Raw genomic sequence first — 72,089 nt, forward strand, 5'->3', positions numbered from 1 at the left:
TGCTGCTGTTCTCGCCTACTTGTACATGCATCTGTGCCGGGCGAGCATGGGCACCCAACATGACGTATGTGGATTTTTGTCGCTTCTACAAGTGACAACATATTCGAATACTCTGTTCATTCCTTCCAATTATATCTAGTCAAAATTTATCTTAAACTTTACGTCAACTTTGTATGTTAGGTTTGGGCCTGGGAGCGATTCCTGCAGTTGCAGCCACCTCTACCACCATTACCTCCGGATGTACCACCTCCATTTCTCCATCTAGCTAGGAGGTGGGTTCTTCGGCGTGGATATGTACGAGATTACGAGGCTCGGCATAATCTCCCCCTTTGCAGGGATGTGTTGGATATGCTGGAGGGCGCATAGGTAAATATGTACCTAAACTTACTTGGTATAGGTTCACATGTGTTGCGCATACTCACGTTTTCTGTTGTTATTTGATAGTTCATCTGGATGCCATACAATGACGACTTGATAGGTGGCATGCCCGATTATTGCTCGGCCGACCGACTGATTTGGAGCACTTCCGTCCTGCTGATGTGCCTCGATATTGTGGAGCATCATGCCACGGAGCGGGTACTTCGCCAGTTTGGTCGTCCTCAGTATATACCGAGGGGGCCTACATGGGAGGCCACACATTATCAGCGGGATGATCGTTCCAGGGCGGACGACGCATATGTAGCATGGCTAGAGGCGCATGTCCATACTTGGGACCGGCGAGCTGACCTGATTCCCCCCTCCCCTTCACATATCCAGACGGAGACTATTCAGCTCTATATGCCCTGGTACTGTCGCGTTACCCGACTTTTTGTCGGGAATCCCATTCATCAAGCTGGCGGTCGGTACGTTCCATACGCCGGGCGGCACGAGGCCCTGGTATGTTTTCTGTTATTATTAATTATATAACTGTAACTTAGTGTTCTGTAGTTTATATTTTATCCGTTGTGCAGGCTATTGGCCTACATATAGTCTACCAGATGGGACTACATATGCAGCAGTATACCAGCGAGGGAGCGGCCGTTTTGCACGATTACGGCCGGTAGGTTGCAGAGGTGGCTGCCCGGACACTGCAGCGAGCTTGAGAGGATCAGCGCTTGGGACACGACCCTGCTTATGTGGCGCCAGAACAGTACCAGCGAGGTAGGGGTGTCACACGAGGTAGGGTTGTCCCTTGAGGTGGGGGTGCCCTACGAGGCAGGGCTGCCCCTCGAGGTAGGGGTGCCCCACGAGGCAGGGTTGCCGCACAGGGTCGTGGTGAGCGGAGAGGAGGTGGTCCCCGGCAAGGGGGCGTTGTGGCCCCTGTTGATGATGTTGATGCTGATCTGCTGGGTGACCTACATGAGCCGGACGAGCATCCCACCAGCATGTCGTCATACAACCTTGGGATGCAGCTCACTCCAGGGACTTCGCAGGTGACCCCGTCAGGTCCATTATTGATCACGGGCACGGACCTTACCGGAGAGGATGGGGAAGCATACTTCCCAGGCTCATCGACCGCTGCTGAGGATCAACCGACCCGAGATTTGGATAGTGGGCGTCGGCTGAGTTATAGCTCATCATCACAAGCGCATGTATGTTTTTATTCGTATTAAATTTAAATTTGTTTTTTCTTTTCTCATTTATTTTCCATAACTTTATTAATTTTCTTATTAAGGCTTCATCCCCGCCCGTCACGGAGGCCCATTTGTGCGATGCTGACATGGCTACGACGGATGATTATATTCAGGAGCCCGACGAGACCATGGTAAGACAATTTAAATTGTTGTGACTTAATATATACTTTCCTATACTGAGCTGACTTATTCTTCGGTAGGTTTCTACTAGACCGAGGGCCCCTTCTACCGATCCTACCAGCACCACTGATGATCATGCTGCAACACATCCTGCTATAAAGAGGCATCGTGATGAGGATGATCCTGATAGCATAGCTGGGCGGGATGGGATGCGCCTCAGGCCAGCGACTGCATTGAAGCACACAGGTTGTGGGACACATTGATTTTTTTTTCGGAGTATTTTATGTAAGTATTATTTTATGTAAATAATAACAACAATTTTTTATGTTTACATAATATGCGCAATATGTTTTTATTTTCCCGTTCCTTCTTTATTTTAATACTACAACACAAACACAAAACATAACAACTTAACATAATTTAAATTCAGTACAACTAATGAAAATATATAAAACGGGAAACATAAAGATAAAGTAGTACACTCAATACATACATGTCATTATTTAGTCACTGCCGCCCATTATTCTCTGCTCTAACCACTTAAATTTCTCTTCCATCTTATTTTTTTCTAATTCTGCCTCTTTCAATTTCTCCTTCAACTACGCATTTTCTCGTTTATATTCTTTTTCATATTCACACTGTTTTAAGGTCAAATCATAAAGATACTGCAAAGATTTTTTGTAGCATTCGTGCTTACAGGGTTCATCAATCCATACCTCAATATTACAAAAAAGTTCGTCGGGAACCCTATAAAACTTGTTCACACACATCCAGTATCGGCGACCAACTTCACCATCATCCCAACAGTCATTCATCATATATTTTTTGCCGCACTGTCACCTTGGTACATAAAGGCATTCAGACATTTGTAAAAACGTAAAAAACCTTGCTTTTATGGAAAGTTCTGCTATTGGTTATTGTTAAGCGCAGAAAATAACTAGAATGCACCCGTTATTTATTGACAAGGCAACACACATAACGTAGTCTTTTCCGCTATATATATATATATATATTCACATAACATAGTATTTAACCGCGCTATATATATTCACATAACGTAGTATTTAACCGCGCTATGCTTTGCGTGTTAAAGATTCTTTCGGATACAAAATAACTTTTTCTCAGACGCGCAGCTTTTCAGTTCGACAAGACAATACACATAACGTAGTATTTAACCGCGCTATATATATTCACATAATGTAGTATTTAACCGCTCTATATATATTCACATAACGTAGTATTTAACCGCGCTATATATATTCATATAACGTAGTATTTAACCGCGCTATATGTATTCACATATTTATCAAAAATCTACCTTTAACTTAACTATTTTTGAACTATATTTATCAACAATACTATTTTGATTATATGAACGGGAGGGAGAAATACATTAATTCACTTAATTGGAAAATGTTAATTATCAATAAGATTTAACAACAATGGAACATAATTTTATTTGATACATCTTGCAACATAAACAAAACAACTACTTATTAAAACATAAACTCATTGATAGTTGGGCACATTAGAAGAACACCCACCACGAGCTTGATTACCACCGCCAACCAAACCAGTCGAAGGACATTTTTGACGGTCGTATCCTGTTTGCGAGCATATACTACATTTGCGTGCATAAACGGTATAGCTAACATCCATTTGGTTCCGTATACGCGTTCTCTTATGTACCTGTATTCGACGCAAATAGTCCTTGTTACATACCATTTTAAATGGTTCCGGCGGCCAATAATGCTCAGCACCCACTGGCTGCAACTGCCCACTATAGGTGTTTAAGTAAGCAACAACACTATATTGTTTATCAACTTAGTTGGTTGGCCCTAAACCTGTATGTTGAAAGCACCTGATGGCATGTGAGCACGGCATGTGGTAGATGGACCATTTCCCACAAGAGCATAACCTTCTAGATTTATTTATGGTATGTACATTATTCCCCCGGTTTTGATGGATAGTGGTGCAAACTTCAAAAATATTTCTGTCGTGATCATACTACAAAAATGAATTCCAATGTGCTCGCCACATGCATTTCTCAAATCTCTTCATCGGCAGTGGCATAAATTTAACACCCATTTCCATCAATGACGTTGCAGCTGCAGCCCTTTCAACAAACCTCTCCGCCATGTGCTTGAACGACATCTGCACCATGGCAGTGACATGCAATCCTCTTGCCGACTTCAACAACCCGTTGAAAGACTCTGACACATTTGTAGTCAGAATTCCCCATCTTCTTCCACCATCTGCATGCAAAGTCCATTTGTGAAGCTCATGTCGCATCAACCAATGATAGGCTCTCTCGTCTTCCTGCCTGATAGATTCCATGTGCCTTCGGAATTTATGCTCTTGGTGGTCTGTTGCTGCCATCCACATCAAATCATGCAGATCCTTGTTAGGATGTGCCTTTTGGAAATTGGTCTTAAAGTGCCTCACACAGTAACGGTGGTAGGCATAAGGTTCTTGCCATGCAGGCAAGTTCTCTACAAAATTTAAGATACCACCATACCGATTAGATATTAGACAAATGTCGGAATGCTGTTTGACAACGTGCTCTTTCAAATAGTTCAAAAACAGTATCTACGTCTTTTGGCTTTCATTGGCACAAATAGCAAAAGCTAGAGGGAATATTTGTCTATTAGCATCTACTACAACGGCTATCAACAGCTTGATATCATACTTTCCATAGACATGAGTGACGTCTATGGATATTACCGTCCGGCAATGCGGAAAATCATCAATTACTGGTTTAAATGCCCAGAACACATAATTGAATATATATTCTGGTTTTCCCAGACTCCGCTCAAGCTTTCATTCAACAACCGTCCTGGGGTTAAAGTGTTGCAGTGCGGCCATGTACTTGGGTAGAGCTGCAAACGACTTATCCCATTTACCATAAACAATTTCAAACGTACGTTTGTGCCCGAGAAATGCCTTTCTTTTGGTAATGGTATGGCCATATTCCTGGTGGACTAATGTAATGTACTCTTTGATTTTATACCTTATGGATACTTCAAGGTGTGGAATAAGAACAAGAGAAATCAAGTCAATATCCAAGTTGTAGTGATTCCCATTGAATGTGTCCATTTCACATATGTGGGTGGGAATGTATTTACCCACTTGCCACAAACCTATTTTCTTCTTGCTCGCACGCAGCATCCAATGACAACCCGTAAACCATCTGCGGCAAACAACCTTGTATACCTCCGTAGTTGACTCCCATACCCTCATCTCACAACACTCTTTTACGTTGTGCATTTTTGCCGCCCTGCTTAGGCACACTTTATCAGGAAAAAGCATGCCCTTTGCCAGCACCATTGGTCTAGAATCATCCTACATTGCTGTCCGAATTTCATCAAAATCCCTTATGAGAGCATCCACATCCGGCATACTTGGCAAGTTATCAAGGTAGGGAATCTTCCTTGAATGAAACGGCACTTGGGACTCGTACACTCTTGGTCTAACGGGGGGGTGGAGCATACTCCTTCATCAAATCAGGTCCTTCATTCTCTTCCTCCTCATCACCATCCTCACGAGGGAAGGTTGTGTCGTCTCCGGAATCATCGACATTGTTGTCATAATCACTGTTCTCTTCCTCACTTTGTGCATCTGCCAGATACCGATTTAATATGTCGTCTTCGGGCAATTGAGTGAGGACAGGTGGTTCAACTTGCTCGTTTTTACTGCACAAACAACAAAATAATAAGCTACTGAAATTAATAAATACTTTCCATATAGCTGTATCACTTCACTTACAAGTCTAACGTGTTGACATTCCTTGATGGACATTATCCTGTTGGTGATGACTCCCGGATGGACCACCATGATCCAACACACCAGAACTACGCATATTCCAACTGGGCGTGGGTTCATAACTTGTAAAAGTCATATCTGGCCGGTACCCCATGTAAAATATATGAGTGTTAATACAAATTCAATACAACAAAAATATACATCGTAACACTAAGGAAAGTTGAAGTTTACCACTCGTCTTGTAGATTATGTAAAGCAGGAGAGAAATTATTTTCTCGCTCCTCATTCGCCCGTGGTGATAAGTTTAAATCACGGCAAACTCTTTCATTCGGAACCTGTCCGGCAAAAACTGTTCCAGAATAACCACTCGATGACTGAGGATTATCCCTACTATGCGCAACCTCATTATTGCGAACGTCTTCGACCTTGGCGTACATTTCCAACATTTTTATCACAAGAAATTCCAGGTATTCATCCGGAGTCCTCAAAAAATCCCTCAAAGTTTCATCATCGTCGATGTTAAACTCAGCATAACAAGCAACCCCTTGCGGAGTGACGGAATACGGATATCTTCCGGTTACTTTAAGGTTCACCGAACATTTTCTCACACTCATTTTATTACATAACAACGATACCAATCTACCGTACTCCATTGTAAGTGGCAACTTAACATGACACTGTGGAGATAAACTATAGCTCACAGAGTTATTCGCCACCACAACCTCACCTCCCCCTCCCCCAATATAATGAAACCCTTACTTTTCGCTCTCCAGACATTATGAAAAAATGCTTGAGAATTTAACAAGAAGAAAAATTTGAACAAGAGTTAGGAATATTTTTGAATGGATTTTTGTAAAATCCTAACGCCTTTAAATAAGGCAATGCCTCGGGGGGCTGATTTTTTTTAGGTATAGCGCTCTTTTAAAGAGCGCTATACCATTTGAATTATTGTTATGTCAGTTAAACGTATGTGACTTATTTGTGGGCTCACAAAACGGGTATAGCGCGGTTATATACCGCGCTATGCATAGCTGTCTTATCAGTCTTGTATAGCGCGGTTTACAGTGGCGTTATATATATATATAGCGCTCTTTTAAAGAGCGCTACACTTTAACGGCCAAAACTCCGTTAAAATATTGCGCTCTTTAAAAGAACACTATATATAGAAATGTTACTCTTTTTTTTAAACACACATTTCCGTCACACTTGTCCAAAAAAACCACAAATGGGTTATGGAATCTAGATTTGTGTCATATCAAAGAGGAATCTTGACAGACTTACCTTGATCAGTCTGAGTTTTGATTGGTTAAGTTCAACATTAACCATGAAATGAATGAACTTCACGTGTTCAGATTTTTTAAGAACAAAATATCTCTTTTATTATTAAAAATAATATTAATAATATAATTTTTCCTAAAGGCGACTTCTACTATGTCATGTCAAATCTGCGTGAAATAAAGAAATTTATCCTCTCTTATAAGGAAATTTAAAAAATAATCGTGAAATCTCATCTAATACTAATATTTAATCACTAACTAATCTAAAATCTAAAAATAAGTTATAAATTATGGTTCTATCTCAATGCAGAACAAAGGGAACATTTAAAAGATTAGTAGAACTATAAAGTACCAGATAAGAATATACAAGTCCCAAGGATTAATAGGATTAAATCACTTCTCAAATTATCTATAGTTTAAATACTCTAAGGTTGGAGCTTTATAATATTATCTAAAAGATTAATAAATCATAGTATTCAATTTCAAACGGAGTAATTTAGAATGTCGAGGCACAAAATCTATTTAATGAATAGAGTTTTTGGCCTTACCCTCATTACTTCCACTAAAAATCCACTCAAAACCCTCGGCCCCAACGCTTCCCTGGCTCTCAGCCTTTTCCGCCGAGCTTCTGCCTTCCATTCTAGGCTATTTTAGGCTATTCTAGAATTCGTCGTCGGACGGAGGATGATTAGCGCTTCTCTTAGAGGACGTTATGACAGTGACGTCAGCGGCGCCATTGGCACTGTCACCGTTGACGGCGGCGCTGTCAAGCTTAAAGCTAACATGACCGATGCCACCTTCGTCAATGGTCCTTCCTTAGAAGGTCTTTCTCTCTCCCTTGAAAAACCTGGCTCTTTCCTTATCGACTATGACGTCCCCAAAAAGGTATAGCATTTCTCACCTACTTTCTCAGTTTCAATTTGTTTGCCAATTTTAGTGTATCCAAAGTCAATCAAACTAATTTTCTCCAAGTTTGCAGATTTGAAGTTTAGATAATTGGAAACTAAATATTAAATGATTAGAAACTATATGAAAAGTAGGGTAAGATGCAATTCTCCTCGTGTCAAAATAGTAAAAAGATACATATTAAGATGTTAATCGAATTTCACTTATTAGTCTGAAATCTCGAGAAATGAAAAGTACTACAGTCAAAGTTTTGGGCTTTTAACACATCTGCCTAGCCAAAAATATTTAAAGTCGCTAGCCAATATACATATATTATATACTAATTATATATAATATATACATTCTGTCGGCAATCTTTTTGAGCGCGCAGCTATGTAAGTTAATTTCTCAACAAAAAAAAGTAGGACAGAGAGTGTGCATAGCAAAATTAGTATCCAAATTTCCTACTAGAAAGTGATGAGATTTATTTTCTTTTTGTATAGGATGTGCATTTTCAATTTATGAATACTGTGAGGGTTTTAGAAAAACCATTGAACTTTACGTATAAACATTGGAGGGGAGATAACAGAACTGCATTGGATGGGACGCTGATGATTGACTCAGCTAACAAGTTATCGGCTAATTATGTATTTGATTCTGGTAACTGCAAGTTAAAGTATAGTTACGTGCATAGGGGATTGACTACTTTCGAGCCAAGCTATGATTTTGCCAAAAATTCGTGGGACGTCTCTGTGTCACAGCGGGTTTATGAGGACGATGTGGTCAAGGCTTCGTATCAAAGTTCAAGCAAGATTTTGGGGCTGGAATGGTCTAGGAATTCCAGTTTAAGTAGAGGGTTTAAGGTACTGTACTATTCCAGTTTTGACTTGCGCATTGTAGTGGTAATGAATGCGGTTCTGTCCTCTCATCGAACTAATGGAATTTTTTCTATTAAGATCCCTTTCGAGTTTAATTCTTAAGGCATGAGAATTGCTAACACCAAATGAAGATGAATAGTTTCTTGAAGTGGATTATTTCCCAGTATATCTTTTGGTTATGTTTTCGACTTGTTATGTGAATTCACATTTCTAGCTAACATCTTCTGTTTCTGAAATTGAAAGTCATTCAAGCTTAGCAGCTCAATTTTCATGTTGTGACTTGATCCTTTAATTAGTTTTGAAAATCTAATTGAATGTGGAACTAGATTTAAACTTAATAACTACCCTACAATTGGACTAGAATAAAAGCATCCTTTAGCTCAATTCATTCCATCCTTCTCTATTGTTAAGTAGACTGATACACAATATTTCAACATTCCGTTAATGTTTTTTGTTTCCTGATTTATTGTGGCTAAATTCAAAGACCTAACTGACCATCACCTCCATAACGACCTGGCAGTTCAATGCAATTGGCTCCATGTGTTGTGTTTAACAATTTAGTATTATCTTATAATTGTAATTATTATGATAGAATTGTTGTGGGAGTTATAAATGAAAAATATGGTTGTTACAAAATTAATTTTGTGGTTACCACACCACACTTGAATAATTCCTACTGTATAACTAGGCTTCAGTGGTAGCGATTCTACAATAAGTCATATTGTTAGTTTCTTTTCTGTTTATTATTATTAAAATTTAATACTAGTTCCATACACAACACCATGCATGTACTTGAAACACGAGACATTTAGTTCTTTGTGTGATTTGGTCCATGATATTGTGCGCCTTCCCCCTCTCTTGTCAAACATGTAGCGTCTTTTGGTTTGGCTTATTTATCAAGTAGGGAAAGCAAAAGGCAAACAGGCCTCATGTTTTGCATGATACTACTTTTTTGCACCTTCTGGTTTTGACACTAAAAGTGATCTCCGAAATTATACCACCATTTGGTCTTGACAAGTCAACTTTTTATAGTATTGATATTGCCTTATATCTTTCTCTTAGCTATATAATAATGTGGTTAACCTGCCTTATTATGTTGTGATATGCTGATGTTCTATTCACTATCTAATTGTGTGTGTGTGTATATGAAGTAGAATTTGCATACACTAGGACTCTTCTGCTTTAAAATATAGCTCTGTTCATTGCATGTTAAATTTCATTTTGGAAATCCGTTACTAATGTGTGGTTTCTCTTTTTGTTTACTAGATCTCTGCGTCTGTGAATCTGGCAGAAAACTCAAAGTTTCCAACATTAAGTGCTGAGAGTAGGTTGAATTTTGATATGCAGCTTGTAAACCTCTGAGAGATTATACTTCAGGTGCCACATTTGGGCCAGCTTGGTCACGCATACTGTTTTTGAAATGAATCGAAAAAGAAAGTAGTTGTCCTCTCATTTGAATATTTCTCCATTAACGAATAACAACCCTAATTTTTGCGTCTACATAGCTGAAATTACATGACTTAGCAGCATTCAAATTCCGCATATTGATACATTTCAATGAACTGGCGGGAGAGGGATATACTTTTATTAGTGCAACTAGATCACCTCCTTTCTTATTTGTTGGTACGACATCTTACTTGCCAGAGATATAGTTTCTTTAGAGCAGACAATCAATCTGAAGCATTGGTAACGCACCATACTTTTGCTTAACGCTGGACGCGATCCTTTCACCGGCAGAATATCTGTGACTAGTTTATGAGGTCGAATGGCATGAGTATGAGCTTTTACCGGATCGTGTATCTGTTATATATATAGCTACCCCTTCTTGCTTTGATTGCCCTGTATCTGTTTAAAATGAGCGGGTACTCTTAGCAAGGCAGGAGGTTAAGCCATTAAGGTTATGCCAACTTGTGAGTATATCATTAGAATTCTTTGGACGGCTGATCTATAAACTCAAGTTGACTTGGAAGGTCTTTGGAATCAGCTTATAATTAGAACTCGCGAGCATCAGCTCATGCTCATCCGTACTGTTAGGACCCGATTCTTTGTCAATCGGACGTGGCGCGGCTATGACAAGGATTGGGGCGTGATGGCCTTGCTGTTGGCCTATGCGGGGAGCAAAACGATCATGCGGGACAATGGACGAGAAACATTGTCATGTGAACAAGTATTGGCCAAGGTCTTGAGACAGGCAAGATGGGCTTGGCAAAGGCTTGATGAGGCAGTGCGGGCAAGTTTGGGCGGCATGAAGCGGCATGCGCGCCAAAGGCAAAGGTACGGGCAGTTCAAGTTGTGGGAGCGCCAAGTACAAGCTAAGCTAAATCGCGGAGGCACGGAATGATGGCAAAGGGTTTCAATAGCTAAGGCAAAGATATGTGAGACAAAAGACGAGCAATGGCACGGATGAAACAAGTGTTGACAAAGACAAGGCAGAAATGCGGCTAAGGCAATGTGCGGCCGACAGGCGTCGGGCGTGTGCGATAAAATCATGGACAACAGATTGCGGACGAGACATTGGCGCGGAGCAATGTCAGAATCAGCCAAGGCTGGGCGCAATGCCAGACTTGGGGCGTGCAATAGCTGACCAAGAAAAAGGGCACATGTAGTGCACATGCCAAAGCAGTGGGCCGTTGTATTTTTGTAATGACTTGTATCCATGTCTGTTTAGTGCTTGTAGCTAATGTCATTTCGTGTAAGATAATGGCATATGTAGTTGGGGGATGTGAACTACAAGATAGGATCAGATTTAGTAATGCCGTGTGTAAAGGCTTGGTTCAGTGGGAAGTGGGACCAGTGCTCCACCAGTGGGCTAAGTACTCCACCAGAAGAGCTGAGTGTTCCACCATAAAGGCTGAGTGCTCCACAAACAGAAATAAGTGCTGGGGAGGGCCATTTCGTGGGTAAGTGCCCCATTAAATGGTTAAGTGCTTCAAAGCACAATGACGGAATTGCCCCTTTGTATTCTGTCCCTTAATATCTGCCAGTGGAAGCCCCTATATCTATATATATGGGGGCATTTCGTTGAAGAAAAGGCATCAAGACCATGAGGGTCTTGCATCATAGATCAAGACCATGAGGGTCTTGCATCAGAGATGAAGACCATGAGGGTCTTGCATCAGAGATCGAGACCATGAGGGTCTTAGATCAAAGACGAAAATCAAGACTGTAAGAGTCTTGTGCAGAAGGAGAGGGTCTTCAACTGAAGAAGAGGGTCTCCAAGACGAAAATCAAGACTGTAAGAGTCTTGTGCAGAAGGAGAGGGTCTCCAAGACGAAAATCAAGACTGTAAGAGTCTTGTGCAGAAGGAGAGGGTCTTCAAATGAAGAAGAGGGTCTCCGAGACGAAGACGAAGTGGTGCTAAGGCTGGGCACGGGCAGGTCTTAGTGTGTCATGATCGGCTTGTGATCTTGACTAAGTGGGCTATGAACGACTTGTATTCATAGCAAAGAAACAGAAACATATTAGGAAGGTGATTCTTTCTAAGTGTTTCAAAATGGGGGCTAAGGCTAGGCTTTGGGCAGGTCTTAGTGTACAAAGATCGGGTTGTGATCTTTGCAAAGTGGGAAAATCAGAGAGAAACGTGAGGGTTTCTAAGTGTTTTCAAAAGTGGGCTAGGGCTTGGCATGGGCAGGTCTTAGTAGCTATGAACGACTTGTGTTCATAGCAAAATGGGAACCAAGAGGGAAACGTGAGGGTTTCTAAGTGTTTCCGAAAGTGGGCTAAGGCTGGAGCGTTGGCAGGTCTTAGTGACAAGATCTACTTGTGATCTTGGCCGGACGAAGTGGGCTGTGAAGGGTTTATGTTCATGGCAAAGAGAGGTCCTTTGTATGTTTTGTTATTAATACAAAGGTTGGGTTTTTTCCGTAAGTGTTGGTGTTCTCTTTATGTTGCTGCCGAAGTTTGTGGGAAGCCAAACTTGATGAAAAGTTGGCTAAGTGTTGGAAAAGGCTGAGTAACTTGAGTGTCAGGTTGCTGCCGCGCGGTGTCAAGTTGGGCGCGAAAAATTGGCCCAAAATGGCCCCGTGACAATTGGTATCAGAGCAGAAACGGAATTATTCTGATACAACTGGTATCAGAGCTGAGACGGAATTACTTTGATACAACTAGTATTAAAGTGAAGCAGCGTGCTTAGCGGAACTGCTTTGATAGACGAGTATCGGAGCAGGGCAAGATTCATGGCAGTGGTAAGACGATCAGTAGCAGACGGAATGTTGCTGTTTTGAGAACATGGCTTGTGGCAAAAATGCTGAACTGCGCCAAGGGTGGAACAGTTCGTGAGGGCAAGAAGTGTCAAAGCGCGGGAAACTCTCTTGTGAAATGGAGCAACAAGGGCGTTATCTGTCAACAACTCCTTGGGGCAGATCCATTAAGTCGGCTCGACGAGGACGTCGATTTCAAAGGGTGCAGGTGATTTGTTAGGACCCGATTCTTTGTCAATCGGACGTGGCGCGGCTAAGGCAAGGATTGGGGCGTGATGGCCTTGCTGTTGGCCTATGCGGGGAGCAAAACGATCATGCGGGACAATGGACGAGAAACATTGTCATGTGAACAAGTATTGGCCAAGGTCTTGAGACAGGCAAGATGGGCTTGGCAAAGGCTTGATGAGGCAGTGCGGGCAAGTTTGGGCGACATGAAGCGGCATGCGCGCCAAAGGCAAAGGTACGGGCAGTTCAAGTTGTGGGAGCGCCAAGTACAAGCTAAGCTAAATCGCGGAGGCACGGAATGATGGCAAAGGGTTTCAATAGCTAAGGCAAAGTTATGTGAGACAAAAGACAAGCAATGGCACGGATGAAACAAGTGTTGACAAAGACAAGGCAGAAATGCGGCTAAGGCAATGTGCGGCCGACAGGCGTCGGGCGTGTGCGATAAAATCATGGACAACAGATTGTGGACGAGACAATGGCGCGGAGCAATGTCAGAATCAGCCAAGGCTGGGCGCAATGCCAGACTTGGGGCGTGCAATAGCTGACCAAGAAAAAGGGCACATGTAGTGCACATGCCAAAGCAGTGGGCCGTTGTATTTTTGTAATGACTTGTATCCATGTCTGTTTAGTGCTTGTAGCTAATGTCATTTCGTGTAAGATAATGGCCTATGTAGTTGGGGGATGTCAACTACAAGATAGGATCATATTTAGTAATGCCGTGTGTAAAGGCTTGGTTCAGTGGAAAGTGGGACTAGTGCTCCACCAGTGGGCTAAGTGCTTCACCAGAAGAGCTGAGTGTTCCACCATGAAGGCTGAGTGCTCCACAAACAGAAATAAGTGCTGGGGAGGGCCATTTCGTGGGTAAGTGCCCCTTTAAATGGTTAAGTGCTTATCAGTGCTTTGACTTGGCAAAGCACAATGACGGAATTGCCCCTTTGTATGCTGTCCCTTAATATCTGCCAGTGGAAGCCCCTATATCTATATATATGGGGGCATTTCGTTGAAGAAAAGGCATCAAGGCCATGAGGGTCTTGCATCAGAGATGAAGACCATGAGGGTCTTGCATCAGAGATCTAGACCATGAGGGTCTTAGATCAAAGACTGTAAGAGTCTTGTGCAGAAGGAGAGGGTCTTCAACTGAAGAAGAGGGTCTCCAAGACGAAAATCAAGACTGTAAGAGTCTTGTGCAGAAGGAGAGGGTCTCCAAGACGAAAATCAAGACTGTAAGAGTCTTGTGCAGAAGGAGAGGGTCTTCAAATGAAGAAGAGGGTCTCCGAGACGAAGACGAAGTGGTGCTAAGGCTGGGCACGGGCAGGTCTTAGTGTGTCATGATCGGCTTGTGATCTTGACTAAGTGGGCTATGAACGACTTGTATTCATAGCAAAGAAACAGAAACATATTAGGAAGGTGATTCTTTCTAAGTGTTTCAAAATGGGGGCTAAGGCTAGGCTTTGGGCAGGTCTTAGTGTACAAAGTTCGGGTTGTGATCTTTGCAAAGTGGGAAAATCAGAGAGAAACGTGAGGGTTTCTAAGTGTTTTCAAAAGTGGGCTAGGGCTTGGCATGGGCAGGTCTTAGTAGCTATGAACGACTTGTGTTCATAGCAAAATGGGAACCAAGAGGGAAACATGAGGGTTTCTAAGTGTTTCCGAAAGTGGGCTAAGGCTGGAGCGTTGGCAGGTCTTAGTGACAAGATCTACTTGTGATCTTGGCCTGACGAAGTGGGCTGTGAACGGTTTATGTTCATGGCAAAGAGAGGTCCTTTGTATGCTTTGTTATTAATACAAAGGTTGGGTTTTTTCCGTAAGTGTTGATGTTCTCTTTATGTTGCTGCCGAAGTTTGTGGGAAGCCAAACTTGATGAAAAGTTGGCTAAGTGTTGGAAAAGGCTGAGTAACTTGAGTGTCAGGTTGCTGCCGCGCGGTGTCAAGTTGGGCGCGAAAAATTGGCCCAAAATGGCCCCGTGACAATTGGTATCAGAGCAGAAACGGAATTATTCTGATACAACTGGTATCAGAGCTGAGACGGAATTACTTTGATACAACTAGTATTAAAGTGAAGCAACGTGCTTAGAGGAACTGCTTTGATAGACAAGTATCGGAGCAGGGCAAGATTCATGGTAGTGGTAAGACGATCAGTAGCAGACGGAATGTTGCTGTTTTGAGAACATGGCTTGTGGCAAAAATGCTGAACTGCGCCAAGGGTGGAACAGTTCGTGAGGGCAAGAAGTGTCAAAGCGCGGGAAACTCTCTTGTGAAATGGAGCAACAAGGGCGTTATCTGTCAACAACTCCTTGGGGCAGATCCATTAAGTCGGCTCGACGAGGACGTCGATTTCAAAGGGTGCGGGTGATTTGTTAACGTGGCGCGGCTATGGCAAGGATTGGGGCGTGATGGCCTTGCTGTTGGCCTATGCGGGGAGCAAAACGATCATGCGGGACAATGGACGAGAAACATTGTCATGTGAACAAGTATTGGCCAAGGTCTTGAGACAGGCAAGATGGGCTTGGCAAAGGCTTGATGAGGCAGTGCGGGCAAGTTTGGGCGACATGAAGCGGCATGCGCGCCAAAGGCAAAGGTACGGGCAGTTCAAGTTGTGGGAGCGCCAAGTACAAGCTAAGCTAAATCGCGGAGGCACGGAATGATGGCAAAGGGTTTCAATAGCTAAGGCAAAGTTATGTGAGACAAAAGACAAGCAATGGCACGGATGAAACAAGTGTTGACAAAGACAAGGCAGAAATGCGGCTAAGGCAATGTGCGGCCGACAGGCGTCGGGCGTGTGCGATAAAATCATGGACAACAGATTGCGGGCGAGACATTGGCGCGGAGCAATGTCAGAATCAGCCAAGGCTGGGCGCAATGCCAGACTTGGGGCGTGCAATAGCTGACCAAGAAAAAGGGCACATGTAGTGCACATGCCAAAGCAGTGGGCCGTTGTATTTTTGTAGCTAATGTCATTTCGTGTAAGATAATGGCCTATGTAGTTGGGGGATGTCAACTACAAGATAGGATCATATTTAGTAATGCCGTGTGTAAAGGCTTGGTTCAGTGGAAAGTGGGACTAGTGCTCCACCAATGGGCTAAGTGCTTCACCAGAAGAGCTGAGTGTTCCACCATGAAGGCTGAGTGCTCCACAAACAGAAATAAGTGCTGGGGAGGGCCATTTCGTGGGTAAGTGCCCCTTTAAATGGTTAAGTGCTTATCAGTGCTTTGACTTGGCAAAGCACAATGACGGAATTGCCCCTTTGTATGCTGTCCCTTAATATCTGCCAGTGGAAGCCCCTATATCTATATATATGGGGGCGTTTCGTTGAAGAAAAGGCATCAAGACCATGAGGGTCTTGCATCAGAGATGAAGACCATGAGGGTCTTGCATCAGAGATCTAGACCATGAGGGTCTTAGATCAAAGACTGTAAGAGTCTTGTGCAGAAGGAGAGGGTCTTCAACTGAAGAAGAGGGTCTCCAAGACGAAAATCAAGACTGTAAGAGTCTTGTGCAGAAGGAGAGGGTCTTCAACTGAAGAAGAGGGTCTCCAAGACGAAAATCAAGACTGTAAGAGTCTTGTGCAGAAGGAGAGGGTCTTTAAATGAAGAAGAGGGTCTCCGAGACGAAGACGAAGTGGTGCTAAGGCTGGGCACGGGCAGGTCTTAGTGTGTCATGATCGGCTTGTGATCTTGACTAAGTGGGCTATGAACGACTTGTATTCATAGCAAAGAAACAGAAACATATTAGGAAGGTGATTCTTTCTAAGTGTTTCAAAATGGGGGGCTAAGGCTAGGCTTTGGGCAGGTCTTAGTGTACAAAGATTGGCTTGTGATCTTTGCAAAGTGAGAAAATCAGAGAGAAACGTGAGGGTTTCTAAGTATTTTCAAAAGTGGGCTAGGGCTTGGCATGGGCAGGTCTTAGTAGCTATGAACGACTTGTGTTCATAGCAAAATGGGAACCAAGAAGGAAACGTGAGGGTTTCTAAGTATTTCCGAAAGTGGGCTAAGGCTGGAGCGTTGGCAGGTCTTAGTGACAAGATCTACTTGTGATCTTGGCCGGATGAAGTGGGCTGTGAACGGTTTATGTTCATGGCAAAGAGAGGTCATTTGTATGTTTTGTTATTAATACAAAGGTTGGGTTTTTCCCGTAAGTGTTGGTGTTCTCTTTATGTTGCTGCCGAAGTTTGTGGGAAGCCAAACTTGATGAAAAGTTGGCTAAGTATTGAAAAAGGCTGAGTAACTTAAGTGTCAGGTTGCTACCGCGCGGTGTCAAATTGGGCGCGAAAAATTGGCCCAAAATGGCCCCGTGACACGTACCATCATTGAGCAATCTATAGCTCAAAGGAAAATGCCTAAAATGGTTAATGCACTGACTTCTCAAATTCATGAATATGTATATATTTTGGTTTAGGAGTCCCCTATTTGATTCAATCTATACTATGGATACAGGGGCGGATTTAGTGTTATGATCCCGGATTCATCTGAACCCATTACTTTTATGCGGAACATAAATCTATATGTAAAATTTCGAACAAATAGATATGAACCTATAACTTTAAAAATATAATAGGTTTAATCGTAAGAAACTTAAAAGTTGAACATATAGAATTTAAATTTTGGATCCGTCTATGTATGGATAACAATAACAAAATATCCAGTATATTCCAACATGTGGGAGGAAGCATGTCGCACAAAGCATTTTGCGTTCAAGCAGGGTAAATGGATGAGTTGCACCTCAAGTGGTTTGATATAGACCATTTACCCTAATAGAAGCATTAGTGGCTTCTTCCACGGCTTGAACTCGTGATCTATAGGTCACACAGAGTTTGTTGTTGCTCCAAGACTCCCTTCAAATGACTAATTTGAGTAGTTTTCAAAGTTTAATTAGACTTACAATTTTAGTTATTGTTTAAAAAGTATATAAAAACGTAGAAATTACACTAAAAGTTCGGATTGAAACTTTTCTTATTTCAGCATAGTGAAAACATATATTCCTTCCTCCCCCAACCCCCCCGCCCCCACCCCCAAAAAAGAAAAAGAAAAGAAAAAGAAATATACTATCTCGTTTGCTTACTGTGCAAGTGATGAACTAGAGACCACTCATTCGTATTTTGAAATAATCCCCTCTAAATTAGACATGCATCCTTAAATTTGTGCGTTGAGAGCCCAAAGCTTTATAGGCATCAAATTAGACATGCATCATGTCATTGTTTTTATTAACAAAAAAAAAAAAAAAATCTTATGATATATGTGAGGCAGCTCCAGCATCCGATAACCGCTTTGTAATATGGCCATTATTTTGTCAAATGGAGTCCATCTCACATAAGCATAAGCATCTTTGCAAAGTGTAGAGTTTGTTGGCAATATTCTTTGGGACCCAAAAATATTGCATTGTATGTGGACATCATTTGCACAAGTTGTATCTCTTCTTTTACACCTAAGAGGTCAAGACTTTTTTGGCCTATAAAAGGGAAGGCCATTAGTTCATTTTAGACACACCAACAAGACTTGAGTCTTCATTTCTTGTTTCTTTTTTTCTTCCTTTATTAAGAGTGTTTTGTATGAGAGTTAGTGTTGGGAACCACTTGTGTGAACCCTTTCTTTGGAGTGATCTTGTGAGGTTATTCTCTTAGGGTATTTGGGATTAATTAGAGTGTTTACTCTAATTTTGTACTCTCTTGTGTACTCTTATTGTTATAGTAAATTGCTTCTCTCCGCTTGTGTATGCAGGTCACTTTGACCGAACCACGTTAAATTTGTGTCTTCTTTATCTACTTTAATTGTCGTTGTTATCAAATTCCATTGTCTTTGTTATTGTCATTATACCATTGTTTGGCTATATTCCGTACTACCCGGGTTCCCGATCCTAATAAATTGGTATCAAAGCCGGATCTAACCGGGTTAGTTTCAATATCCAAAATGACTCTAACAAAGACTTATGTTGAGAAATTTGACCGAAGTGTAAACTTCGGAATGTGGTAATTAAAGATGGAAGCTATCCTAATTCAGGATGGCTTAGACTTGGCGTTGCAAGGAAAGGAAAAGAAGCCGGATAAAATGACGGATGAGGAATTTGCCATCATAGACAAAAAGGCAAAAGCAGGTATCATTTTAAATCTCTCAAATGAGGTTTTACGTGAAGTTTCTATAGAAACCACAGCTAAAGGTATGTGGGAAAAATTCAAAATATTATATATGAAGAGAACGATAGAAAATAGACTCTACCTAAAGCAGAAGTTTTATACAATTCGTATGAGTGAAGGTACCTCTATTCTCTCTCATCTTGACACTTTTGATTCCATTCTTATGGATTTGAGTAATATAGATGCTGAAATTAAAGATGAGGATCAAGCTGTGTTACTGCTTTGTTCTCTACCCCCATCTTTTAAGCATATAAGAGATACTATGCTTTATGCAAACTGAAACTAGTTTCAGATTAGACAATGAGTGGATTTTAGATTCCGGTTGTTCATATCATATGTGTCCTAGCAGGGACTTGTTTTCTACATATGATTCAGTTGCAGGTGGAGTTGTCCAATTGGGTAACAATGTTACTTGTAACGTTATTGACAAAGGTACAATTCGGGTCAGAATGCACGATGATGTGGTGAGAACTCTCACCGATGTTAGATATGTTCCTGAGTTGAAGAAAAATCTCATCTCTCTAGGCACTTTAGAATCCCTTGGGTGCAAATTCACTGGTGAAGGTGGAGTTCTGAAAATTTTTCAAGGTGCTCGTTTGATCATGAAAGCACACAGATCTGGTTCGTTGTATACTTTATTGGGATCCACTGTTATAGGCCCTACTACAGTTTCGGTATCAGACAATTTGTCTGATTTTGATGGCATTAAATTTTGACATATGCCCATTAGGGCTTTTGGTGAGAAGGTGGAGCAAATTTACTATATCATCCAAAATTAGGCCAAGGTGGAGATTTGTAATATGGCCATTATTTTGTCAAATGGAGTCCATCTCACATAAGTATAAGCATCTTTGCAAAGTGTAGAGTTTGTTGGCAATATTCTTTGGGACCCAAAAATATTGTATTGTGTGTTGGACATCATTTGCACAAGTTGTATCTCTTCTTTTACACCTAAGAGGTCAAGACTTTTTTGCTTATAAAAGGGAAGGCTATTAGTTCATTTTAGACACACCAACAAGACTTGAGTTTTCATTTCTTGTTTCTTCCTTTATTAAAAGTGTTTTGTATGAAAGTTAGTATTGGGAAGCACTTGTGTGAACCCTTTCTTTGGAGTGATCTTGTGAGGTTATTCTCTTGGGGTATTTGGGATTAATTAGAATATTTACTCTAATTTTGTACTCTCTTTTGTACTCTTGTTGGTATAGTGAAATTGTTTCTCTCCGCTTGTGGATGTAGGTCACCTTGACCGAACGGCATTAAATTTGTGTCTTCTTTATCTTCTTTAATTGCCGTTATTATCAACTTTTATTGTCTTTGTTATTGTCATTATACCGTTGTTTGGCTAAATTTCGCACTACCGGGTTCCCGATCCTAACAGACACCATCCCGGTAGGATTAACAAGATAATTATTTCATAAAATAAGAAGTTTAAATCTGTTATGTGAAATGTATGTGAGATGTGTATGTTGTATGTGTGAGGAAGTCATGCTTCTATTAAGGGCAATACGATTTGGATTGCTACTTGTTTCCTTCTTTTGCTTAGTTTTAGTTATGGACAATGCAAACCACTAAAGATCCTGCCTTTAGGAACTAACAATGAAGGTTGATAATTTATTTTTTGATAAGGATTATTCAGTTGTACGTATAACGTGTTCTTGCATGATTAATTACCAAATAGATATAGTATTAAGAAGTGATAGATTTTCATGTAAATTTGCCCTCCAAATAGGACATATGTGTTCTTTATGCATTCTGGTTGTGTTTGAGATTACAAGAGTTTTTTAATTCGAGTGTTAGGCCAATATCAGAGTCGCACGGGATTGGAAAGGTTCAAGGATACATGACTACCCCTTTAGTGTCTGAAATTCTTTTTAATTAGTCTATTTCTATTTCTGGCTTTGTAATAACTTTATAAAGATTTTGTAATAATAAAAGGAAGTACTGCGGGAGAGGGGAAACTGTTTGCTCTAGCTAACTACTATCTCATTTTGGTTGTTTATTTCCTGTCTTCTTCTTTATTCTAATAGCAATAGGCTTTAGCTTTAGTTTTTAATCTCAACCGTTAGATATCATGCCTATAGAGAGTTACTTAATTAAAAAAAAAAACAGGCTCCTATGTGTTATTTATATGGTAAGAGAATTGGCTAAAATTTACAAGTATTATTTGGGCTCTATTCTGGTGTTGAAACTATTTTGCAAATACTTGAATCTTTTTAAATTATTTGGAAGGATTGGAACATAATTCTAGTTCTGAAATTATTTTTTTCCCTACAAGCATTTTAGCACGGATGTGCTATATTTTAAATCTGAAATTTCTTACAAATGCCTTGGTTCAAATATACCAATGACAAATCGAGATGAATTTTGCAAATATTTTGACCTGTTTGACTTTGTCGCTGGACTTAAGTTTCCTTTACAAATATACTTCTCTCATTTGGTATTATCGAATTATTGACCATTAGAAATCTAGTTATACTTAAATATTCTGGAGTGCGTACTTTTTAAACATGCCTTTTACCATACTGGTTCTCAAATTATATTTGCTTTAACTTATTTTATATTTTGAGTATTATATCAAATACTTAATATGTTGGAAGAGCCCAATTCACTGCTATTAGTTACTACTTGCTTAATTAATTCTGAGGCCAACATGAACCCTTACTTGCCTTATGTGTTATTTGTTTAAGTCTTAATGTGCTTTCTTTTATATGACGTTATTAAGAATAGAAATAGAAACCTGAGATTTTACTTAAGTCTAAAACTATCCCTTTAGAATAGTGTCCAAAGCCTCCTGGACTATAGGAAGGGGCGGGTAGTCTTAATTTTAGACACGGTTTAGAATTAATTAGTGCGCTCTTAGGTTAAAAACTTAAAGATAGTAATGAGGGTAGTTGGAGATGAAATATAAATTGCCCGAATAGTAATTGCACTTTGGCTATAAAAATCTTAACTGACTTTGCATGGCAGTTGATCCTAAAAATTTAGGTTCTCTTTAACTATTTAACTGATCATCCTTATATGTTTCACTTGTGTGGGGATAGCTAGATTTAATTTATTTTGTACGTTTCCGATGGTAATTTATGTAATAGTCGTTATATAATAGGAACAGTTTTAGTTTCAAATTCAATTAGTAAATTTGTTTCTCTGTTCCTTTGACGTCTTATTTATACGTTTGTTGTCTAAAGTTGCTTTTAAACAATCTACTGAATTACTATCATTCAATTTTCTTTCTTTTACGTTGTCACTTAGTACAGTTGATAATTAGTTGCACGTTAATCATTTAGCTATTAATAATAATTAATCATTTGGCATGCTTAAACCACTTAGTTTACTTAGTAACTCATATAATTCCACTTAGTTTAAAATTCGGCCAGCAACTACAGTTGTGGACCTCGAAGTGTGCCTAACACCTCCTATTCAAGGTAATTTGAACCCTTACCCGATTTTTGGTGACGTAGAGTAGTCAAATTGAGTTATTCACAAATAGATGCCTTAACGCACCTTAAAATCGTCAGGTGACGACTCTTCTCTTTTAATACCCGTTTTAAAAAGTTGTCATGTGTTGAAACCCTCCTTCGCGAGAAAATGGGAGGCGACACTATATATAATAAATTAAGATATCTTATATTAATGCAACAATAAATAAACTTATGAACTAAATATTTAACATATATAGACACTAATTATTGTAAAAACTTTTACATTACTAATGTATGTTAATATGTTATCTATGTAATTGCCCTATATTTTATTTTACTAATCCACCAATTTATTAATAATTATAAGTACTTTTATACTATCAATATATGTTATTCTTAACCGGTTATAGTATGCACTTTGCCTTATATTTTAATTTACTAAATTCACTGATTTATGAATAGTCACATGTAATTATTGTTTAAGTAGTTTGATAATGTAAAAATTTTGGTATATATAATTTAAATTCATAAAATAAATATTTGACATTCCAAAATATTTTACAATGGCAAAAAACCAGGGAAAGAAGATTCTGATCAAACAATAAAAAGCGGTCCCCGCGCAGCTTCAATTAATAAAACCTAAACCCTTCCCTCACCTTTGATTACTTGCCGTACTTGCGTTGAAGTTCACTTTTCCGGCAGAGAACATGGCGGAGATGGATTTGGACTTCGACGGCCCAAGTAAAGCTCCGACTAGGCCATCCCGTTTTGCTCCCAAAAGCTCTAAATTGAAGCCCCAACCCCAACCAGTAACCAAACCCAAACCTGAAACACCGTCATCATCATCTGATCCTCCTATTCCGACTAAAAAGGAAGAATTAGTTTCAAAACCCTCAGTAAAAGACCATCCAGCCGAAAATGGAGCCGCAATGGGTAAAGATGACGTTCCATTGGATGAAAACACTACGGGAGACGACATGGCAGAAGAAGAACAAATCGCCATGGATACTGATAGCGTTGAAGATGAAGTTGTTCGTGAAATTGATGTGTGTTTTACCCCTTCCTCTGATCCTGACAATCAGGTATATTTATCTTTTATTTATTTAGCTGTTGTTTATTTGTTGAATTTGCAAAATTTTCTATTTGCTAAGTATTAATTTCTCTTTTCTGGTCAGCTATATGTGTTCCAGTATCCATTGAGGCCCGTATGGCGTCCCTATGAATTGGAGGAAAGATGTCAAGAGGTGAGTTACAAAAAATGCTTTTAATGTTTCTTACGCGAAATAAATCAGTAGTATCAAACATTTGATTGAAATGCTGGTTTTAAATGACCAGTTTGGACGTCTGAATCAGATTTTCTCTATTTGCAGGTGAGATTGAGACCTTCAACTGCACAAATGGAGGTTGATTTGGCAATAGATTTTGATTCTAAAAATTTTGACCGAGACTCTGTTCATGCAGTAAAGATGGAAAAGCAGGTTCCTTCGATTTATCCTCTAACTTAAAAGAGTAAATCTTTGAGCTAATTTCCTGCGTTATTTGCTTCCATGCATCTGTTAATCTTGAGCCGAGGGTCTATTGGAAACAACCTCTCTACCTGCACAAGGTAGAGGTAAGGTCTTCATACACACTACCCTCCCCAGACCCTACTTGTGGGATTATAATGGGTCTGTTGTTGCTGTTGTTGTTGCATCTATTAACCTTCAATGTTGGTCTCGATATATTTTTTGCTTTCCATGTTGACGAAGGTGCTCGATTTCCACTGATATCTGATCTTCCTTATTATGTGTCTATCCATTGCTCCACCTTATATTCCGTTTATAATACCATTTGTTTTGGACATACTCCTTGCTATTCATGGACATGTATTATATATCTTCCAGCTTCATGGTTGTATCTCTGCTGTTAGGTGTAGGATAAGGAGGTTGACATTTAGATTCTGGAAACTCTGCACTTGATATTTGTTCCCTTAGCAGGAATTGCAGTTCTAATTGTTTTACCAATAATCTGATTGTTTCTCTTTTTTCAGACTCTTTCTACATCATGGATGCCATTATCAACTTGCACCTCTGGATATGCTGTTGGGGTCCTCATTGGTGATGAGGTAAACCATTTGTTGTTGATGTACATCTCCAACTTCTAGTTTTATAGAGCTCTGATTGACAGAAAATTAGTTTTCCGCAGGTTGTGTATGTGCTTATACATCTCCAGCTTTTGCCCTTTTCTTTTTCAAAAACTAATTTGGACAATAACAATGTTACTCTTTCAACTTCAAGTTTAATCACGTTAATTCTGTGTCAGCTTCAAGTTGAAGCGAATTATCCACTGTCAAATCTGACTCTTACCTTACGTATGCAGTGGGAACTGCCGTAATGCTTCTGGCTCTCATATTTACCCAAGCTCTGCTACTTAGTATTAGAAAATTGTCAAGTCCTTTTGGTTATATTCTTCCGTTTCTTATACACGTCAGCATGAGAAACTTCTACTAAAATTTCTTAGTTTGCTGGTAGCAATTTGAAGCTCATTTCTGTGTTGAAAGGAAAAAAATTAACGCTTATTAATGTTCTCCATAGTTACGCTCTTGCTTCCTGTTTGTTATGCAGTTACACCTCAATCCTATTCATGCAGTTGTACAGCTCCGACCATCACAGCAGCATCTTAAGGAAAGTGAGTTGAAGAAGAAGAACATTGCCACCAGCAGTGATGGAAAAACTGTTGAAAAGAAAGATGTCGAGGAAAAAAAGCCTGCGGGTCCATCAAAGAAGCAGGTTCATTTCATGATTTGCTCTTTGATGCCAGCTCCTAAGCAATTTGAATGGACCTTGTTTATGACTAATCTTCATGTGATATTATTGTAAAAATTAGTGGCCACTTAAGATATTTTATGTGGAGGACTATTTGGTTCCGGACTAGGTTTGCCACATTTTCAGGTAAATATGATAAGGCAATGCCTAAATATTGATCTTCTTTTGTTAACCATTCTGCTACGTTCAAGACTAATCTTTTTCCTAGTATTGTGAGCTCCACACCCAAACCCCTTACCCAGGAGCCCAATACCTGCTTTTCCATTTTACTCACTTGGTGACTTAAGTCAACCCCAACCTTATTGTTGGAGGTGGAGGATCTTTGCCACTAGGCTATCCCTCCCTTAATGCTGCTTAAAGCTTTACCATTCTTCGATTTATTCTTATAACATATACCTTTTGTGCAGAACAAACCACCTGGGAATGACAAGGATATTGAAGAGGTATGATAAACACCTGTGACCATGTACTGACAAAATTTCCGGTTTTAGATATTAGCTAATAACTCTCCATAGTTCTTTAGCTTGAGTGGCTGCTAATTTTGCATCTTCTATGATTTGGATTGACATTTCTGTTTTTAGTGTTTCTATTTATATCTGTTCAAGAGCAGTTAGCTTTTTCCATGCAGTCGCAAATATCATTTCAAACAGTTTCATTAATTCAGATCCTTGTGAGAAGTTATTGGTATCTTCTTCATTTCCTGTTTTAGCATTGGGTACATCTAAAATACCATGGAGCTAGGAGTGACATTTCAGCCAGATATCTACAGGAAATGGCCATGGAGGAAGGCTCTCCAGTACCATTTTCAATGAGCCCGTATGTGTCTCTTAATATGGTTGATTTTTTCCGCTTGAGAAACTGCTTCTGTTCAGGACAATTAATAAGAAGCATTTTTTCTCAAAGCATACATTCATCCACTGTCTTTTTTATTCTAATACCAGTTTTCTATTCTGTTTACTTGATACACAGGGTTGATTATCTGAATGCTGTATGTCCTGGCAGACCAACTGACACTGACAGATTAAAAATTCTTCGAACAAGGTACTGCAGCCTCTCTAATTGATCCTTCTCCTCATCGATTCTTCTGACATCGGAAGGTTTTGGAGGTGCTGCTAAGGACAACAACAATTTTTATTTGCATTTATGATCATAGAGCTGTCTTCTTTGCTGTGAGGTGTTATTGTCTTCTCATGTATTGCCACTCCATTCTTTAGCAAATACCTAAGGTTGAAATTGCAAATTAATCACCTTGTTGGGGGCTTGACAATGTAGTTTGACATAAATATGCAGCTCATGACTTGAATTGCTTCCATTTGTGATTCTTCTATTATCTTTCTCTAGCCAGAAATTTACTGTATTTCTTTTTATCAATATCCCGGCCATGTGAATAGTAGATAGCTGTTCTTGAAATGCCAAATTTCTCAACTATCTTAAATTAAACATTTTACCCAGTCATTTAATGCCTCCTAACTTCTAAATTGTCAAATGTTTGGTTTCCAGGTTGTCTCAATTACCTCTTGAAGAACGCATTAGAACTTGGCTTCTTGAGGTTTATACCCGCTATTTGAATTATGCGCTACTTGTATATTTTTATGCCTGCAACAAAGTTTGTTTACAAGGTCTCATGATCCTGATAACTCATAAAGGCAGCATATTTCTAAATCTGGGTTCTTTTGGCAACAGGGACCTCCAATTCATCGTTTTGATGCTCTAAAGCACCTGGCGCTGGATGATCCTGTTGATGAAATTTTGAGAGTCCTCCAAAGATACGCACAATTAGTTCAAGGATTATGGGTTCCAAAAAGTTCATTAATCTATGGAAAGAATGATGGACTTGAAGTTTTAGCAAGGAATTTTATTCTCTTTGAGTTTAGCAAGAGTACCATTATTAAGCAGAAAGTTTTTTCCAGGAGGTTGGATTTCCTTAAAGCTGCGAAACCAACACTAAAATCATTAGCTGTTGAGAGGCCTGACCTGAATGATTGGAAGCTCAAAGAGCATCCTGACAAGAAATTTGAAGTTCTTTATGGTGATGTTGTGAAAGAGCAGCAAGCTACCTGGGAATGCATGGGGAAACAGATCAATGGTATTTTGTCTGGAGGAAGAAACAGGCCTGCTCTGAAGAATCCTTTAAATTCAAATGACAACATTCCTGCACTGCCCGGTGGTGGTACACCCGCTCCTGGGTCACTTTTGCGAACATCTATGTCAGAAAAAACTCGAGAAGCTTTACCAAAGGCGCTTCAAAAAGTTTTTAGAATCTATAAGGCTTGCAGGTGAGATCTCTGATTGTGAACTTTTCTGCCCTTTGTTGCTTACCATTCAGTGATTTTGGGTATTCATCTTAGTCACACAAATTGTTACAGCCTGAGAAAAAATGCAGAAACCTTTGTAAATAGGTGGTTTATTGACCTTGGTTTGATTGCTCTGCAACTTTACAATCATGTCCGTGCTTGGCTTTTTTTTGAACTGCTTGATGCTCCTTGCTCCAACTTCTGCCACCTGTTGGAGTTCCTTTGTGTTTGGTTCAAGAACTCTCTTTCTCTCTCACTCACTCTCTCCCTTTCTCTCTCTCTCTCTCTCTCTCTCATAATCTTGTTCCGCTAGCTGTTGCACCTTTTATGGCTTTTGATATTATCTTTCGGATCTTAAGGATTGTGTAAATAGGTGATTGTTTCATCCTGAATATGACTTCTAAAAGGATGAAATGGTCTAGTTATAGGACATTTTTCTTTGCTTTGGCATCATCTCAGAACCTTATTTTGAGCAGTGGTTATCCATTGTCCCTCAAAGTCCTGTTTATGTTGACTTGTTAGTTGAGGTGAGTTGTGCAAGTACTTAGGTCGAATTGTCCATCACAAAATTTATGCTGTCTTCCTGTTATGTTATACTACTTTACTTTTCTAGAATGGTAATGGATCATAACATAGAAGAAAACTCGTATTTTCCATTGTCTTTTCTCCAGTGCGCCTCGCCTGTCTGATATTTAGATTTAATAGAGTTGTTTGCTGTTCAAGGAAAAACTGTACATGAATTTCTTAAATTAAAAACAAAAAAACTGATTTCCTCCATCTAAATTTGTGACCCCTGACAGATCGGAAATCCATTGTTTAATTTTTCCAGTTTCCAGCAAATCCGCCAACGTCTGCGAGATGTGGCAGTTTCTGAGTCTCAAAAGGGAGATGCAAAGAAGGCTATAACTGCAGCCAATTCTGTGAATGATGCACCTCCAGAGGAGATACAGGCAGTGATTAATCAGGTTGCTGTAAACATCCATGGTGTCTATGTTTTGAAGTCATCGCCAGATAATCCTCAATATGACGCATTGAGGTTAGTAAGTATTGCTATTATAACTAAAACTACGTTATAAATACCTAGGCCCGCGGCTAATACATAGTTTTGGTTCTCAGGAAAGTTGTAATTGACCTTCTTATGGCTGAAGGGCCGAGTGCAAAGCTAAAGAAAGCCTCTGTAGTTGAAGCTGCCAAGTTGCAACTGAATAGGGATATTACCGATATTGAGTTTAAAAAGGTGAGTAGTTATTTTCTTACTTGTCAAGAGAATTAAGGAATGTCTTCTTTGACTTTATTGTATGGAGTTTCACATGGCGGCTGAAGTCGATATCAGAACAATTATTATCATAGTTGATGTAGTGTCAATTTGTCAACCTATTGAAAATAGTAAGATGTGCAAGTGTCTAGGTTTATATGTCTTTTTAGTTACCCTAGGTGCATGTTTTTTTATATTATCTAAGTATGGCTTTATGTTATTGTGGTTAAGTACATAGTGTGTGAGATATCATTTATTAGGTATGAGTCTAGAAGTTTCCCTTGTCACCTATAAAAGCACCCCTTGTATCTCCCTCTTCCTTCCTCTTTGTGCCTTGTGACATTATCAAGGGTCCATCTTTATATTCCAACAAGTAGTATCAGAGCGGTTGTTCAATCCTGGTAGGTGTAAAGGCGAAATTCAGCAATTCAACAGAAGGTGCTTCTCCATATTTGAGGACCTGTTGAGGGGCCGGCAATTTTTAAAGAGAAAAGTGAATACTTTGGGTTTTTGAAGAATAGAGCAGCTCATCGAGAAGGTGTAAGTCTTGAAGAACTTAACAAGACTGGAAAAAAAGACGAGAAAAGTCTTCCATGAGTGTATTTGCAATAGCCAAAAGTTAGGAGATTGAATGAATTCCCTATACAGGGTTGTAAATAGCGCTCGCCTCAGTGCTAATAGCGTGAGGCGATGCGAGGCTGCAGCGCCATTTTCCTATGTTGTGTGGCGAATTTAAAAAGGCGAGCGCCTCTACCTGTGTAGCGAGGGGTGCAGAGTAGCGATGCCTTTTTTGAAAAAAAGAGAAGAAAAAGGCATCAGACTTCAGCGATTAAAAGAAAAATTAGGGCTTGAGTTTGTTTTCGTCTTTCTCCTAAATGCTCGTCGACCCAGCCCTGCTGCAAAGAAGCAAACCAAATTTCTTCTTTCTTCTTCAAGTTACTTCGATGAGGTATGCTTCTCTTCATCTCTTTTCTTCTTTATTCTTCTCCTTTCTTCTTCTCGAGCAATGTCCATTTTTTCCCTTCCTTCTTCTTCTCCTCCTGCTTCCTGCTTCCTGCTTCCTGCTTCTTCCTGCTGCTTCCTCCTGCTTCCTGCTGCTTCCTCCTGCTTCCTGCTTCCTGCTTCTTGCTTCCTGCTTCTTTCTTCTTTCTTTCTTCCTTTTTCTTCTTCTCTTCTTCTTTTTCTCTATGTTGTCTGTTGTTTTCGAGCGCTGTCCAGCAGCTGTTTTTTTTGGCATAGATATTTTTTTCTTTCTTCCTTTTTCTTCTTCTCTCTTTTTTTTGCTCTGTTTTTTTCGAGCAGTTGTGTCCAGCAGATGCTCTGTTTTTTAAATTGATATATTTATCAATATGTTATTGCTATTGAGTTTTTAGTTATATATATATATATGCAAATTTAATATTTTATTTTTTTGTATTAATTGTCGCTTCACATCAAAAAGGCGAGCGTTTCGCTCCTCGCCTCAGTGAAGCGGGCCCTCATCGCTATTTGTCGCCTCACGCTATCCAAAACACTGTCGCTATAGTTGAAACTTCTCTGCTGATGGAAAATTTGAAATTATGAGAAAAGTTTTATCCAGATGACCTACCTAGATGTGTGCAAGGATAATGTTTGAAGGCGAATTTAGAAGGCATAAACAAAGAGGATGTTGAAAATGATGCTGAATTTATCAAGAGTAAGGGTGTGTTTGGCACCCCTAAATGAAGAATAGGTAAAGACAATTTAAGTTTAAGGGGATGTTGAAAATAGTAAACTTAAATGTTTAAGCTCTAGATTCGTGTGTTTTTAGTTATCCTAGGTGCATGACCTTTAAAATTATCTAGGTATGACTTTACGTTATTGTGGTTAAGTTCATAGTGTTTGTGAAATCATTTATTAGGTATGAGTCTTAGAATGTCTCTTGACACCAATAAAAGCACCCCTTGTAATGTTGTTATGTAAGAGTGGAGTCTTTGAGAAAATTACTATTGTGTTTCATGTGTATCTCCCTCTTCCATTCTCTTTATGCTTTATGATATGATCAAGAGTTTGCCCTTATATACCAACACTATCAATCAAATGCATCTAAAACCTGTTTGTATGAATCATCTAGATGTTTCACTCTAAAGGTGAATTAAGGGTTCTCTAAAAGTAGTTTTTCTGTAAATTTCACAATTATCCATACAGAAGAAACAAAAACAACAAAAGAATATTGGTGCAGAAGAAACAATAATTGCAAAGCTAACATTAACATTTGTCAGGATCCATTTTTGTTCTCTTCTATGATGTGGGAAAGTTTGTATCTTGGGCTTTAGGTTTTTCTACTGTACTGCTGTCAGGGTTCTTATTTTGCACTTCTTTTATGTAATTTGGATCTTAGCAATACTGTGGTAATGCTTGCATGATCTGTGACAGTTATTGGGCTTTAAATGAGCTTGAACCTACATTCTATTACACGAAGTCAATGTATTCCAGCACAAGCAGATGTACGAAAGATGTTTACAGTATCCTGTTTCTGATCCTCTTTCCCCATTTCTTTCCATTTTCCCTCCTTTTGGTATTTCTCCTTCTCTTCTTAGTCTTAACACTCAACATCAGTGATAAAATATAAAATGTAACAGTTACTACATTCCATGTTAAGTGATACTATAGAGATACTGCATTGTTGTGGTCTAGGATCCTTCAAGTTGCTTTGAATTTTTTATTGTGAATGAGCTACTTCGATGGTAGTGTGAAATGTTGTCAGTCCGTCAGATTGCAATACAAGCTTTTGTCCTACGTGTTAGATTATAGAAAAGCTTTTGTTAACTTGCAGGGATGCTAAATATTTTTCTGTGCTTCTGCAGGTTATGCAGGAATTATGTGAATCAAAAAATTCCGCATGGGTTTTGAGAAGTGGTGATGGCAGTTCATCATAGTCTGCGGTTTTTAATCCAAGTTGTACAGGTCACCCGAAATACATGTTAGTAGTTGGAAATTCTCAATGATGAGAAGCTGAAAATTGGACTTTTCCCTTTACTCTTGAGAAGTATAATTGTTTAGTTTTGTGTTATACGATGTCTCAGAGTATATGATTGAGCTGTTGGTGGGAACCGCTTTGCATTGCAGCTATATGTAGCTCCTCTTCGAGAAGGTTTAGGAGATATCACCATATCAGAAAGATGTTGGCCAGGATGTAGGTCTTCCATTTAATCAAACTCTCTCACTGTATTCGAAGTTGGTACTAGTTTTATGATCGCCTACCGCATTTATACAATGATACATAGCAACCACGCTACAGGGCATTTGTGCCGCTTTTGTGTTGAGAATAGGATCTTTCATTATGCCTGCTTCAGATGTTTCTACTTGTTTTCTTATCACTCACCACTACTAGGGGTCTGTGCAGTTGTCAAAAATCTGCTGGCTAAAAGGTAGTCAACAGGACTAGTAGATAAAAGAGATGCACGTAGATCTATGAGCATCCAAGTTTGTATGTTACTTGAGCTTCTCTTAAGGGGTAACTTATGAAAAACAAAAGATAAACAGTCACTTATTTTGAATAGTAGGACTGTCAATTTATCCTGACTGCTAATTTTGTGCGTGGTTGATGTGGCTCTTTTTATTTGTTTATCGTCGTGAAGAACAGGAATATTTTAGAACCTATAATATGGAATAGCAAGCGCGTGTAAACAAAAGTTATGGGTTTGCTTTTGCAGCTACATAGCCTTTGCTGGTGATATTCAGTCCTGTTCTTGTACCTGCTGTGATAACTGTTGGGTTGATCCTTGCAGGTTTCTTGGCTACTGGTGGTTTTGGAGCCACTGCTTCCTTTGTTTTCTACTGGATGTACTGATACGTCACAGGGAAGCATCCGATCGGCGCTTCCAAGATTGATTACGCGAGGGATAAAATTGCACATGCAGCACATGATGTGAAGGAGAAGGCGGAGTAATTGGGACATCAAGCAGGGCAACAGATTAAGGGTTGAGAGAGGGGCTTAGATGAGTTTTCTCATGCATGCATGTGCACCTTTTAATTGTTTGTTAATCGGTTTTGTGTGAGAATGTGAGCCGTGCTTATTGGATTTTGCGGTAGCTGTTACTGGTTCTGTAGCAAGATTTAGTCACTTAACGAGTCTGTTTTTGGTTTTACCCAAATCTTGTTGAGTCTGTTTTTTGTTAATCCCTAATCTTTTTAGTTCCGTGGTGCATTTGGTATTTCCCCCTCAGAACACAAACGCAAAGTTGTATTTTTGTAACAAAACCTTGACAGGTGGAGGTTAATGCTTAGACAAAACAAGTAAAACTGCAAGGTCCGGCTCGATTTACTTTGCTCTCTGAACGGAAAAATCAACATGCACCGGTCGATAAATATTAGCAGCAACACAAATTATCTTTTTAAGATTTGTTGATAAATTAAAGTAATAACACAAATCATCTTTTAAGATTTTGCGTGATGGTAATCGACCATTTCCTCGCCAATTTCCGCTTTACTTTAAACTTCTAGGTAAGAACCAAATATGTGATCTATGACCAACCTAAAATAAAAGCCATCTGGCAGTGAGAAGAAAAATTATTGACGAAACATGCGCCGGAGTCGGAGTTATTCGCCAGTAGTGGAAATACTAGTTTCTCAGAAGTAAACTGATTGCACGTATATGCATCACCAACAAGAAAGAATACTATAGTAATTCAAAGTTTGATAATGTTAAAGCTAAATTCCTTGAGGTTTCATCATTTTTTTGATGATGACGCCGAAAACCATTCTGTCTCTGAAGAAAACAGAGTTCAGACTTGGAATAATTATCAGTACCATAGTGGTAAACCAGTAGTAGTTGTAGCTAATGAAAACTCTGTTGATCTTGAAAAACACAGAGGTATAGTTGGTTCAAGAATTGATGAAAAGCCATTGCTTTTGCCAATTCGGAGTTTGAAATCTACTTTTCCCGAGTCTATCTCAACTACTTCACCAAAATCTCTTTCACCTTCATGTTAGGGATATATTAGATATGCCATATATCCAATCTCATATTTGATGATTTGAACATATTTTTATGAATGTTATTTGATATAAAAAATATATGACATTTGATATTCGTTTATCATAGTTATTATTAATTGCTTGATTAATTTAATAAGGTCCTTGATTAAATTTTGAGACTTATCATCATGATGGAGATCATGATAATGAGAGTAAAGTCTCTTACAATTTAATCTAAATTTTGTTCTTGATCGTAGGATTATTAATTTGGACATTAGTAATCCGGTTAAATCAATATTTATGTGATCGTCTTTATGGGATAAAGATTAGTTGATCTCATTAACTAAATCACATAAATAGATGACTCAGATCGAAATATGATCACTGAACCGATTCATTGGATAATTCCTAATGGTTAGAATTACCATAAACTGTCAATAGGATATTGTCTTGAAGAATGTGATGTAAGAGTTTCCTTTGACCTGATATCATCATAGTAATTGACAAGTTATTTATTGTGCTCTGATACTACGGTAGGATTGCATATAAGTGTTCATAACACGCAGCGGAAGACAATAACAATCATATGCAGAACTTATCGTGTTTAAAATTTATTTACATGTCAAATATCGGATCTAAGACGTACCTGGTGAAGAGAGTCTTGTTTCATAATTTTCTTCGATAGTGCGAAGACTCTATGCGTATCTACACCGAGACCGATCTTTGCTATCAACTCTTTGGTCAATGAAAATCGCGAACAAATTGAACGAAAAATATAGTGTTGAAATTTTCCCAAAAATCTCAACTCAAAGGTAGAAGAACAAGAAACAATTTTCTCGTAATAATATTTTCTCTTGATAGGTTTTCATATACACCTTATAGGTTTTCATATGTTCTTCAAGTTCACGAATATATCTGTATATATACCTGAGTTTGCAATACTTTTCCAATGGAAAAAGGAAGAATTAAAATGGTGGCTTAATTCCTTTCTAAGTCAAAGTTGAACTTTAGAAAAATAATTCCATTGGAGATGGAATCCCATTCCAAAATGGGAAACACGTTTGCCGACTAAGTCTCTTTTTTGGACTTCATACTTGAATCCAATTCTTAATTAGATTTCACTAATTAGTCTCCTTTAAAGAAAGAAAAATGTGTAACCCATTTCTTATGGGATTACTAGTGCGGTAAGTAGTGATTTGTGGACTTTGAATTAGTCTCCTTATTAATATTTAATATATATTCCATATATAAATAAATATTAATTATAAGTACCAAATATATATATCACACACATATGTATTTCAACCAAGAGATATAATTTAATTTTCTATTCCAAATAGAAAGCTTCAATTTGTTCACAATATTAATTATATCCTCCGTGCTAGCAAAGAATATAACAATATTTCATTTGGACTAATAACTAAATTTATTTGACTAAATTAAATTCTTTAATTTAATTATCAAATAATAAAGTAATTCATCCTTTAGCAAAGATCTATCTATAACGTTCTAATTCCCCCTACGGTAACCCCAGTAGCCCCCAGTAGCTACACTCCGGCATCTGCTGCTTCGCCGTCGCCTTCGCCGCCGTAGGTGCTGTCGCAGGTAATTTCACTTCTCTCTTTCCGTCCCTCTCTCTTTCTCTTTCTCTCTCTTTTTCTTCTTTCTCTTCTTTTCCGATAGCTTCTGGTTTTCCGACAACCCATCTCGTCTTGCTCCATCTTCTTCTCCCCCCTCTCTCTTTCCCTTTCTCTCCCCCCTCTTTATGTGTGTGGGGGTGCGTTTCTGTTTCTTTGGACATATGCAGTATTTTCTTGGTGAGGACGGATTATTTCTCGGCTTGTGTACAGATTCCCGACAAGTATCATTAATTCCGGCGACTTCCGAACAGCTTTCTGGCGGGACGCAGCAGGACTGTCGGTGCTTTTGAGCAGATCCGACACATTTCAGGAAAACTTGCTCCAGGTTCTTTTGTTCTATCTCCGGTATTTGTGGTATCGATATTTTTATTTTTATTTATTTTTATTTATTTATCTATTTATTTTTAGTTTTTTGCTTGCCTGTATATTTGGCATCTACAGTATCTTGTTTTAAATTATTTTTAGTTAGACTTGTCTGCTTATATCTATCTCTATCCATTACTTTAGTGTTTTAGCTATTACATTAATTGTCTCTGCTTAGTTGTATCCCTTATTAGCACCTTGTGTACCTTTAGATTTCTGTTTAGTCTATTCATTTTTAGTGTATTCTTTTTGTAGCTTTGTGCTGATCTAGTGGGCCGCGCCGAGCTATGATAGAGTGAGGGCATGTCCTCGGGGGGAGCGGGGGGTAGAGGGGAAGGTAGAGGGCAAGGGTGGCAGGGGGTAAGGCACCTTCTAGGTTGAGAGTGGGGTCATGGAACATAGGGACTCTGACGGGGAAGTCTATAGAGTTAGCAAAGATTCTCCATAAGAGGAAGATTAACATAGCATGCGTCCAGGAGACTAGAGCTGATGGGTTTAAGTTGTGGTATTCAGAGAGGGTGAGAGGGAAGAACAAGGTAGGCATTTTAGTTGATAAGGATCTAAGGGAGCTAGTGATTGAGGTTAAGAGGGTAAATGACATGTTGATGGCCATTAAGATAGTCGTGGGAGGGTATACTCTAAACATAGTTAGCGCTTACGCTCCTCACGTGGGTTTGGATGAGGAGGTTAAAAGATACTTCTGGGAAGATTTGGATGGGTTAGTGTGGGGTATACCGTCCACCGAGAAGCTTATTATAGGAGGTGATTTTAACGGCCACATTGGGATGTTGCCTGGGGGATATGACGGTGTGCATGGTGGCTTCGATTTTGGAGATAGAAACGGAGGAGGTACTTCGCTGCTGGAGTATGCTAAAGCTTTTGAGCTGGTGATCGTTAACTCGTGTTACCCGAAAAAGGCAGAGCACCTGATAACTTTTCAGAGTACAGTGGCCGAGACCCAAATTGATTATCTACTTCTCCGAAAATGTGATAGAGGTTTATGCACGGATTGCAAGGTCATCCCGAGTGAGAATCTTACGACCCGACATATGCTTTTGGTTATGGACTAAGAGATCAGGTGGATAAAGAAGAAGAGGGCTATGTCTGGTATTCCTAGGGTCAGGTGGGGTGCATTGACCAAGGAGAAGTCCCGAAAGTTAGGGGAGAAGTTACTGGCTATGAGGGCTTGGAGGAGTTGCGGGGATGCGAGTTGTATGTGGGCTATGACAGCAAATTGTCTTAGAGAGGCGGCGAAAGAGGTGTTAGGGGTTTTGAAGGGTTTTTCTGGTGGCAATAAAGGGGACATGTGGTGGAACGAAGAGGTTCAAGGGAAAGTGGAAGCTAAGAAGGCGACATATTTGAAGCTAATAAAGAGTATAAACGAGGGACAAAAGAGTGCTAATAGGGAGGGGTATAAAAAGGCTAGGAAGGAGGCGAAGTTGGCGGTTACTGGGGCTAAGACCGCAATGTTTAGTCGTCTATACAAAGAAATTAGGGATAAAGGCGGGGACAAGAAGTTGTACATGCTGGCGAAGGTGAGGGTGCGGAAGGCCCGAGATCTGGACCAAGTGAAGTGCATAAAAGACGAGGAGGGTAGAGTTTTAGTGGAGAGGGCACGAATTAGGCAGAGATGTCAGTCTTACTTCCATAAACTCTTGAATGAAAAGGGATATATGAGCAATGTTCTGGGGGAGTTAGAGTACTCAGAGTGACATCGCGATTTTGGGTACTGTAAATGCATATGAGTGGGGGAGGTTGTAGGGGCTATGCGCAGGATGAGTAGGGGTAGAGCGACTGGGCTGGATGAGATCCCGGTGGAATTATGGAAGAGCGTGGGTAAGGAGGGTGTTGAATGGCTTGCTAGGTTGTTTAACGTCATTTTTAGGACGAAGAAGATGCCGTAAGAGTGGAGGCAGAGTATGATGATTATGTTGTATAAGAACAAGGGGGATGTCCAAAACTGCAACAACTATAGGGGTATCAAGTTGTTAAGCCACACGATGAAAGTGTGGGAGAGGGTGATTGAAGGGAGGTTAAGGAGGAGTATGCCCATTTTCGAGAACCAGTTTGGTTTCATGCCTGGACGGTTGACTACTGAGGCCATTCACATTGTGAGGAGATTGGTGGAGCAGTATAGGGCGATGAAGAAGGATTTGCATATGGTTTTCATTGACCTGGAGAAAGCCTATGACAAAGTCCCAAGAGAGGTTCTATGTAGATGTTTGGAGTATAATGGAGTGACTGTAGCGTATATTAGAGTGATTCAGGACATATATGATAGAGCTAAGATACGAGTTAGGACAACAGGAAGAGACTCTAATTATTTTCCTGTTGTGATGGGGTTGCATCAGGGATCATCACTTAGCCCATTTTTGTTTTCCCTGGTGATGGATTCATTGACGTGACACATTCAAGGGGAGGTGCCTTGGTGCTTGTTATTTACGGATGATATAGTCCTGATTGATGAGATGCGAGGTGGCGTTAACGAGAGGCTATAGGCCTGGAGACATACTCTAGAGTCTAAGGGTATCAAGTTGAGCAAGATCAAGACAGAATACGTGGAGTGCAAGTTCAGGGGTGTTACCCAGGAGGCTGACTGGGATGTGAGGCTCGATACGCAAGTCATTCCCAGGAAAGAGAGAGTTTCAAGTATCTGGGGTCTATAATTCAGAAGGATGGGGAGATAGATGAGGATGTCACACACCGTATCAGAGCAGGGTGGATGAAGTGAAGGCTCGCTTCTGGTGTCTTGTGTGATAAGAATGTTCCGTTGAGACTTAAGGGTAAGTTCTACAAGGTAGTGGTTAGACCGACTATGTTGTATGGGGCAGAGTGTTGGCCAGTCAAAATCTCCCATGTCCGGCAGATGAAAGTAGATGTGATGAGGATGTTGAGATGGATGTGTGGGAATACTAGGTTGGATAGAATTAGGAATGAAGTTATTCGGGACAAGGTGGGAGTGGCCTATGTGGAGACTAAGATGCGTGAGGCGAGGTTGAGATGGTTCGGGCATGTTAAGAGGAGAAGCAAAGATACCCCAGTCAAGAGATGTGAGAGGTTGGCCTTTAGAGGTAAGAGGAGAGGTATAGGTAGGCCAAAGAAGTCTTGGGGAAAGGTGATCAGGCGGGACATTGCGCAACTTAAGCTAACCGAGGACATGACCCTAGATAGAAGGGTGTGGAGGTTGAAGATTAAGGTAGAAGGTTAGTAGGTAGTCGTGCATTTCTCTTTGACTTCTATAGTTCGATAGTATTAGTGCTAGTACGGTACCCTTTTTTCCTTAGTGTGCTATATTCACATGGCTTATTATGTTATTGCTAGTCATCAGTAATTCCGTAGTTTGCTGGCAGTACTTCGTTCATATTCTCGTTTGCTGCCTTGGATTTAGTTTTCTAAATATATTGTCTTGCTATTACTTGTTATCGGTACCTCTTTCATATTCTCTGTTGCTATCTTTGCTTTAGTTTTCTAATTATTGTTCTTGCTATTACTTGCTATCGGGGCTTCTTTCATCTTCTTTAGCCGAGGGTCTATCGGAAACAGTCTCTCTGCCCTTCCAGGGTAGGGGTAAGGCTACGTACATCATACCCTCCCCTGACCCCACTTGTGGGATTATACTGGGTTGTTATTGTTGTTGTTGTTGGTATCCTTTAACAAAGATCAGAACACTCGTTAGTGTGCGACCCCATAGGTTCGATACTAAATTGAACACATCAATATACTAATCAAGGGTGGCATCTAGAAACACTCCTCAATGATCGAATAGAATGAAGTATACAATTTACTCTCAAGAACCCGTAGAAGAATAATGCATTAATTCCTTCTGTCCTTATAGCTCTGGGTCACCCTAGGATATGGTTCAACTGTCAAATCTTAATAGGCGACCAACTATGTGTTCATGTCAAATATAATCGACCATTGAATGACCTAAGAAACTCTTTTCTTCTTTCATTCAATCGCCCTGGCCAAGGTCTTAATTTGGTCGGTTATAATACATGACAACATGGAGCTTAAACTCATTACCAAGTGCTCTGATACCAACTGTCACGACCCCAATTTCCCTCCGTAGGATGTCGTAATGGCACCTAGTCTCTAAGACTAGGTAATCCTAATAATTTGCTGAATAACTGAATAATAAACTGAACTCCAATCTCAACACATGATATATAAATAAAAACTGCGATTTAATAATTACAACACCCAAAATCCGGTAGAAATAAGTCACAAGCTTCTAAGAGAAAATACTAAGCGTCTCTATACATCAAGTCTAAAGAGAATAAGGGAAACAACATAATAAGGATAAAGGGGGACTCCGAGGTCTGTGGATGCTGGAAGATATACCTTGAAGTGTCCACGTGCGGTCCAACTCACGGATATCTAGTATGGCGGGAAGAACCTGGATGTGCAAAAAAAGATATGTAGAAGTGTAGTGTGAGTACACCACAACGGTACCCAGTAAGTGCCAAGCCTAACCTCGATAGAGTAGTGACGAGATCAGGTCATGTCACGACCTAAAATCTATTAAAAGTCGTGATGGCGCCGGACACCGCTGTCAGGCAAGCCAATAATAAATACTCAATTTGGTTCTCATTTTAATATTTTGAAATCATATTTTTCCTTCCATTAAATAGTAGAATATGGAATTTACAGAGTAAATGATAATATTTTTAAAAATTTCATTACAGAGCAACTCGTAATCACTCCAAAACCCGGTGTCACAAGTGCATGAGCATCAACTAGGAATGTAAAATAAAATACAGCATCTGTTCGGAATACAAATTTGGACAGGAGAAATATAAATACTCTGAAGGAGACTCTGCCGGCTGCGGGTTGTAATGTGGAATGCAGCTCACATAAGTCCCCGCATGCATACACACCTCTGCTCTCACAAGGCCACTAGTCATATATGTACTTGTACAAAAGTGTGCAGCAAGTGTAGCATGAGTACGTAACCAACATGTACCCAGCAAGAATCTAGCCTAACCCCGGAGGAGCAGTGACGAGGGGTTGACATAGACACTCACTAGTGGTCCAATAACATCAGGTACAGTAAATAGATAAGTAAATATGAGGCAGAGTAAATAAATGAGGTAAACAACTAATAAATCACGCGGTACAAATTCCCCTTATCCACGAGGAACCCAAGCTCTCCATTAGAAATTCCCTCCTTAACCGGAGCGCATATATATATATATATATATATATATATATATAGATCTCATAAGATAGATCGTCATAACTCAGATCAGGAAAACTCATAGATATACTGGCTTTTTTCCAAATATTACGCATGAATCCATGATGCTATGATATAGGAAATGCCGAGGCGTACGACCCGATCCAACATAAGAATTTAAACTATGCACTGCCGAGGGTAGAACGACCCGAACCATAGATATATTTATTAAACTGCAGAGGAGAACGACGCTCCCATGAGAGTGTGGTACATAAATACTGCCGAGGCGATCGACCCGATCCCATAAGAATGAAATACATAATCCTGCTGAGGCAAACGACCCAATCCCATAAGAGTGAATTACATAATCCTGCCGAGGCGAACGTCCCGATCTTATTAGAATAAGAAGCTTGGACGGGTCCTGTCACGACCCGAAATTTCCCACCGACGGGACCGTGATGACGCCTAACATTTCACTTGCTAGGCAAGCCAATGTTAGAAAATCGTTAAACCAATTCCTTATTTCCATTCAGTAAATAACAATAATTAACTAAGATGAAATATAATAAGTAAGGAATATTATAAAACTGTATTAATTACTACCACCCGGATCTGGAGTCACAATTCACAAGCATTCTAGAATTTACTACAAGTAATAGTCTGAAAGAAATACAACTGTCTGAATGAAAGAAAATAGTAGGGCATAAAAGATAGATGGGGACTTCAAGGTTTGTGAACGCCGACAGATGTACCTTGAGTCTCCGGACAGCGGACCAATAACAAAATCTCGATCAACCTGAGCCGGTATCAAAATCTGCAGAGAGAGTGTAGAGTGCATCATCAGTACAACCGACCCCTTGTACTGGTAAGTGTCGAGCCTAACCTCGGCGAAGTAGTGACGAGGCTAGGATAAAATACCCACATATAACCTGAACAGTATAATCATGTTAGTGGCAACAACAATAAATAAAGAAATAATGCAGAAATAATGGGAAGGGGACATACAGTGGGGGAATACAATATAAAGAGTGAGAATTATGAAAAGACAGAATTAAACCGAAAATCCTTAAACGAATTGAGCAATTAAAACAGCAAGGAAAACTGCATGGCATCACCCTTCGTGCTTTTACTTTCAACCTCACCAATTAAATAAATAGAACGGCACGACATCACCCTTCGTGCATTTACTCTCAACCTCACCAAATAAATAAATAGAACGACACGACATCACCCTTCGTGCATTAAACCTCTCATAATATACACGACATCACCTTTCGCGCTTTAAACCTCTCATAATATACACGGCATCACCCTTCGTGCTTTACACTCTTCCTCACAATATAAATAATGCATGCACATCATCACCCTTTGTGCTTTATACTCCTCCTCACCAATCACAGAATCAATAACAACGGATAGATAAGAGTATCACAAAGAAACCAGTATTTTACCCATAATCAATAACACAATGTAATCTCAACCTTGAATCAATATTCTAAAGTTACCAAATCTCAGTGAAACCATATATGAGTCACCCAACATTTCAAATAATCCGCTAAGCATGGATAGTAGAATTTAAGGCTACAGAATAGACAAGAATAGAATTTCACTCACATGCTATGACTCGACAATGATGCATAGATGCTCGTCACCTCACCTATACATCGTATTTAATAACCAAACACATAGAAAATGAACACATAATACTTATTCCCTCAAGCCAAAGTTAGACACGACACTTACCTTGCTCCGAAGACCACTTAATTCTTAATCACAGCTTTTCTTTTGGAATTCACCTCCAAACCACTCGTATCTATTCAAAAATGATTCAATAATATCAAATATTGCTAAAGGAATAATTTATATTTCATAAATTAAATTTTCCAAATTTTCCTTCAAAAAGTCAAAAAAATCGACCCCGGGAACGCTTGGTTAAAACCCGAGGTTCGGACCAAAATCCATTTACCCATTCATCCCCGAGCCTGAATATATAATTGGTTTTGGAATCCAGCCTCAAATTGAGGTCTAAATCCCTAAATTCCCAAAATCCCTAGTTTCTACCCTAACCCCTAATTCTACCATAAAAACTCTAGATTTTAGGTTGAAAATTCAAGAAATGTAATGGGTAATTGAAAGAAAATGGTTTAGAATCACTTACCAATACTTTGGGGAAGAAGTGACTCTTGAAAAATCGCCTCACACCTTTTGGTTTTTGAGAAAAATGAATTTTTGGCTAAATCCCATGTTTGGATTCTATTAAGTGCTAGGCGACAGTGTTCATCGCGTTCGCGAGAGCAGTGTCGCATTCGCGAAGAGTATAGGCTGCCAAGCCTTCACGTTCGCGAGACAGTGCTCGCATTTGCATAGGATACCCTTCCCTGGTCTTCGCGTTCGCGAGACAGTGTTTGCGATGAAGAAAAGGCTGACTCCCACCCAGTGCCTAACACTACGCGTTCGCGATGTGCTTGTCGCGTTCGCGAAGGGTAACGCCCCCATCGCTTCGCGTTCGCGACCAAGCCTTCGCGTTCGCGAAGAAGAAATCCTTGCCTCATCAGTTAACTCTTCGCGTTCGCAAGAGGACTTTCGCGAACGCGGAGAAGGATATGCCAGACACCAGACTCTGCAGAAAAACCAAATTTCCAAAGTCCAAAACATCCCGTAGCCTATCCGAAACTCACCCGAGCCCTCGAAGCTCGAAACAAAACGTGCACAAAAGTCTAAAATCATTATACAGACCTGCTCGCGCGATCAAATCGCCAAAATAACACCTAGAACTCTAAATTTAGCACCAAATCAAATAAAATTCTCAAGAACACTTTAAAATTTCTATTTTCTCAACTGGACGTCCGAATCACATCAAATCAACTCCTTTCTCACCAAATTTCATAGACAGGTCTTAAATATCATAATGAACCTGTACCGGGCTCCAGAACCAAAATACGTACCCGATACTAACAATGCCAAATATCAATCAATTCTTAAAAACAAATAATTTCCAAACATTTAATTTTCATAAAAAAATTATAACTCAAGCTAGGGACCTCCGAATTTGATTCCGAGCATACGCCCAGATCCCATAATTCGATACAGACCTACCAGGACCGTCAAAGCACGGATCCGGGACCGTTTAACAAATATGTTGACCAAAGTCAACTAAAATTAAATTTTAAGGCAAAAATTCTTATTTTCATTAGTTTTAAACATAAAAGCTTTCCGGAAACCTGCCCGGATTGCGCACGCAAATCGAGGAGGGTAAAAATGATATTTTTAAGGCTTAAGAGCGCAGATTTGAGTTCTAAAACATAAGATGGCATTTTGGGTCATCACATTCTCCACCATTAAAACCACCGTTCATCCTCGAACAGACATATAAAAGTACCTGGGCTGGTGAAAAAGTGGGGATATCTACTCCGCATATCGGACTCGGACTCCCAAGTAGCTGCCTTAATAGGCTGACCTCCCCATTGCACTCGAACTGAAGGGTAATTCTTTGATCTCAACTGGCGAACTTGCCGGGCTAGAATTGCCACCGGCTCCTCCTCGTAAGTCAAATTCTTGTCCAACTAGACAGAGCTGAAATCTAAAACATGGGACGGATCGCCGTGATACTTTTGAAGCATGGACACATGGAATACTGGATGAACAACTGCTAAACTGGGTGGCAACGCAAGACTGTAAGCCACCTCTCCCACTCTCTCCAGAATCTCAAAAGGTCCAATATACCTAGGGCTCAACTTGCCCTTATTTCCGAACCTCATTACAACCTTCATGGGTGATACCCGAAGTAACACTCTCTCTCCGACCATGAATGAAACATCACGAACTCTACGATCGGCATAACTCTTCTGTCTGGACTGAGCTGTGCAAAGTCGATCCTGAATAATCTTGACCTTATCAAAGGCATCCTGTACTAATTCTGTGCCCAACAACCGAGCCTCTCCCAGCTCGAACCACCCAACTGGCGACCGACACTGCCTACCATATAATGCCTCATAGGGAGCCATCTGAATGCTCGACTGGTAGCTGTTGTTGTAGGCTAACTCTTCAAGGGGCAAGAACTGATCCCACGATCCTCCGAAGTCTATAACACAAGCGCAGAGCATATCCTCCAAGATCTGAATAGTATGCTCGAATTGCCCGTCCATCTAAGGATGAAATGCTGTGCTCAACTCAACCTGCGCACCTAACTCACGCTGAACGGCCCTCCAAAAGTGCGAGGTAAACAACGTACCTCGATCAAAAATGATAGACACGGGCACCCCGTGAAGACGGACGATCTCACAAATATAAATCTCTGCTAACCGCTCCGAGGAATAGGTAACTACCACAGGAATGAAGTGCGCTGACTTAGTCAGCCTATCCACAATAACCCACATGGCGTAGAACTTCCTCTGAGTCCGTGGGAGTCCAATAACAAAGTCTATAGTGATATGCTCCCACTTCCACTCAGGAATCTCCATTTGCTGAAGCAAACCACCGGGTCTCTGATGCTCATATTTCACCTGCTGACAATTTAGGCACCGAGCTACATAGGTAACTATGTCCTTCTTCATTCGCCTCCTCCAATAATGCTGCCTCAAGTCCTGATACATCTTGGTGGCGCCCGGATGAATAGAATACTGGGAACTATGGGACTCCTCAAGGATCAACTCACGAAGTCCATCCACATTAAGCACACAAATACGACCCTGCATTCTCAAAACTCTGTCATCTCTAACCGTAACCTGCTTGGCACCACGATGCCGCACTATGTCTCTAAGGATAAGTAAATGAGGATCGTCATCCTGCCGATCTCTGATGCGCTCAAACAAGGAAGACTGAGCAACTGTACAAGCTAAAACACGGCTGTGCTCAGAAACATCTAACCTCACGAACTGGTTGGCTAGGGCCTGAACATCCAATGCTAGTGGTCTCTCACCAACTGGAATATAAGCAAGGTTGACCATACTGGCTGACTTTCTGCTCAAAGCATCGGCCACCACACTGGCCTTCCCAGGATGATACAATATGGTGATATCATAGTCCTTCAATAGCTCCAGCCACCTTCTCTGCCTCAAATTGAGTTCCTTCTACTTGAACAAATACTGTAAGCTCTGATGATCAGTGAATACCTCACATGGCACGCCGTAAAGATAGTGCCTCCAAATCTTTAGCGCGTGAACAATGGCTGCCAGCTCTAGACCATGAACAAGGTAATTCTTCTCGTGAACCTTCAGCTGCCGTGAAGGATATGCAATAACCTTGCCACCCTGCATCAACACCACACCCTGACCAATACGAGATGTATCACAATATACTGTATAAGATCCTGAACCTATGGGTAACACCAATACCGATGCCGTATCAACACAGTCTTGAGCTTCTGAAAGCTCGCTTCACACTCGTCTGACCACCTGAACGGGGCACCCTTCTGGGTCAATCTGGTCAACATGGCTGCTATGGATGAAAACCCCTCCACAAATCGACGACAATAACCCGCCAAACCCAGGAAACTACGAATCTCTATAGATGATGCAGGTCTAGGCCAGTTATGAACTGCCTCAATCTTCTTAGGATCCACCTGAATACCCTCTGCTAATACAACGTGACCCAAGAAAGCAACTAAACTCAACCAAAACTCGCATTTTGAGAACTTAGCATATAATTGGCTATCTTTCAGAGTCTGAAGAACGATCCGAAGGTGCTGCTCATGCTCCTCTCGACTGTGGGAGTAGATCAAGATATCATCAATAAACACAACCACAAAGGAATCCAAGTAGGGTTTGAACACCCGGTTCATCAAATCCATGAATGCTGCTGGGGCATTTGTCAGCCCAAATGACATCACTAGAAACTTATAATGCCCATACCGAGTTCGAAAAGCTGTATTAGGAACATCAGATGCCCTAATCCTCAACTGATGGTAGCCATATCTCAAATCAATCTTTGAAAACACCTGGGCACCCTGAAGCTGATCAAATAAATCACTAATCCTCGGCAATGGATACTTGTTTTTGATAGTGACTTTGTTCAATTGCTGATAATCTATACACATCCTCATCGATCCATCTTTCTTCTTCACAAACAACACAGGTGCACCCCAGGGCGAGACACTAGGTCTAATGAGACCCTTATCAAGCAAATTTTGCAACTGCTTCTTCAATTCTTTCAACTCTTACGGGGCCATGCGGTATGGCAGAATGCAAATGGGCTGAGTGCCAGGAGTCAAATCAATGCAAAAATCAATATCCCTGTTGGGTGGCATCCCCGGTAGGTCTACAGGAAACACCTTTGGAAACTCACGAACAACCGGTACCAAATCTATGGAAGGAACCTCCGCACTAGAATCGCGGACATAGGCCAAATAAGCTAGACACCCATTCTCGACCATATGCCGAGCCTTCACATAAGAGATAACCCTGCTGGCAAAATGGCCAAGATTCCCTCTCCACTCTAATCGAGGCAACCCCTACAAGGCTTAGGCCACTGTCTTGGCATGACAATCTAATATAGCATGATAAGGTGACAGCCAATCTATACCCAGTATGACATCAAAATCAACCATGTCGAGAAGTAGAAGATCTACATGAGTCTCAAGACTCCCAATGGTGACCTCACACGAACGATAAACATGATCTACAACAATAGCATCTCCTACTGGTGTGGACACATACAAAGGAGCACTCAAAGAATCACGGGGCATAATCAAATAGAAAAGCAAAATAGGATGACACATAGGAGTAAGTAGATCCCAGATCAAATAGAACTGAAGCATCTCTACTACAAACTGAAATAGTACCTGTGATAACAACGCCAGATGACTCAGCCTTAGGCCTGGCTGGGAAAGCATAACACCGTGGCTGGGCCCCACCACCCTGAACTACGTCCCTGGGATAGCCTCTAGCTGGCTGGTCTCTACATCTAATGGCCTGACCTCCACCTTTAACTGTCTGGCCCTTACCTCTGGCTGCCTGACCCCTGCCTTTGGCTGGCTGAGTAGGTGGTGCAGCAACTGGTGCCGGAACCATGGCACGAGAAATCTAATGCTGTGAGCTGCCTGTTGCTGAGGAAAAAATCTAGCAATGTACCTCGGATCACCACAAGTATAATATAACCTCGGTTGCTGTGACTGCTGACCCTGAAACTGACCCTGTCGACCTGAATAACCACCCTGATAACTCTAGAGTGGAGGTGCACTAATAGGAGCTGGTGGTGCACTGTAGGCTAGCTGGTCGGAATAATGCATCTAAGGGCCACGACCACCTGAGGCACCATGGGATGCCTGGAGCGCTGAATGAAACGACCTGGGAGGATGGCCTCTACCAAAAGTACTCCTACCTCTAGATGAGGCACCGCTGAACTTACCGGAATGACTAGGTCTCTTGTCAGACCCCTGACCTCCCTGAGTAAGAACCATTTCGACTCACCTGGCGATATTAGTAGCCGCCTGAAAAGAAATCTCACTCCCAATCTCCTTAGCTATCTGCAATCTGATAGGCTGAGCAAGTTCATCAATAAACCTCCTCACCCTCTCTCTCTCTATGGGAAGCAGAAGAATGGCATGACAAACCAAATCCACAAAACGGGTCTCATACTGAGTAACAGTCATACTGCCTTGCTGGAGACGCTCAAACTGATGGCGATGCTCCTCTCTCAATGTGATAGGCAGAAACTTCTCTATGAAGAGCTGAGAGAACTGGTCCCAAGTAAGAGCAGGCGACCAAACTGGTATGGTCAACAAGTAATCTCTCCACCATTTCTTGGCGGAACCAGTCATCTGAAATGCAGCAAAATCAACCCCATTGGTCTCCACTATACCCATGTTCCGTAGAACCTCGTGACAACTGTCAAGATACTCCTGGGGATCCTCTGAAGGAGAACCACTGAAGTGAACAGGAAAGAGCTTGATAAACCTGTCAAATCTCCATAAAGCCTTAGAAGACATAGCTGGCCCATCTCCGACCTGTGCCGCAATAACCAGCTGAACTAATCCGCCAGTCTGGGCCACACTCTCCATAAGGCCCACAAAAGGACCAAAGCGTCCTGAAGTATTGGGGTGGCAATGAACCCCTCCGGAACCTGAGCTGGTCTGGTAGAAACAATCTGGGATGGAACCTCCTCATCAAGCTCTATCTGAGGCTCCACTGCTGGGGCTGCTGCTCGGGCTCTAGGCTGAGCAATTCCCCTGCCTCGACCTCTGGCACGGCCTCGACCTCTGCCCCGCGTAGGAGCTGCCACTGGAGGCTCTGGCTGCTGCTCAGTTGAGGAAGCGGTACGTGTTCTCGCCATCTGCGAGAGAATATGAGTAGAAAAGTTCAATCAGTATTGAGAAAGCAAAATCGCACGATAGAGAAGAATAAAAGTTAAACTTGTTCCTAAACTTCATAGCCTCTGGAAGATAAGCACATACGTCTTCGTACCGATCCTCCAGACTCTACTAAGCTTGCTCGTGAATCGTGAGACCTAGGCAACCTAGTGCTCTGATACCAAATGTCACGACCCAAAATTTCCCACCGACGGGACCGTGATGGCGCCTAACATTTTACTTGCTAGGCAAGCCAACGTTAGAAAATCATTAAACCAATTCCTTATTTCCATTCAGTAAATAACAATAATTAACTAAGATAAAATATAATAAGTACGGAATATTATAAAACTATATTAATTACTACCACCCGGATCTGGAGTCACAATTCACAAGCATTCTAGAATTTACTACAAGTAATAGTCTCAAAGAAATACAACTGTCTGAATGAAAGAAAACAGTAGGGAATAAAAGATAGACGGGGACTTCAAGGTCTGTGAACGCCGACATATCTACCTTGAGTCTCCGGACAGCGGACCAATAAAAAAATCTCGATCAACCTGAGCCGGTATCAAAATCTGCACAGAAAGTACAGAGTGCAGCATCAATATAACCGATCCCATGTACTGGTAAGTGTCGAGCCTAACCTCGGCGAAGTAGTGAGGAGGCTAGGACAAGACACCCATATATAACCTGAACAGTATAATCATGCTAGTGGCAACAACAGTAAATAAAAAAATAACGAAGAAATAATGGGAAGGGGACATACAGTGGGGGAATACAACATAAAGAGTGAGAATAATGAAAAGACAGAATTAAACCGAAAAACCTTAAACGAATTGAGCAATTAAAACAGTAAGGAAAACTGCACGACATCACCCTTCGTGCTTTTACTCTTAACCTCACCAATTAAACAAATAGAACGACACGACATCATCCCTTCGTGCATTTACTGTCAACCTCACCAAATAAATAAATAGAACAGCACGACATCACCCTTCGTGCAAATAACCTCTCATAATATACACAACATCACCCTTCGTGCTTTAAATATCTCATAATATACACGGCATCACCCTTCGTGCTTTACACTCTTCCTCACAATATAAATAATGCATGCACGACATCACCCTTCGTGCTTTACACTCCTCCTCACCAATCACAGAATCAATAACAACGGATAGATAAGAGTATCACAAAGAAACCAGTATTTTACCCATAATCAATAGCACAATGTAATCTCAACCATGAATCAATATTCGAAAGTTACCAAATCTCAATGAAATCAGATATGAGTCACCCAACATTTCAAATAACCCGCTAAGCATGGATAGTAGAATTTAAGGCTACAGAATAGACAAGAATAGAATTTCACTCGCATGCTATGACTTGACAATGACGTATAGATGCTCGTCACCTCACCTATACATCGTATTTAACAACCAAACATGTAGCAAATGAACACATAATACCTATTCCCTCAAGCCAAAGTTAGACACGACACTTACCTTGCTCCGAAGGCCACTTAATTCTCAATCACAACTTTTCCTTTGGAATTTACCTCCAAACCACTCGTATCTATTGAAAAATGACTCAATAATATCAAATATTGCTAATGTAACTAATTATATTTCATAAATTAATTTTCCCAAATTTTCCTTCAAAAAGTCAAAAAAATCGACCCTGGGCCCGCTTGGTCAAAACTCGAGGTTCGAACCAAAATCAATTTACCCATTCATCCCCGAGCCTGAATATATAATTGGTTTCAGAATCCGACCTCAAATTGAGGTCTAAATCTCCAAATTCCCGAAATCCCTAGTTTCTACCCTAACCCCTAATTCTACCATGAAAACTCTAGATTTTAGGTTGAAAATTCAAGAAATATAATGGGTAATTGAAAGAAAATGGTTTATAATCACTTGCCAACATTTTGGGGATGAAATTACTCTTGAAAAATCGCCTCACACCATTTGGTTTTTGAGAAAAATGAATTTTTGGCTAAATCCCGTGTTTGGATTCTGTTAAGTGCTGGACGACAGTGTTCATCGCGTTTGCGAGAGCATTGCCGCGTTCGCGAAGAGTATAGGCTGCCAAGCCTTCGCGTTCACGTAGGATACCCTTCCTTGGTCTTCGCGTTCGCGTGACAGTGTTCGCGTTCGCGATGAAGAAAAGGCTGCCTTCCCCCCCAGTGCCTAACACTACGCGTTTGCGATGTGCTTGTCGCGTTTGCGAAGGGTAACGCCCCCATTGCTTCGCGTTCGCAACCAAGCCTTCGTGTTCGCGAAGAAGAAATACCTGCCTCATCAGTTTACTCTTCGCGTTCGCGAGAGGACCTTTGCGAACGCGAAGAAGGATATGCTAGACACCAAACTCTGCAGAAAAACCAGATTTCCAAAGTCCAAAACATCCCGTGGCCTATCTGAAACTCACTCGAACCCTCGGGGCTCCAAACAAAACATGCACACAATTCTAAAAATATCATACAAACCTGATCGCGTGATCAAATCGCCAAAATAACACCTAGAACTCTAAATTTAGCACCAAATCAAATGAAATTCTCAAGAACACTTTAAAATTTCTATTTTCCCAACTGGACGTCCGAATCACGTCAAATCAACTCCGTTTCTCACCAAATTTCACACACAGGTCGTAAATATCATAATGAACATGTACCGGGATCCGGAACCAAAATACGAACCCGATACTAACAATGCCAAATATCAATCAATTCTTAAAAATAAATAATTTCCAAACTTTTAATTTTCATCAAAAAGTCATAACTCAAGCTAGGGACCTCCGAATTCGATTCCGAGCATACGCCCAGGTCCCATAATTTGATACGGACCTACCGGGACCATCAAAGCACGGATCCGGGCCCGTTTACCAAACCTGTTGACCGAAGTCAACAAAAATTAAATTTTAAGGCAAAAATTCTCATTTTCATTAGTTTTTAACATAAAAGCTTTCCGAAAACTTGCCCGGACCATGCACGCAAATAAAGGAGGGTAAAAATGAGATTTTTAAGGCTTAAGAGCGCAGATTCAAGTTCTAAAACATAAGATGACTTTTTGGATCATCACATTCTCCACCTCTAAAACCATCGTTCATCCTCGAACGAACATAGAATAGTACCTGGGTTGGTGAAAAGGTGGGGATATCTACTCCGCTTATCGGACTCAGACTCCTAAGTAGCTGCCTCAATAGGCTGACCTCCCCACTGCACTCGAACTGAAGGGTAATTCTTTAATCTCAAATGGCGAACTTGCCGGGCTAGAATTGCCACCGGCTCCTCCTCGTAAGTCAAATTCTTGTCCAACTGGACAGAGCTGAAATCTAACACATGGGACGGATCGCCGTGATACTTTCGAAGCATGGACACATGGAATACTGGATGAACAGCTACTAAACTGGGTGGCAACCCAAGACTGTAAGCCACCTCTCCTACTCTCTCCAGAATCTCAAAAGGTCCGATATACCTAGGGCTCAACTTGCCCTTCTTTCCGAACCTCATTACACCCTTCATGGGTGATACCCGAAGTGACACTCTCTCTCCGACCATGAATGCAACATCACGAACTCTACGGTCGGCATAACTCTTCTGTCTGGACTGAGCTGGGCGAAGTCGATCCTGAATAATCTTGACCTTATCCAAGGCATCCTGTACTAATTCTGTGCCCAACAACCGAGCCTCTCCCGGCTCGAACCACCCAACTGGCAACCGACACCGCCTACCATATAATGCCTCATAGGGAGCCATCTGAATGCTCGACTGGTAGCTATTGTTGTAGCCGAACTCTGCAAGGGGCAAGAACTGATCCCACGATCCTCCGAAGTCTATAACACAAGCGCATAGCATATCCTCCAAGATCTGAATAGTACGCTCAGACTACCCGTCCATCTAAGGATGAAATGCTGTGCTCAACTCAACCCGCGTACCCAACTCACACTGAACTGCCCTCCAAAAGTGCGAGGTAAACAGCGTACCTCGATCAGAAATGATAGACACGGGCACCCTGTGAAGACGGACGATCTCACAAATATAAATCTCTGCTAACCGCTCTGAGGAATAGGTAACTGCCATAGGAATGAAGTGCGCTGACTTAGTCAGCCTATCCACAATAACCCATACGACGTTGAACTTCCTCTGAGTCCGTGGGAGTCAAATAACAAAGTGTATAGTGATACGCTCCCACTTCCACTCAGGAATCTCCATCTGCTGAAGCAAACCACCGGGTCTCTGATGCTCATATTTCACCTGCTGACAATTTAGGCACCGAGCTACATAGGCAACTATGTCCTTCTTCATTCACCTCAACCAATAATGCTGCTTCAAGCCCTAATACATCTTGGCGGCGCCCGGATGAATAGAATATCGGGAACTGTGGGACTACCCAAGGATCAACTCACGAAGTCCATCCACATTAGACACACAAATACGACCCTGCATCATCAAAACTCTGTCATCTCCAACAGTAACCTCCTTGGCACCACCGTGCCGCACTGTGTCTCTAAGGACAAGTAAATGAGGATCGTCATCTTGTCGATCTCTGATGCGCTAAAACAAGGAAGACCGAGCAACTGTACAAGCTAAAACATGGCTGGGCTCAGAAATATCTAACCTCACAAACTGGTTAGCCAGGTCCTGAACATCCAATTCTAGTGGTCTCTCACCAACTGGAATATAAGCAAGGTTGCCCATACTGAATGACTTTCTACTCAAAGCATCGGCCACCACATTGGCCTTCCCGGGATGATACAATATGGTGATATCATAGTCCTTCAATAGCTTCAGCCACCTTCTCTACCTCAAATTGAGTTCCTTCTACTTGAACAAATACTGCAAGCTCTGATGATCAGTGAATACCTCACATGGCACGCCGTAAAGATAGTACCTCCAAATCTTTAGCGCATGAACAATGGCTACCAGCTCTAAATCATGAACATGGTAATTCTTCCCGTGAAACTTCAGCTTCCGCGAAGCATATGTAATAACGTTGCCACCCTGCATCAACACCGCACCCAGACTAATACGAGATGCGTCACAATATACTGTATAAGATCCTGAACCTGTGGGTAACACCAATACCGGTGCCGTAGTCAAAGCAGTCTTGAGCTTCTAAAAGCTCGCTTTACACTCGTCTTACCACCTGAACGGGGCACCCTTCTAGGTCAATCTGGTCAACATGGCTGCTATGGATGAAAACCCCTTCACAAATCGACGGCAATAGCCCACCAAACCCAGGAAACTACGAATCTCTGTAGATGATGCAAGTCTAGGCTAGTTATGAACTGCCTCAATCTTCTTAGGATCCACCTGAATACCCTCTGCTGATACAACGTAACCCAAGAAAGCAACTGAACTCAACCAAAACTCGCATTTTGAGAACTTAGCATATAACTGGCTGTCTTTCAGAGTGTGAAGAACGATCCGAAGGTGCTGCTCATGCTCCTATCGACTGTGGGAGTAGATCAAGATATCATCAATAAACACAACCACAAAGGAATCCAAGTAGGGTTTGAACACCCGGTTCATCAAATCCATGAATGCTGCTGGGGCATTTGTCAGCCCAAATGACATCACTAGAAACTCATAATGCCCATACCGAGTCCGAAAAGCTGTCTTAGGAACATTGGATGACCTAATCCTCAAATGATGATAGCCAGATCTCAAATCAATCTTTGAAAACACCTGGGCACCCTGAAGCTGATCAAATAAATCATCAATCCTCGGCAATGGATACTTGTTTTTGACTGTGACAAGGTATAATAAACCCAACGCAAGTCGAGGTCGAATACTCAGGGAGTTAGAATTGGGATTAGGTATATGCTTAGTGTAACTATACGATATGCCTTAGATTACACTTCCACATTCTTGTTTGTTGTTTCTACTTCTACTTTAAACTATTGATTGCAATTATAAAACTAGAAGACAATATTTTTGGTTTTGGTTATTTTCCAAATGATAAAAGATCTAGAGTCGTGACGTTCACCTAGGTGGTTACCTAATGGGTTGTAAACTCTAGGGCAAGTTTGATTGGTCGGGGTTGTAATATAGCAATCACACGCAATTGCCCACTCTATACCTCTTGGTAGTTTGAGTGATTTTTTCCAATTTGGCTTTCTCAACTCCAAATGGGTATTTCACAAAATAAGTGATAAATGCTCAAGTCGGGTCTTACTATCTTTAGATTGAACCCGTTAATTGGGGCTATCAATTTCTTGAGTTTGCCTCAATTTCTTATTAGCCAAGTTTTCCAAGACTTCGTCTCTCTTTCTCAAGTAGAGACTAAGTCAATTAGGCATGAATCAATGTTTGCAACCATTAATTCTTGAATTCAAGCAAGAACTAGGCTAAATAACACTAACCCAATCACAAACAAGTCCTAAATCAAACACCCATTAAGTACCCACACTAGGGTTGGGCCACAACCCTAGCTAGAAATTTAGTTACTCATGAAAAATGAAGAAATACAAGAAGAAATTAAGATAGAATGCATAATAATTGATTAGGGAAAGAAAATATAATGTTTAGAAGCTAATCTAGTACAATATTACTCAAAACAGTAAAGAAAAACGGTCCAGGTGCTCTCCCAAAACAAAACTTACCCTAAAAATAACAAAAGTTTTATTTATACTAAGCTGAAAATATCTGACACAAATTCCCCTACGGAGGTTGTGCGGCCACATAATTATGTGTGCGGTCCTCACAACGAGACTTGGCTTGACAGGTTCCAGTTCTGCGACGGCACAATTCTGGATTACAGCCGCACTCCTTCAACTACTGCGGACCGCACATTTGTGAGTGCGGCCGCACTCTTGCTTCTGCGGTCGCACAATTATAGTGCGGTCCGCACTCCTTGATCTTAGGCTCTGGCTATGTGAGACTTCTGCGGACCGCATAAAAATGAGTGCGGCCGCACTCTTGATTATGCGGCCGCCCAAAATGGTGCGGTCCGCATTTCTTCTTGAACTTGAAATCCTATCTCTCTGATCTTTGTCTTCTGCGGCCACACCAGAATTGTGCGTTCCACACTTTACATGTCATTTCTTGTCAGAGGTTTTCTTCATTATCTGCGGCCGCACTCAATATTGTGCGGTCCGCACAGTGCCCTTTTAGCCTTGTTTTTGTCCTTCTCCAATATTACTCCTTCTTGAGTTGATTTTCATTTCTTTAGCTCATATTCTAACACTCCTGCAAGCAAGCATATTTTTTTAGATTTCGGGAATACCTTTAAGCAGTTTTGAGCTAAAACGCAAGTAAAAGAGTGCAAATAAGTAGTCAAAATCCCTACTTATCAACTCCCCTAAACTTAAGCTTTTGCTTGTCCTCAAGAAATTAAGGCAATTCCCACCTCCACGAGAAAAAGGGCTATTTCAGATGGCCTAAGGTGAATCAATCACACATCAATTGGGACCAATAATTACCCAAAACACGAATGAATTATCAACAATGCAATGATTTGACTTTTTGAGTACTATAGTTCTAATGTGACACTAGAGCATTAAGAGTTGACTTTATTCATCAAGGAAGCTAGCTCTTTCATATAGGTCATTGTGGATCCCAAACTCCTCTTCCTTTACTCTCCATTAGCAAATCTCACTTTAGAATGCAACATTCAATTCAAGGATAGTGAAAAGTTCGCTCATCTCTCTCAAAAGAATGTCACAAGTATGACTTTAAGTACCATATGCTTGCCCCTCATGTAAATCACCACTAATGCAAGCTCACTCAACTTGAAATCACGTAGGGCTTTTTCGGGATGTTAAAGGCTTTTTGGATCAAGGTAGGACTTGATGGACTAGAATGGGTTCATCTTCCCTTAAGCACTCCATTTTCTCTTTTTGGCTCATACTTTGTCGACTCTTTGAGTCAATTTCTTTTTCCTCGAGGGAACTAGAGAGACGTAACGTCACTCTTTCTTGATCATGACACTCATTTTCTCCTTTTATATTTACTCCATGCCTTTAATTCTTGCTTTTCTTTGAATCCCTTCAACTTTTTACTTTATTCACTTTATTTTTGGCATTTTATTTTTTGTTCTTTCTTTCTTTTCTTTGCCTTCCCTTTTATTCATTTTTTTCTCTTATTTGTACCTTTATATCAATTTCAAACTCCTAGTCTCTCCCCCCAAACTTATGTTTTTGCCAATTGTTTCTCAAGAATGCTAAGGAAAGATCGGGTGCCAAGGGAGGGTCATTACCAAACGGATAAAGGCTTGTAACATGGTTATTTAAAGAAAAAGGGCTTAGGCTCAAATGGGTTGACTAGGGATATCACATTGGTAGGCTATGGAAGATTTCAAATTTCAAATTGGACCAAGGAGAGCCTACAATCATTTCTCAAGCCAAGATACACTTAGAATTTTGCCTAGGAAAACATTCGGGGAAAGTTCTAGACTATTAGCACGAGTACTTGGACTTGCAATTCAATACCTCACCTCTCACGCTGTTGGATTGCTAAAGAGAATGGAGTCGAGGGCCCACAATAACCCTAGTTGAGATTGAGAATCACGAATGGCTCGACTGAATCACTCGATGACTGCTTAAGTCAACACAAGAGTCAAAAGATCACAACTAGAGCTAATTTCTTCCAACAACTTGTTTTTAACCATAAGGTCGTGGGTAAATGTGTTGGTACCAAGTGAAGTATATTAGAGACCCTTTTATTCATTACTACTATTTTTTTCCTAAACTTAAAAGAAAACGGACTCAATCCCTTAGAAAGTTGTCACGCCATCTATCATTGGGAAGAGCCATCCGGTTCACACAAAATCCACCTTTGGAAAGAACCGTGGCATTAAGAAAACCAAAGTTTTATTGTTCACTCAAACATAAAAATGAAGCTAACAAATCAAAAAGAAGTTACTAAAATAAATAAGAAGTTATACTACTAAGAAAGACAAACTAAAGAAGCTAAACTACGGAAAGTAAGGCAAACGAATATACAAACCGAGGGGGAAATGAATATAAATATCAAGGGAAAGGGAAGAATATATACATAACCAAAGAGAAAATAAAGATAAAAGAAAAACAGTATAAGAGTTATTACAGACCAAATGTCAATGTCAAATCAATCAAAATAGACCACCCCCAAATAAAAATGAGCATTGTCCCCAATGCGTATCAAAATTAAGAACACGAAGGGGTAGAGAGTTAAGAGAACTCCCTATATGGTCTCAGTCTGCATGGCATCCTCAGTACCCTCGGTCTCCTCTAGCTGTATCTCATCATCACCTGGCTGAGGGACAATAGGGTTGCTGGGCATCTATATCATCTCCTCAGCGGTGTGGGCAGTCGCGGATAAAGGCTTGTAACGTGGTTATTGAAAGAAAAAGGGCTTAGGCTCAAATAGGTTGACTAGGGATATCACATTGGTAGACTATGGAAGATTTCAAATTTCAAATTGGACCAAGGAGAGCCTACAATCATTTCTCAAGCCAAGCTACACTTAGAATTTCGCCTAGAAAAATATTCGGGGCAAGTTCTAGACTATTAGCTTGGGTACTTGGACTTGCAATTATTCAGGGGAGGGGTGGTCTATTTTGATTTCAACTTGCCCCGAAACATCCGTAACCGGGAATTGAACAATAGCACAAGATCACCCTCTTTAAATTCCTTGTTGTGGATGTACTTGTCATGGAGGTACTTCATCTTTTCCTTGTAAAGGGACGAGCTTGTGTAGGCATGATACCGGAATTCATCAAGCTCATTCAATTGTGACACCCTTAGATTTTTCGCGACATCCCATTCAAGGTTCAACTTCTTCAAAGCCCACATGGCCTTATGCTCAAGTTCTACCGGAAGATGGCATGCCTTTTCGAACACTAACCGGTATGGAGACATCCCGATCGGTGTTTTGTAGGCCGTTCTATAAGCCCAAAGAGCATCATCAAGTTTTCTTGACCAATCCGTTCGGTTGGCATTGACTGTCTTTGACAAAATACTCTTTATCTCCCAGTTGGAGACTTCAACTTGTCCGCTTGCTTGAGGATGGTAGGGGGTTGATACTTTGTGAGTAACACCATACTTTGTGAGTAAGGTATCAAAAGCCTTGTTGCAAAAATGCGAACCCCCATCACTAATAATGTCTCTTGGGGTACCAAACCTCGTGAAGATGTTCTTTTTCAAGAATTCCACCACACTCCTTGCTTCATTGTTGGGCAAAGCAATGGCTTCAACCCATTTAGATACATAATCCACCGCAACTAGAATGTAGGTGTTCCTACAAGATCTAACAAATGGACCCATAAAATCAATACCCCACACATCGAAAATATCTATTTCCAAAATGGTAGTAAGAGGCATTTCATTCTTCTTTGAGATCCCACAGGCCCTTTGGCATTCATCACACCGCTTGACAAGCTCACTAGCATCCATGTAGAGAGTAGGCCAATAGAATCCACAACTCAAAACTTTTGCCACCATTCTTTCTCCACCATGGTGACCACCATACGGTGAATAGTGGCAAGCCTCAAGAATACCCATTTGTTCTTCCTCCGGCACACATTGTCGGATCACACCATCGGTACATATACGGAAAAGATACGGCTCATCCCAATAATAGTCAATGCAACCCCGTTTGAGCTTCTTCCTTTGGGTTGAAGAGAACTCATTCGGTACAATGCCACTCACAAGATAATTGGCAAAGTCGGCGAACCATGGCATCCCGGTCAGAGAAATGGCTAGGAGTTGCTCGTCGGGAAATGAATCATTTATCTCAAGGCCATCAAGTGGCCTCCCCTACTCCTCCAATCGGGACAAGTGGTCCGCCACTTGATTCTCACTACCCTTGCGGTCTTGAATCTCTAGATCAAACTCTTGCAATAGAAGCAGCCACCGCATAAACCTTGCCTTAGAATCCTTCTTGCTTATCAAATACCGAAGCGCCGCATAGTTGGTGTGAACAATCACCTTTGTACCCATCAAGTACGGGCGGAACGTCTCCATAGCAAAGACAATAGCAAGGAGCTCTTTTTTGGTCACTGTGTAGTTGACTTGAGCATCATTCATGGTCTTGTTTGCATAATAGACAGGATGGAAGATTTCGTTGATACGTTGACCCAACACCGCTCCAACCGCCATATCACTTGCATTACACATGAGCTCAAAAGGAAAGCTCCAATTCAGTGCAGTAATAATAGGAGTAGTAGTCAACTTTAACTTAAGAAACTCAAATGCCTTCATGCAATCTTCATTGAAATGGAACTTGGCATCCTTCTCCAAAAGCTTACACAAAGGGTTCACCACCTTAGAAAAATCCTTGATGAATCTGCGATAGAACCCCGTATGACCCAAAAAGCTCCTCACCCCCTTCACGGATGTAAGGGGAGGGAGTTTGGAGATCACTTCAACTTTGGCCTTATCAACCTCAATACCATACTTTGAAATCTTGTGACCGAGGATAATGCCTTCCTCGACCATGAAGTGACATTTCTCCAAATTCAAAACCAAGTTAGTTTCCTCATATCTTTCCAATACCTTGTCCAATTTGTTCAAGCAATCATCAAAAGAATTCCCAATGACGGAGAAATCGTCCATGAAGACCTTAAGAATATCTTCCACCATATCAGTGAAAATAGCCATCATACACCGTTGAAAAGTCACCGGTGCATTACATAACCCAAATGGCATCCTCGAGAATGCAAAGGTACCATATGGACAAGTGAAAGTGGTCTTCTCTTGGTCCTCAGGAGCAATATGAATTTGATTGTAGCCGGAGTATCCATCCAGGAAGCAATAAAAAGCACGTCCAGCCAACCTATCCAATATTTGATCAAGAAATGGAAGCGGAAAATGATCTTTCCGATTGACTTTATTGAGCTTCCTATAGTCCATGCACACTCTCTACCCGGTGACAGTTCTTGTGGGGATCAATTCATTCTTGTCATTAGTTATCACAGCCATGCCCCCTTTCTTTGGGACATATTGCACCTGAGAAGTCCATGACCTATCAGAAATGGGGTAAACAACCCCAATATCCAACCACTTTATGATCTCCCTCTTCACTACCTCTTGCATTGATTCATTCAATCTTCTTTGATGCTTCACAAAGGGTTAGACATCCTCTTCCAAAATAATCTTGTGCATGCAAAAGGCGGGGCTTATACCCAGAATATCCGCCAATGTCCAACCTATAGCTTTCTTCCTCTTTTGGAGAACCGCCAAAGTAAAATCTACCTGCACGTTAGTCAAGCAAGAGGAAAGAATAACAGGTAAAGTGGAACAAGTGCCAAGAAACTCATACTTGAGATGTGAAGGCTCCTCGATTGAGGGCTTTGTTGGAGGAGTCTTTCGATTCTCAAGATCTAAGGATAATTTTTGGGGTTCATAAGTATATGACCCCATTCCTTGCAAAGCATTGACACATTCCACAAAGCCTTCCTTCTCATCGTCATCATGATTGAGCAACATAGCTTCCAAGGTATCCTCAACATTCATCATAACACTAGCATCATTAACAATTACTCCGATCACTAAATTCACGAATGAACATACTTTGTTGCTATTTGGTTGCCTCATTGATTTGCACACATGGAAAACCACCTTTTCGTCACCCACCCGGAAAGTGAGCTCACCGGATTCCACATCAATAAGATCCTTACCCGTAGCAAGGAAAGGTCTACCCAAGATAATAGGCACCTCGTAGTCAACCTCACAATCTAGGATCACAAAGTCCGCTGGAGGGATGAACTTATCATCTCGGACTAACACATCATTAATAATTCCCAATGGCCTCTTCATAGCCCGATACGCCATTTTCAACCTCATAGATGTGGGACTTGGTTGCCCAATTCCCAAAGTTTTGAACAAAGAGTAGGGCATCAAGTTGATGCTTGCCCCCTAATCACATAAAGCTTTGGCAAAGTCGGCGCTCCCAATAGTGCAAGGGATTGTGAAAGCACCCGGATCTTCCAATTTCGGAGCCATTGAGTGCATAATAGCACTCACTTGATGTGTCATCTTGATAGTTTCACAATTCGTCAACCTCTTCTTGGCGACCAAGTCATTCATGAACTTTGCATAACCCAACATTTATTCCAACGCCTCAACCAATGGTACATTGATAGACAAACTCTTCATCATGTCAATAAATGTTTTGAATTGGTTCTCACTATTTTGCTTTGGAAGCCTTTGAGGGTATGGAGGAGGAGGCCTGGGCATTGGTGCCTTAGCCTTTGGCACTATCAGTTCCGGTATGTCAATTATGTGCTCCCTAGACGGGTTCACCTCTTCTTGCGTCTCCTCCACATTTTCATCAATATCAATTCTCACTTCATCATTAGCTTGAACCACATTGCTTGGAATTTCATCTTCTTGAACTACAACATCATCATCCACAATTCTTCTTTGATTTGGGGTGGTTGCATCTCCACCTTTTCCACTTCTCGTAGTCACGATCATAGCATGTCCCGTATTTCCCCTCCCTTTGGGTTCACCACCGTATCACTTGGTAGTGCTCCCTTATGACGAGTGTTCAATGCTTGTGAGATTTGGCCAAGTTGAACCTCCAAATTGCAGATTGAAGTGTGGTGGGAGGCTAATTGAGTATCAGAGTCAATATTTTTCTCCATCATTTGTTTAAACATACTTTCAATCTGTCCCATCTCATTGTTAGAAGAGCTTGGACCTTGAGAAGGAAAGGGAGGTGGATTGCTCGGTTGTTGGAACATCGGGGGCCTTTGAAAACCCGACCCTCGGTTGTTGTTGTTGTTCCACCCTCCTTGATTACCTCCCGAATTACTTTGATTGTTGCCACTCTAATTGCCTTGGTTTCCTTGATTATTACAATTGCTTTGATTGTTGTTGCCACCACTCCAATTTCCTTGGTGGCCTTGGTTGTTCCAATTTCCTTGGTTTTCTTGTGATCTCCATTGTTGTTGATTTTGAGCATTGTTTCTTTGACCTTGATAATTGTTGACGTATTACACTTCTTCTTCTTGCTCATTATACGAATCACCTTGGTCATACCCACTATCATGTTGCATGAATTATTTCGGATGGCTTTGCCCTTGTTAACCTTTTTGCCATCTCTTGTTCATCATCATATTTACACCTTCCATCGCATTCACTTGTTTCGGCCCTTGAATTTATTACATCTGAGCTTTGACCAATTGGTTCATTGTGGTTGTTAACTCTGCGATAGCTTGCCTATGATTATGTAGTTCCTTGTGTAGGTGAATGACATTGGGGTCACCTTGTGGAATATTGGCCCTACGTTGCCTTGCCGATGAGGTATCCGCCATCTCATCCAAAATTTCACAAGCTTTGGCATAAGGTGTGTTCATGAAGTTCCCGCTAGCGAGTTGATTTACCACACATTGATTTGTTGTGTTGATCCCCCTGTAGAAGGTTTGTTGGATCATGGCCTCAGTCATATCATTATTCGGGCACTCTTTAACCATGGTACGATATCTTTCCCAAATCTCGTGTAATGGCTCATTGAGCTCTTGCTTGAACGCTAGAATTTCATCCCGTAGTGCAACTATGTGCCCCAGAGAGAAGAATTTGGCAATGAATTTTTCGGCCAACTCATCCCATGTATGGATGGAATGATTGGTCAATCTCTCTAGCCAGTCCAATGCTTTTCCCCATAAAGAGAGAGAAAATAGCCTCAACCTCAGCGCGCCCTCAGAAACATTGGTTTGCTGGCTCCCCCAACTAGTATCGACGAATCCCTTGAGATGCTTGTAAGCATTTTGATTTGGAGCCCCGGTGAAGAATCCCCATTGCTCAAGTAGTGTAAGCATCATGTTGGTGATTTGAAAGTTGCCCGCCCTAATGCGGGGCGGGACTATAGCACTTACATAACCCTCGTTCGGCTACACCTGGTGCGCTGCCGCTCTTGGTAGAGGTGGGGGAGGGACGGGAACATTATCATGAGGCGGTCGACCTCGCCTATTTGCTTGAGGTTCGAGAAGAACCTCATCTCCTTGATCATAGTCTACCCCTCCCCCCCCCCCAAAATGGAAAATTACCAATGGGCTCATTGTTAAGAGCCATTCTCGTACATATAAGCAATTCAAAAACAAAATTCGTGACTCAGAAGGAAAATAAGACAAATCACACAAAAACCTAGATATATAGCTAAATCCGTTTAACTCCCCGGCAATGGCGCAAAAAATTGATATCACCCAAACTCACACCACAAATATAGGTAATGAGGCGGTCAAAGCAATAATAAAACCCAACGCAAGTCGGGGTCGAATCCTCAGGGAGTTAGAATTGGGATTAGGTATATGCTTAGTGTAATTGTACGATATGCCTTAGATTATACTTCCACATTATTGTTTGTTGTTTCTACTTCTACTTTAAACTATTGATTGCAATGATAAGACTAGAAGACAATATTTTTGGTTTTGGTTATTTTCCAAATGATAAAAGATTTAGGGTCGTGACTTCCACCTAGGTGGTTACCTAATGGGTTGTAAACTCTAGGGCAAGTTTGATTGGTCGGGGTTGTAATATAGAAATCACACGCAATTGGCCACTCTATACCTCTTGGTAGTTTGAGTGATTTTGCCCAATTTGACTTTCTCAAGTCCAAATGGGTATTGCACAAAACAAGTGATAAATGCTCAAGTCGGGTCTTACTATCTTTAGATTTAACCCTTTAATTGGGGCTATTAATTTCTTGAGTTCGTCCCAATTTCTTGTTAGCCAAGTTTTCCTAGACTTAGTCTCTCTATCTCAAGTAGAGACTAAGTCAATTAGGCATGAATCAATGTTTGCAACCATTAATTCTTGAATTCAAGCAAGAACTAGGCTAAATATCAGGTGACCCAATCACCTGCGAAGCCAAAGGCCGCTTCTGCGGCACCAAGACTGCTTATGCGGAAAACACTGGAGGCCGCCCCTTTGCACCTGCGGACAATATCCCGCTCTTGCGACATCGCAGGTGCGAAAATGCACCTCGCTCCTGCGCTCCAAGAGGCCGCATCTGCGCCATCGCAGATGCGAAAGAAGTCTCGCACCTGCGGGCATTGCCCAGCTCATCCAAAACTGCTTCTGCGACCCTCCTGGCCACTTCTGCGGCTCCGCACCTATGGTCAAAATCTCGTAGGTGCGGTTACACCAGATACCAGCTGCCTTAGCATTTTCCTTAGTCCAAAAATCAATCTGTTAAGCATCTGAAACTCACCCGAGGCCCCCGGGACCCCGTCCAATCACACCAACCAGTCCAATAACATAACCCAGACCTGCTCAAGGCCTCAAATCACATCAAACAACATTGAAATCATGAATCGCACCCCAATTCAATCTTAATGAACTTTAGAAATTCAAACTTCTATATTCGATGCCGAAACCTATCAAATCACGTCTGATTGACCTCAAATTTTGCACACAAGTCACATTCGACATTATGGACCTATTCCAACTTTTGGAATCGGAATCCAACCCCGATATCAAAAAGTACACTCCCGGTCAAACTTCCTAAAATTATCCAAATTTCCAACTTTTGCCCAAATGACCCCAAAATGACCTACGGACCTCCAAATCCACTTTCAGACGCGCTCCAAAGACCGGAATCATCATACAGAGCTATTCCCAGACTCAAAATCCCAAAGGGACATCGATATCATTGAAATGCACTTCAACTCAAATTTATGAAATTCTTCCAAAATGCCAACTTCCATAATAGGCGCTGAAACGCTCCCGGGTCATCCAAAAACCGCTCCGGACATACTCCCAAGTCCAAAATCGTCATACAAACTTGTTGGAACCTTCAAATCCCTATTCCGAGATCGTTTACTCAAAAATCAACCCTGAGCCAACTCCTCCAACTTAAAGCTTCTGAAATTAGAATTTTCTCTCCAAATCAACTTCGAATTTCCCGAATTTCAATTTCGACCACACCTACAAGTCGTAATACTCGAAGTGAAGCTACTCAAGGCCTCAAACCACCGAATGGCGTGCTAGATCTCAAAACAACCGATCGGGTCGTTACAGGTCAGGGCCCCACTGGTTTAAAATATATAAGCAAGGCAGAAGATATAATAATATTTTGAAATGACTAAGAATTTAACAATGAGAAGTTTCAAAAAATAACAGTACATCAAATAGAGGTAAACAACATGGGAGCTCCCGAGCTATCACCTCGTAACCCAAATATAAATGCTCAACATGGGAATCTCCCGAGGTACCGCCTCATAGTCCCAAAAGTAAATATGCAAGACAGGAGGGATCTCCCGAGGTACCATCTCGTAGTATCAAAGTAAATATGCAAGACAGGGGGGATGTCCCGAGGAACCATCTCGTAGTCCAAAAGTAAATATGCAAGACAGGGGGAATCTCCCGAGGTACCGCCTTGTAGTTCCAAAGTAAATATACAAGACGAGGGGGGGAGGGGTCTCCCGAGGAACTGCCTCATAGTCCAAAAGTAAATATGCAAGACAGGGGGATCTCCCGAGGTACTGCCTCGTAGTCCCAAAGTAAATATGCAGCAGATAATCGAAGGAAAGATGAATTTACAGCAAGAATATTACATTTAAAGAATTCATTCAATTCAAGGGAAGCAGGTAATTCAACTAAGCATGTTGCACAAATTGCAAGTAAGAGTTAAGGCACGCAGACATGCGATACTAGGCTAAATATGATCACTATTTATGCTAAGGCAACTCAGTTAAGGAATTTAAAAAAAGACAACTCGGCAAGAACCAAAATTTCCACGTTTAGCACGTGTAAGAACTTGTTACCTCGCGTACACGTCGCTCACATATCCCAAATTGTTACAACAGTACCAAATCCTAAGGGGATCCCCCCCCCCACAAAGTTAGACAAGTCACTTACCTCAAATCTCGCTAAATCAATCGGTAAGAATGCCTTTCCCTCGACTTTCCAACTCTGATCGGCTCGAATCTAGCCAAAATAATTTCATACTATAAATATAACTACAAGAAACTAATTTAAATAATGAAAATACGACTTAAGCAAAGAGTTAAAAATTCAGCCCAAAAAGTCGACCCGGGGCCATGTCTCGAAATCAGGTAAAAGTCACAAATTATAAACACCCATTGCACGACGAGTCCAACCATACCATTTTTACCAAAATTCGACACAAAATCGCCACTCAAAACCTCAAATTAAATTCTCCAAATCCCCAGCCTCAAACTCCCAATTTTCACCTTAAATACACACTAACTAGGTGGGAAAAATCAATGGGGAAATAAGATTATTGATAAAAAATAAGCACAAGGGACTTACATCAAGAAATCCCTCAAAACTGCTCTCACAAATTGCCAAATCCGAGCTCAAAATGTTTGAAATGAAGCCATAATCGCGAACCCTTGTATTTAACTTTCTGTCCAGCACTTCTGCTTCTACGGACACTTATCCGCATCTGCGGTGTCGCAGAAGCGACCAAAATTCCACTTCTTTGATGAGTCACTAGAGCTGGGCCTCCGCTTCTGCGGTCTTTACCCTCACATTTTCGCAACCGCAGGTGCAGAACTGCCCATCGCACCTGTGTACCCTTCGCATATGCGCCCCCTCTTCTCACTTCTGCGAGGCTATGACCGCATCTGCGGGATCAGCTAGAAAGTCCCAATTCCACTTTTGTGGCTCGAAGGCCGCTTCTGCGGTGCTGCACCTATGGCCCAAATTGCACAGGTGCGATTATACCAGACACAACAAAGCTCAGCTATGCTCCAAGTCCAATTTTGTCCGTTAACCACCTGGAATCTACCCAAGTCCCCCGGGACCTCAAACCAAAAATACAAACCAGTCCTAAAACATCATACGGAATTAGTCGAGCCTTTACATCACATCAAATAATGCTAAAAATATGAATTGCACATCGATTGAAGCCTAATGAACTTTAAAACTTCAAACTTCTACATCTGATGCCGAAACATATCAAATCAAGTCCGGTTGACCTCAAATTTTGCACACAAGTCAAAATTGACATTACAGACCTACTCTAACTTCCAGAATCAGAATCCGACCCCGATATTAAAAAGTCCACTCCCGGTCAAACTTTTCAAAAATCATCCAATTTTCTAACTTTTGCCATTTGACGCTAAAATGACCTACGGACCTCCAATTCAACATCCGAACACGTTCCTAAGACCAAACTTACCCTATGGAGCTATTGGAACCATCAAAACTCCATTCTGGAGTCATCTTCACACTATTCAAACTACGGTCGTATAACGACCTGACCGGTTATTTTAAGCCCTAGCACGTCGTTCGGTAGTTTGTGGCCCTGAGCAACTTCACTTCAGGTATTATGACTTGTACGCATAGTTGGAATTTAATTGTGGGAAGTTTGGAGTTAATTTGGAAAGAAAATTCTAATTTCGGAAGCCTTAAGTTGGAGGAATTGACTAAAGTGTGATTTTTGAATAAACGACCTCAGAATTTGGATTGGAAGGTTCCAATAGGTTCGTATAATGATTTTGGACTTGGACGTATGTCCGGATCGAGTTTTGGATGACCCGGGAGCGTTTCGGGCGCCTATTATGGAAGTTGGCATTTTGGAAGAATTTTCTAAATTTGGGTTGAAGTGCATTTTAATTTTATTGATGTCCATTTGGGATTCCAAGCCTGGGAATAGCTTCGTATGGTTATTCTGGTATTGGGAGCGCGTCCGAATGTGGATTTGGAGGTCCGTAGGTCATTTTGAGGTCATTTGGCGAAAGATGGAATTTGAAGGTTTTTGAAGAGTTTGACCGGGAGTGGACTTTTTGATATCGGGGTTGGATTCTAATTCCAGAAGTTGGAGTAGGTCCGTAATGTCAATTATGATTTGTGTGCAAAATTTGAGGTCAATCTGAAGTTCTAAAGTTCATTATGCTTGGAATGGGGTGCGATTTATGAATTCGACGTTGTTTGATGTTATTTGAGGCCTCCATCAAGTTCGTGTTATGTTTTTAGACTTGTGTAGGTGTTTAGTTTGGAGCCTCGGGGGCTCAGGTGAGTTTTAGAGTGTTTTGTTAAGAAGTTGGATTGCCGGTTCTGGTATGATCGCAATTGCGATGTTTTGGTCGCAAATGCAACCATCGCATTTGCGGGGTAGTGTTCGCATTTGCGAACCTGGGCTGCTGAGGGAATGGATCCTATTTGCGACAATATGGCCGCTTTTGCGAAGCCTGAAGAGTTCGCATTTGCGATGAAGGCCAACTCTGTCAGGGGTCGCATTTGCAATGCTTTGTTCGCATTTGCGAAGGTCGCATTTGTGAACCCCCCTGTTGCAAATACGACATCTACGACTGGAGCCAAGGCCTTTTATTCCGAGACTTAGCTCATTTCCCTCATTTCCCACTTGGACTTAGGCGATTTTTGAGAGCATTTTGAGAGGGGGTTCCATCATCATCAAGAGGTAAGTGATTTCTTCTAGTTGTGAATTAAATACAAGGTTTATATATGGATTAGGACATCAAAATTTGTAGAAATTTGGGATTTTGAATAAAAACCTAGAAATTGGTATTTTTGGATTTTTGACCACGAATTTGGGCATGGAATTGAGAATAAATTATATATTGGAGTTCGTAATGCTATGGGTAGTGTTTATCTTCGAAAAGTTTTGGAATCCGGGCACATGGGCCCGAGGGTTGCTTTATCGATTTTTTGAGCGGAGTTAGAAATTGTTATAAATTGATTAATTATGAGTATTAGAGTATATTTTGATTGTCTTGCATCTTATTTGACTAGTTTTGGATCAGCGGTCATTGGTTTGAGGTGTTAGAGCGGCGTTGGAGCCGGTTATGGAGCTTCGGAGCGAGGTAAGTCTCCTGTCTAACTCTATGAGGGGGAAAACTATCCCTAGGTGATGTGTTTAATGGGTACAACTTGTTGCGGGGACTACGTATGCACGAGGTGATGAGAGTCCATACATAGTTAGATTCATGTTATTGTCCGGGTAGACTTAGGTTCACACCATGTTGTACTTGTACTATAGGAATTTTCCTTGCTTGTTTAATTCCTTATTTTACATTTCTACTTGAGACTAGACTTGCTATTGTAGAGACTTTACGATTTCACGATTTGTCACCGAATAACTTCACTCCTCCTACGGCATGTTTCCGTGATATATATATACTTCATTGAAAGATTTTTGTTAAAAAAATTACAACTCACACATTTATTATACTTCATTGAAAGGTTTTTGTTAAAGAAACTACAACTCACACGTTTATTCGTGAGTGGGGTCAAGGACCCATCAAAGCTTCTTATTCTTATGGGATCGGGTCGTTCGCCTCGACAGGATTTATGTACCACACTCTCATGGGAGCGGGCCGTTCTCCTTGGCAGGTTAATTGATTTATCATATGGTTCGGGTTGTTCGACCCTCGGCAGTGCACAATTTGATTGTTATGTTGGATCGGGCCGTACGCCTCGGCATTTCCTATATCATATCTCTATGAAATCGTGCGTAAGACTTGGTAAGAAGCCAGTGTATCAGTAAATTCTCGGATTTGAATTATGGTAAGATACTTGATGAGATCCATTATATCTATATATATGCTCCGATTAAGGAGGGAATTTCTAATGAAGAGCTTGAGTTCCTCGTAAAGAGGGGGATTTGTATCATGTGTTTTATACTTGTTTATTTCATTTATTTACCCTGCCTCATATTTTCTACCCCTTTAGTGTACCTTATGTTGTTGGACCACTAGTGAGTGTCGCTGTCGACCCCTCGTCACTACTTCTCTGGGGTTAGGCTAGATACTTACTGGGTACACGTTGCTTACGTACTCATGCTACACTTGCTGCACATTTTTTTGTGCAGGTACATATGTGACTAGTGTCCCTGAGAGAGTAGAGGCGTGTATGCATACGGGGACTTACATGAGCTACACTCCACATTACGACCCAGAGCCGACAAAGTCTCCTTCAGAGTATTTATATTTCTCCTGTCTAAATTTGTATTCCGGACATATGCTGTATTTTATTTTATATTCCTAGTTGATGCTCACGCACTTGTGACACCGGGTTTTGTGGTGACTATGAGTTGTTTTGTATTGAAATTTGTTAAAAATATTATTATTTACTCTGTAAATTTCATCTTCTACTGTTTAATGGAAGGAAAAATATGGTTTCAAAATATTAAAACGAGAACCAAAGTAAGTATTTAGTGTTGGCTTGCCTGACAGCGATGTCCGGTGCCATCATGACCTTTAATGGCTTTTGGGTCGTGACAACATGGTATCAGAGTGTTAGGTTCAATTAGGTCTCACGACTCATGAGAGAGTCTAGTAGAGTCTTGCGGATCGGTACAAAGACATCTCTACTTATCTTCGCGAGGCTACAAGGATGTTAGGAGCGCTTCCCTTCTTGATTCCTAATCGTGCGAATTGATTCTTTTGAGGCTTATGCCTTCATTTCCTTCCCATTCAATCTTATGTGAGGTGAAGCGCTTGTTACAAATTTGGAATCGAGGGATTTTTATGGCACTACTGAGTTAGAGCAGGATATTTCTCCCTGCGTATTCGATTGGGCTGATGTCGTCGCCTGGTGGAAGGATGTTCTGTCATCTCAGCTCACTAGCTGTATTTCTGATGGTTTTGGGGCTATGCACCGATTGCTATGATGTTCACGAGTTATTATCGCACAATATTAAAGCAATGGTAGGATACTTGTCTACGTATAGGGGCAATGAATGAATAGAAAGGAGGTTTTTCTCAGTGCATGATTCAGATGTTCAACATTTTATTTCCAGTGGAGGGAAAGGCAATCAGACTAAGAATGTTCAGGTTGGATTGCTGGAGTAAAGAGACTTGGTATTTGCGAGTGTGGTGGAGTCTTCATCCGCGATGTGGTGTTATCGTCCTTGATTGAATGTGTTAAGTTCATCGGTGTTATAGCCTTATTCAAATCGCCTTTGGGGAAGAGTAT

At 41.0% G+C, this 72,089-nt stretch overlaps 4 protein-coding genes across 9 annotated transcripts; all 4 read left to right on the forward strand.

Annotated features, from left to right (window-relative positions):
* The first annotated feature begins 7,281 nt into the window (after window positions 1-7,281).
* LOC107832248 (outer envelope pore protein 24, chloroplastic-like) lies at window positions 7,282-10,033 on the forward strand. Its single transcript, XM_016660069.2, has 3 exons — window positions 7,282-7,657; window positions 8,161-8,520; window positions 9,802-10,033. The coding sequence occupies exons 1-3, from the start codon at window positions 7,457-7,459 to the stop codon at window positions 9,895-9,897; spliced, it is 657 nt and encodes a 218-aa protein (XP_016515555.1). The 5' UTR covers window positions 7,282-7,456; the 3' UTR covers window positions 9,898-10,033.
* A 13,044-nt stretch (window positions 10,034-23,077) lies between these two features.
* On the forward strand, window positions 23,078-33,122 carry LOC107807280 (uncharacterized). 6 transcript variants are annotated; one of them, XR_001652848.2, is made up of 15 exons: window positions 23,082-23,584; window positions 23,678-23,746; window positions 23,873-23,980; window positions 24,532-24,606; window positions 25,106-25,270; window positions 25,714-25,749; window positions 26,016-26,122; window positions 26,276-26,347; window positions 26,807-26,855; window positions 26,990-27,582; window positions 28,430-28,636; window positions 28,717-28,837; window positions 31,681-31,796; window positions 31,900-32,009; window positions 32,605-33,122. XR_001652848.2 is itself a non-coding variant. In XM_016631636.2 (14 exons), the coding sequence occupies exons 1-13, from the start codon at window positions 23,210-23,212 to the stop codon at window positions 31,750-31,752; spliced, it is 2,049 nt and encodes a 682-aa protein (XP_016487122.1). In that variant the 5' UTR covers window positions 23,082-23,209; the 3' UTR covers window positions 31,753-31,796; window positions 32,605-32,744. The 6 variants fall into 6 exon arrangements, 2 of the variants coding, with proteins under 2 accessions (XP_016487122.1, XP_075100089.1); XR_001652850.2 differs by having other exon boundaries at window positions 31,943-32,009; window positions 32,605-32,745; XR_001652847.2 differs by having other exon boundaries at window positions 31,681-32,009.
* A 3,774-nt stretch (window positions 33,123-36,896) lies between these two features.
* LOC142175741 (uncharacterized) lies at window positions 36,897-37,508 on the forward strand. Its single transcript, XM_075242724.1, has one exon. It carries the CDS (start codon window positions 36,897-36,899, stop codon window positions 37,506-37,508), a length of 612 nt encoding a protein of 203 aa, XP_075098825.1.
* A 288-nt stretch (window positions 37,509-37,796) lies between these two features.
* Window positions 37,797-38,201, forward strand: LOC142175742 (secreted RxLR effector protein 78-like). The gene has a single exon (XM_075242725.1). The coding sequence runs from the start codon at window positions 37,797-37,799 to the stop codon at window positions 38,199-38,201; it is 405 nt and encodes a 134-aa protein (XP_075098826.1).
* Window positions 38,202-72,089: the final 33,888 nt, after the last annotated feature.

Source organism: Nicotiana tabacum, chromosome 22 (genome assembly GCF_000715075.1).
Source record: "Nicotiana tabacum cultivar K326 chromosome 22, ASM71507v2, whole genome shotgun sequence".
In the NCBI taxonomy this organism is placed as follows: domain Eukaryota; kingdom Viridiplantae; phylum Streptophyta; class Magnoliopsida; order Solanales; family Solanaceae; genus Nicotiana; species Nicotiana tabacum.

What these genes read in the sequence shown, in the direction of transcription:
- LOC107832248 (XM_016660069.2), top strand. Translation starts at nt 7,457, where the DNA reads ATGATTAGCGCTTCTCTTAGAGGACGTTATGACAGTGACGTCAGCGGC. An exon ending in ACTATGACGTCCCCAAAAAG is followed by an intron (nt 7,658 to 8,160) that starts GTATAGCATTTC and finishes CTTTTTGTATAG; the next exon opens with GATGTGCATTTTCAATTTAT. An exon ending in GTTTAAGTAGAGGGTTTAAG is followed by an intron (nt 8,521 to 9,801) that starts GTACTGTACTAT and finishes TTTGTTTACTAG; the next exon opens with ATCTCTGCGTCTGTGAATCT.
- LOC142175742 (XM_075242725.1), top strand. Translation starts at nt 37,797, where the DNA reads ATGAAAGTGTGGGAGAGGGTGATTGAAGGGAGGTTAAGGAGGAGTATG.
- LOC142175741 (XM_075242724.1), top strand. Translation starts at nt 36,897, where the DNA reads ATGTCTGGTATTCCTAGGGTCAGGTGGGGTGCATTGACCAAGGAGAAG.
- LOC107807280 (XM_016631636.2), top strand. Translation starts at nt 23,210, where the DNA reads ATGGCGGAGATGGATTTGGACTTCGACGGCCCAAGTAAAGCTCCGACT. An exon ending in GGGTCCTCATTGGTGATGAG is followed by an intron (nt 24,607 to 25,105) that starts GTAAACCATTTG and finishes TTTGTTATGCAG; the next exon opens with TTACACCTCAATCCTATTCA. An exon ending in AGAATCTATAAGGCTTGCAG is followed by an intron (nt 27,583 to 28,429) that starts GTGAGATCTCTG and finishes TAATTTTTCCAG; the next exon opens with TTTCCAGCAAATCCGCCAAC.